The following is a 72,089-nucleotide window of genomic DNA, read 5'->3' on the forward strand; positions in this document are numbered from 1 at the left end:
AGGAGATAGAGACACAAAAAACCCTCCAAAAAATCAATGAATCCAGGAGTTGGTTTTTTGAAAAGATCAACAAAATTCAGAGACCGCTAGCAAGACTAATAAAGAAGAAAAGAGAGAAGAATCAAATAGATGCAATAAAAAAATGATAAAGGGGATATCACCACCAACACCACAGAAATACAAACTACCATCAGAGAATACTATGAACACCCCTACGCAAATAAACTAGAAAATCTAGAAGAAATGGAAAATTTCCTGGACACTTACACACTTCCAAGACTAAACCAGGAAGAAGTTGAATCCCTGAATAGACCAATAGCAGGCTCTGAAATTGAAGCAATAATTAATAGCCTACCAACCAAAAAAAGTCCAGGATCAGATGGATTCACAGCTGAATTCTACCAGAGGTACAAGGAGGAGTTGGTACCATTCCTTCTGAAACTATACCAATCAATAGAAAAAGAGGGAATCCTCCCTAACTCATTTTATGAGGCCAACATCATCCTGATACCAAAGCCTGGCAGAGACACAACAAAAAAAGAGAATTTTAGACCAATATCCCTGGTGAACATCAATGAAAAAATCCTCAATAAAATACTGGCAAACCGGATTCAGCAGCACATCAAAAAGGGTTATCCACCATGATCAAGTGGGCTTCATCCCTGGGATGCAAGGCTGGTTCAACATTCGCAAATCAATAAACGTAATCCAGCATATAAACCGAACCAAAGACAAGAAACAAATGATTATCTCAATATATGCAGAAAAGGCTTTTGACAAAATTCAACAGCCCTTCATGCTAAAAGCACTCAATACATTCGGTATTGATGGAACGTACTTCAAAATAATAAGAGCTATTTATGACAAACCCACAGCCAATATCATACTGAATGGGCAAAAACTGGAAAAATTCCCTTGAAAACTGGCCCAAGACAGGGATGCCCTCTCTCACCACTCCTATTCAACATAGTGTTGGAAGTTCTGGCTAGGGCAATCAGGCAAGAGAAAGAAATCAAGGGTATTCAGTTAGGAAAAGAAGAAGTCAAATTGTCCCTCTTTGCAGATGACATGATTGTATATTTAGAAAACCCCATTGTCTCAGCCCAAAATCTCCTTAAGCTGATAAGCAACTTCAGCAAAGTCTCAGGATACAAAATTAATGTGCAAAAATCACAAGCATTCTTATACACCAGTAACAGACAAACAGAGAGCCAAATCATGAATGAACTTCCATTCACAATTGCTTCAAAGAGAATGAAATACCTAGGAATGCAACTTACAAGGGATGTAAAGGAACTCTTCAAGGAGAACTACAAACCACTGCTCAGTGAAATGAAAGAGGACACAAAGAAATGGAAGAACATACCATGCTCATGGATAGGAAGAATCAATATCATGAAAATGGCCATACTGCCCAAGGTTATTTATAGATTCAATGCCATGCCCATCATGCTACCAATGAGTTTCTTCACAGAATTGGAAAAAACTGCTTTAAAGTTCATATGGAACCAAAAAAGAGCCCGCATTGCCAAGACAATCCTAAGTCAAAAGAACAAAGCTGGAGGCATCACGCTACCTGACTTCAAACTATACTACAAGGCTACAGTAACCAAAACAGCATGGTACTGGTACCAAAACAGAGATATAGACCAATGGAACAGAACAGAGTCCTCAGAAATAATACCACACATCTACAGCTATCTGACCTTTGACAAACCTGAGAGAAACAAGAAATAGGGAAAGGATTCCCTATTTAATAAATGGTGCTGGGAAAATTGGCTAGCCATAAGTAGAAAGCTGAAACTGGATCATTTCCTTACTCCTTATACGAAAATTAATTCAAGATGGATTAGAGACTTAAATGCTAGACCTAAAACCATAAAAACCCTAGAAAAAAACCTAGGTAGTACCATTGAGGACATAGGCATGGGCAAAGACTTCACGTCTAAAACACCAAAAGCAGCGGCAGCAAAAGCCAAAATTGACAAATGGGATCTCATTAAACTAAAGAGCTTCTGCACAGCAAAAGAAACTACCATCAGAGTGAACAGGCAACCTACAGAATGGGAGAAAATTTTCGCAATCTACTCATCTGCAAAGGGCTAATATCCAGAACGTACAAAGAACTCAAACAAATTTACAAGAAAAAAAACAAACAACCCCATCAAAAAGTGTGCAAAGGATATGAACAGACATTTCTCAAAAGAAGACATTCATACAGCCAACAGACACATGAAAAAATGCTCATCATCACTGGCCATCAGAGAAATGCAAATCAAAACCACAATGAGATACCATCTCACACCAGTTAGAATGGCAATCATTAAAAAGTCAGGAAACAACGGGTGTTGGAGAGGATGTGGAGAAATAGGAACACTTTTACACTGTTGGTGGAATTGTAAACTAGTTCAACCATTATGGAAAACAGTATGGCGATTCCTCAAGGATCTAGAACTAGATGTACCATATGACCCAGCCATCCCATTACTGGGTATATACCCAAAGGATTATAAATCATGCTGCTATAAAGACACATGCACACATATGTTTATTGCGGCACTATTCACAATAGCAAAGACTTGGAATCAACCCAAGTGTCCATCAGTGACAGACTGGATTAAGAAAATGTGGCACATATACACCATGGAATACTATGCAGCCATCAAAAAGGATGAGTTTGTGTCCTTTGTAGGGACATGGATGCAGCTGGAAACCATCATGCTTAGCAAACTATCACAAGAACAGAAAACCAAACACCGCATGTTCTCACTCATAGGTGGGAACTGAACAATGAGATCACTTGGACTCGGGAAGGGGAACATCATACACCGGGGCCTATCATGGGGAGGGGGAGGGGCGAAGGATTGCATTGGGATTTATACCTGATGTAAATGACCAGTTGATGGGTGCTGACGAGTTCATGGGACAGCACACCAACATGGCACATGTATACATATGTAACAAACCTGCACGTTATGCACATGTACCCTAGAACTTAAAGAATAATAATACTAATAAATAATTTTTTTAAAAAGAAAAAAAAAAAAAAGAACTACACAAGATATCTGCTTCTCAAGAAGGACAAACTTGCAGCCTTTTTTTTTCTTTAAGTTTTTTTTTTTTTAATACTCTAAGTTCTAGGGTACATGTGGACAACGTGCAGCTTTGTTACATATGTTTACACGTGCCATGTTGGTGTGCTGCACCCATTAACTCGTAATTTACATTAGGTATATCTCCTAATGCTATCCCTCCCCCCCACTCCCCACAATAGGACCCCATGTGTGATGATCCCCTTCCCGTGTCTAAGTGATGTCATTGTTCAATTCCCACCTATGAATGAGAACATGCGGTATTTGGTTTTCTGTTCTTGCGATAGTTTGCTGAGAATGATTGTTTCCAGCTGCATCCATGTCCCTACAAAGGACACAAACTCTTCCTTTCTTATGGCTGTATAATATTCCATGGTGTATATGTGCCACATTTTCTTAAGCCAGTCTGTCACTGATGGACATTTGGGTTGATTCCAAGTCTTTGCTATTGTGAATAGTGCTGCAATAAACATACATGTGCATGTGTCTTTATAACAGCATGATTTACAATCCTTTGGATATATACCCAGTAATGGAATGGCTGGGTCATACAGTATTTCTTGTTCTAGATCCTTGAGGAATCGCCAAACTGTTTTCCACAATAGTTGAACTCGTTCACAGTCCCACCAACAGTGTAAAAGTGTTCCTATTTCTCCGCATCCTCTCCAGCACCTGCTGTTTTCTGATTTTTTGATGATTGCCATTCTAGCTGGTGTGAGATGGTATCCCATTGTGGTTTTGATTTGCATTTCTCTGATGGCCATTGATGATGGGCATTTTTTCATGTGTCTGTTGTCTGTATGAATATCTTCTTTTGAGAAGTGTCTATTCATATCTTTTGCCCACTTTTTGATGGGGTTGTTTTCTTCTTGTAAATTGATTGAGTTCTTTATAGGTTCTGGATAATAGCCCTTTGTCAGATGAGCAGATTGCAAAAATTTTCTCCCATTCTGTAGGTTGCCTGTTCACTCTGATGGTAGTTTCTTTTGCTGTGCAGAAACTCTTTAGTTTAATTAGATCCCATTTCTCAATTTTGGCTTTTGTTGCCGTTGTTTTTGGTGTTTTAGACATGAAGTTTTTGCCCATGCCTATGTACTGAATCGTGTTACCTAGGTTTTCTTCTAGGGTTTTTATGGCTTTAGGTCTAACTTTTAAGTCTCTAATCCATCTTGAATTAATTTTCGTATAAGGAGTAAGGAAAGGATCCAGTTTCAGCTTTCTACTTATGGCTAGCCAATTTTCCTAGCACCATTTATTAAATATGAGAATCCTTTCCCCATTTCTTGTTTTTGTCAGGTTTGTCAAAGATCAGATGGCTATAGATGGGTGATATTATTTCTGAGGACTCTGTTCTGTTCCATTGGTCTATATCTCTGTTTTGGTACCAGTCCCATGCTGTTTTGGTTACTATAGCCTTGTAGTATAGTTTGAAGTCAGGTAGCGTGATGCCTCCAGCTTTGTTCTTTTGCCTTAGGATTGTCTTGACAATGCAGGGTCTTTTTTGGTTCCATATGAACTTTAAAGCAGTTTTTTCCAATTCTGTGAAGAAAGTGATTGGTAGCTTAATGGGGATGGCATTGAATCTATAAATTACCTTCTGCAGTATGGCTATTTTTGCAATATTGATTCTTCCTATACACGAGCATGGTATGTTGTTCCATTTCTTTGTGTCCTCTTTCATTTCATTGAGCAGTGGTTTGTAGTTCTCCTTGAAGAGGTCTTTTACATCCCTTGTAAATTGAATTCCTAGGCATTTTATTCTTTTTGAAGCTATTGCGAATGGGAGTTCATTCATGATTTGGCTTTCTGTTTGTCTGTTACTGGAGAAAGATCGACAAAGCAAATGGAAAACAAACAAACAAACAAAAAACAGGGATTGCATTCCTAGTCTCTGATAAAACAGACTTTGAACAATCAAAGATCAAAAGAGACAAAGAAGGCCATTACATAATGGTTAAGGGATCAATTCATCAGGAAGAGCTAACTATACTAAAAATATATGCACCCAATACAGGAGCACCCAGATTCATAAAACAAGACCTTAGAGACTTACAAAGAGACTTAGACTTCCATACAATAATAATGGGAGACTTTAACACCCCACTGGCCACATTAGACAGAACAATGAGACAGAAAGTTAACAAGGATATCCGAGAATTGAACTCATCTCTGCACGAAATGAATCTAATAGACATCTACAGGACTCTCCACCCCAAATCAATAGAATATACATTCTTCTCAGCGCCACATTGCACTTATTCCAAAATTGACCACATAGTTGGAAGTTAAGCACTCCTCAGCAAATGTACAAGAACAGATATTATAACAAACTGTCTCTCAGACCACAGTGAAATCAAACTTGAACTCAGGACTAAGAAACTCAATCAAAACCGCTCAACTACATGGAAACTGAACAACCTGCTCCTGAATGACTACTGGGTACATCACGAAATGAAGACAGAAATAAAGATGTTCTTTGAAATCAATAAGAACAAAGATACAACATACCAGAATTACTGGGATACATTTACAGCAGTGTGTAGAGAGAAATTTATAGCACTAAATGCCCACAAGAGAAAGCTGGAAAGATCTAAAATTGACACCCTAACATCACAATTAAAAGAACTAGAGAAGCAAGAGCAAACACATTCAAAAGCTAGCAGAAGGCAAGAAATAACTAAGATCAGAGCAGAACTGAAGGAGATAGAGACACAAAAAACCCTCCAAAAAATCAATGAATCCAGGAGTTGGTTTTTTGAAAAGATCAACAAAATTCAGAGACCGCTAGCAAGACTAATAAAGAAGAAAAGAGAGAAGAATCAAATAGATGCAATAAAAAAATGATAAAGGGGATATCACCACCAACACCACAGAAATACAAACTACCATCAGAGAATACTATGAACACCCCTACGCAAATAAACTAGAAAATCTAGAAGAAATGGAAAATTTCCTGGACACTTACACACTTCCAAGACTAAACCAGGAAGAAGTTGAATCCCTGAATAGACCAATAGCAGGCTCTGAAATTGAAGCAATAATTAATAGCCTACCAACCAAAAAAAGTCCAGGATCAGATGGATTCACAGCTGAATTCTACCAGAGGTACAAGGAGGAGTTGGTACCATTCCTTCTGAAACTATACCAATCAATAGAAAAAGAGGGAATCCTCCCTAACTCATTTTATGAGGCCAACATCATCCTGATACCAAAGCCTGGCAGAGACACAACAAAAAAAGAGAATTTTAGACCAATATCCCTGGTGAACATCAATGAAAAAATCCTCAATAAAATACTGGCAAACCGGATTCAGCAGCACATCAAAAAGGTTATCCACCATGATCAAGTGGGCTTCATCCCTGGGATGCAAGGCTGGTTCAACATTCGCAAATCAATAAACGTAATCCAGCATATAAACCGAACCAAAGACAAGAAACAAATGATTATCTCAATATATGCAGAAAAGGCTTTTGACAAAATTCAACAGCCCTTCATGCTAAAAGCACTCAATACATTCGGTATTGATGGAACGTACTTCAAAATAATAAGAGCTATTTATGACAAACCCACAGCCAATATCATACTGAATGGGCAAAAACTGGAAAAATTCCCTTTGAAAACTGGCCCAAGACAGGGATGCCCTCTCTCACCACTCCTATTCAACATAGTGTTGGAAGTTCTGGCTAGGGCAATCAGGCAAGAGAAAGAAATCAAGGGTATTCAGTTAGGAAAAGAAGAAGTCAAATTGTCCCTCTTTGCAGATGACATGATTGTATATTTAGAAAACCCCATTGTCTCAGCCCAAAATCTCCTTAAGCTGATAAGCAACTTCAGCAAAGTCTCAGGATACAAAATTAATGTGCAAAAATCACAAGCATTCTTATACACCAGTAACAGACAAACAGAGAGCCAAATCATGAATGAACTTCCATTCACAATTGCTTCAAAGAGAATGAAATACCTAGGAATGCAACTTACAAGGGATGTAAAGGAACTCTTCAAGGAGAACTACAAACCACTGCTCAGTGAAATGAAAGAGGACACAAAGAAATGGAAGAACATACCATGCTCATGGATAGGAAGAATCAATATCATGAAAATGGCCATACTGCCCAAGGTTATTTATAGATTCAATGCCATGCCCATCATGCTACCAATGAGTTTCTTCACAGAATTGGAAAAAACTGCTTTAAAGTTCATATGGAACCAAAAAAGAGCCCGCATTGCCAAGACAATCCTAAGTCAAAAGAACAAAGCTGGAGGCATCACGCTACCTGACTTCAAACTATACTACAAGGCTACAGTAACCAAAACAGCATGGTACTGGTACCAAAACAGAGATATAGACCAATGGAACAGAACAGAGTCCTCAGAAATAATACCACACATCTACAGCTATCTGACCTTTGACAAACCTGAGAGAAACAAGAAATAGGGAAAGGATTCCCTATTTAATAAATGGTGCTGGGAAAATTGGCTAGCCATAAGTAGAAAGCTGAAACTGGATCATTTCCTTACTCCTTATACGAAAATTAATTCAAGATGGATTAGAGACTTAAATGCTAGACCTAAAACCATAAAAACCCTAGAAAAAAACCTAGGTAGTACCATTGAGGACATAGGCATGGGCAAAGACTTCACGTCTAAAACACCAAAAGCAGCGGCAGCAAAAGCCAAAATTGACAAATGGGATCTCATTAAACTAAAGAGCTTCTGCACAGCAAAAGAAACTACCATCAGAGTGAACAGGCAACCTACAGAATGGGAGAAAATTTTCGCAATCTACTCATCTGCAAAGGGCTAATATCCAGAACGTACAAAGAACTCAAACAAATTTACAAGAAAAAAAACAAACAACCCCATCAAAAAGTGTGCAAAGGATATGAACAGACATTTCTCAAAAGAAGACATTCATACAGCCAACAGACACATGAAAAAATGCTCATCATCACTGGCCATCAGAGAAATGCAAATCAAAACCACAATGAGATACCATCTCACACCAGTTAGAATGGCAATCATTAAAAAGTCAGGAAACAACGGGTGTTGGAGAGGATGTGGAGAAATAGGAACACTTTTACACTGTTGGTGGAATTGTAAACTAGTTCAACCATTATGGAAAACAGTATGGCGATTCCTCAAGGATCTAGAACTAGATGTACCATATGACCCAGCCATCCCATTACTGGGTATATACCCAAAGGATTATAAATCATGCTGCTATAAAGACACATGCACACATATGTTTATTGCGGCACTATTCACAATAGCAAAGACTTGGAATCAACCCAAGTGTCCATCAGTGACAGACTGGATTAAGAAAATGTGGCACATATACACCATGGAATACTATGCAGCCATCAAAAAGGATGAGTTTGTGTCCTTTGTAGGGACATGGATGCAGCTGGAAACCATCATGCTTAGCAAACTATCACAAGAACAGAAAACCAAACACCGCATGTTCTCACTCATAGGTGGGAACTGAACAATGAGATCACTTGGACTCGGGAAGGGGAACATCATACACCGGGGCCTATCATGGGGAGGGGGAGGGGCGAAGGATTGCATTGGGATTTATACCTGATGTAAATGACCAGTTGATGGGTGCTGACGAGTTCATGGGACAGCACACCAACATGGCACATGTATACATATGTAACAAACCTGCACGTTATGCACATGTACCCTAGAACTTAAAGAATAATAATACTAATAAATAATTTTTTTAAAAAGAAAAAAAAAAAAAAGAACTACACAAGATATCTGCTTCTCAAGAAGGACAAACTTGCAGCCTTTTTTTTTCTTTAAGTTTTTTTTTTTTTAATACTCTAAGTTCTAGGGTACATGTGGACAACGTGCAGCTTTGTTACATATGTTTACACGTGCCATGTTGGTGTGCTGCACCCATTAACTCGTAATTTACATTAGGTATATCTCCTAATGCTATCCCTCCCCCCCACTCCCCACAATAGGACCCCATGTGTGATGATCCCCTTCCCGTGTCTAAGTGATGTCATTGTTCAATTCCCACCTATGAATGAGAACATGCGGTATTTGGTTTTCTGTTCTTGCGATAGTTTGCTGAGAATGATTGTTTCCAGCTGCATCCATGTCCCTACAAAGGACACAAACTCTTCCTTTCTTATGGCTGTATAATATTCCATGGTGTATATGTGCCACATTTTCTTAAGCCAGTCTGTCACTGATGGACATTTGGGTTGATTCCAAGTCTTTGCTATTGTGAATAGTGCTGCAATAAACATACATGTGCATGTGTCTTTATAACAGCATGATTTACAATCCTTTGGATATATACCCAGTAATGGAATGGCTGGGTCATACAGTATTTCTTGTTCTAGATCCTTGAGGAATCGCCAAACTGTTTTCCACAATAGTTGAACTCGTTCACAGTCCCACCAACAGTGTAAAAGTGTTCCTATTTCTCCGCATCCTCTCCAGCACCTGCTGTTTTCTGATTTTTTGATGATTGCCATTCTAGCTGGTGTGAGATGGTATCCCATTGTGGTTTTGATTTGCATTTCTCTGATGGCCATTGATGATGGGCATTTTTTCATGTGTCTGTTGTCTGTATGAATATCTTCTTTTGAGAAGTGTCTATTCATATCTTTTGCCCACTTTTTGATGGGGTTGTTTTCTTCTTGTAAATTGATTGAGTTCTTTATAGGTTCTGGATAATAGCCCTTTGTCAGATGAGCAGATTGCAAAAATTTTCTCCCATTCTGTAGGTTGCCTGTTCACTCTGATGGTAGTTTCTTTTGCTGTGCAGAAACTCTTTAGTTTAATTAGATCCCATTTCTCAATTTTGGCTTTTGTTGCCGTTGTTTTTGGTGTTTTAGACATGAAGTTTTTGCCCATGCCTATGTACTGAATCGTGTTACCTAGGTTTTCTTCTAGGGTTTTTATGGCTTTAGGTCTAACTTTTAAGTCTCTAATCCATCTTGAATTAATTTTCGTATAAGGAGTAAGGAAAGGATCCAGTTTCAGCTTTCTACTTATGGCTAGCCAATTTTCCTAGCACCATTTATTAAATATGAGAATCCTTTCCCCATTTCTTGTTTTTGTCAGGTTTGTCAAAGATCAGATGGCTATAGATGGGTGATATTATTTCTGAGGACTCTGTTCTGTTCCATTGGTCTATATCTCTGTTTTGGTACCAGTCCCATGCTGTTTTGGTTACTATAGCCTTGTAGTATAGTTTGAAGTCAGGTAGCGTGATGCCTCCAGCTTTGTTCTTTTGCCTTAGGATTGTCTTGACAATGCAGGGTCTTTTTTGGTTCCATATGAACTTTAAAGCAGTTTTTTCCAATTCTGTGAAGAAAGTGATTGGTAGCTTAATGGGGATGGCATTGAATCTATAAATTACCTTCTGCAGTATGGCTATTTTTGCAATATTGATTCTTCCTATACACGAGCATGGTATGTTGTTCCATTTCTTTGTGTCCTCTTTCATTTCATTGAGCAGTGGTTTGTAGTTCTCCTTGAAGAGGTCTTTTACATCCCTTGTAAATTGAATTCCTAGGCATTTTATTCTTTTTGAAGCTATTGCGAATGGGAGTTCATTCATGATTTGGCTTTCTGTTTGTCTGTTACTGGAGAAAGATCGACAAAGCAAATGGAAAACAAACAAACAAACAAAAAACAGGGATTGCATTCCTAGTCTCTGATAAAACAGACTTTGAACAATCAAAGATCAAAAGAGACAAAGAAGGCCATTACATAATGGTTAAGGGATCAATTCATCAGGAAGAGCTAACTATACTAAAAATATATGCACCCAATACAGGAGCACCCAGATTCATAAAACAAGACCTTAGAGACTTACAAAGAGACTTAGACTTCCATACAATAATAATGGGAGACTTTAACACCCCACTGGCCACATTAGACAGAACAATGAGACAGAAAGTTAACAAGGATATCCGAGAATTGAACTCATCTCTGCACGAAATGAATCTAATAGACATCTACAGGACTCTCCACCCCAAATCAATAGAATATACATTCTTCTCAGCGCCACATTGCACTTATTCCAAAATTGACCACATAGTTGGAAGTTAAGCACTCCTCAGCAAATGTACAAGAACAGATATTATAACAAACTGTCTCTCAGACCACAGTGAAATCAAACTTGAACTCAGGACTAAGAAACTCAATCAAAACCGCTCAACTACATGGAAACTGAACAACCTGCTCCTGAATGACTACTGGGTACATCACGAAATGAAGACAGAAATAAAGATGTTCTTTGAAATCAATAAGAACAAAGATACAACATACCAGAATTACTGGGATACATTTACAGCAGTGTGTAGAGAGAAATTTATAGCACTAAATGCCCACAAGAGAAAGCTGGAAAGATCTAAAATTGACACCCTAACATCACAATTAAAAGAACTAGAGAAGCAAGAGCAAACACATTCAAAAGCTAGCAGAAGGCAAGAAATAACTAAGATCAGAGCAGAACTGAAGGAGATAGAGACACAAAAAACCCTCCAAAAAATCAATGAATCCAGGAGTTGGTTTTTTGAAAAGATCAACAAAATTCAGAGACCGCTAGCAAGACTAATAAAGAAGAAAAGAGAGAAGAATCAAATAGATGCAATAAAAAAATGATAAAGGGGATATCACCACCAACACCACAGAAATACAAACTACCATCAGAGAATACTATGAACACCCCTACGCAAATAAACTAGAAAATCTAGAAGAAATGGAAAATTTCCTGGACACTTACACACTTCCAAGACTAAACCAGGAAGAAGTTGAATCCCTGAATAGACCAATAGCAGGCTCTGAAATTGAAGCAATAATTAATAGCCTACCAACCAAAAAAAGTCCAGGATCAGATGGATTCACAGCTGAATTCTACCAGAGGTACAAGGAGGAGTTGGTACCATTCCTTCTGAAACTATACCAATCAATAGAAAAAGAGGGAATCCTCCCTAACTCATTTTATGAGGCCAACATCATCCTGATACCAAAGCCTGGCAGAGACACAACAAAAAAAGAGAATTTTAGACCAATATCCCTGGTGAACATCAATGAAAAAATCCTCAATAAAATACTGGCAAACCGGATTCAGCAGCACATCAAAAAGGTTATCCACCATGATCAAGTGGGCTTCATCCCTGGGATGCAAGGCTGGTTCAACATTCGCAAATCAATAAACGTAATCCAGCATATAAACCGAACCAAAGACAAGAAACAAATGATTATCTCAATATATGCAGAAAAGGCTTTTGACAAAATTCAACAGCCCTTCATGCTAAAAGCACTCAATACATTCGGTATTGATGGAACGTACTTCAAAATAATAAGAGCTATTTATGACAAACCCACAGCCAATATCATACTGAATGGGCAAAAACTGGAAAAATTCCCTTTGAAAACTGGCCCAAGACAGGGATGCCCTCTCTCACCACTCCTATTCAACATAGTGTTGGAAGTTCTGGCTAGGGCAATCAGGCAAGAGAAAGAAATCAAGGGTATTCAGTTAGGAAAAGAAGAAGTCAAATTGTCCCTCTTTGCAGATGACATGATTGTATATTTAGAAAACCCCATTGTCTCAGCCCAAAATCTCCTTAAGCTGATAAGCAACTTCAGCAAAGTCTCAGGATACAAAATTAATGTGCAAAAATCACAAGCATTCTTATACACCAGTAACAGACAAACAGAGATCCAAATCATGAATGAACTTCCATTCACAATTGCTTCAAAGAGAATGAAATACCTAGGAATGCAACTTACAAGGGATGTAAAGGAACTCTTCAAGGAGAACTACAAACCACTGCTCAGTGAAATGAAAGAGGACACAAAGAAATGGAAGAACATACCATGCTCATGGATAGGAAGAATCAATATCATGAAAATGGCCATACTGCCCAAGGTTATTTATAGATTCAATGCCATGCCCATCATGCTACCAATGAGTTTCTTCACAGAATTGGAAAAAACTGCTTTAAAGTTCATATGGAACCAAAAAAGAGCCCGCATTGCCAAGACAATCCTAAGTCAAAAGAACAAAGCTGGAGGCATCACGCTACCTGACTTCAAACTATACTACAAGGCTACAGTAACCAAAACAGCATGGTACTGGTACCAAAACAGAGATATAGACCAATGGAACAGAACAGAGTCCTCAGAAATAATACCACACATCTACAGCTATCTGACCTTTGACAAACCTGAGAGAAACAAGAAATAGGGAAAGGATTCCCTATTTAATAAATGGTGCTGGGAAAATTGGCTAGCCATAAGTAGAAAGCTGAAACTGGATCATTTCCTTACTCCTTATACGAAAATTAATTCAAGATGGATTAGAGACTTAAATGCTAGACCTAAAACCATAAAAACCCTAGAAGAAAACCTAGGTAGTACCATTGAGGACATAGGCATGGGCAAAGACTTCACGTCTAAAACACCAAAAGCAGCGGCAGCAAAAGCCAAAATTGACAAATGGGATCTCATTAAACTAAAGAGCTTCTGCACAGCAAAAGAAACTACCATCAGAGTGAACAGGCAACCTACAGAATGGGAGAAAATTTTCGCAATCTACTCATCTGCAAAGGGCTAATATCCAGAACGTACAAAGAACTCAAACAAATTTACAAGAAAAAAAACAAACAACCCCATCAAAAAGTGTGCAAAGGATATGAACAGACATTTCTCAAAAGAAGACATTCATACAGCCAACAGACACATGAAAAAATGCTCATCATCACTGGCCATCAGAGAAATGCAAATCAAAACCACAATGAGATACCATCTCACACCAGTTAGAATGGCAATCATTAAAAAGTCAGGAAACAACGGGTGTTGGAGAGGATGTGGAGAAATAGGAACACTTTTACACTGTTGGTGGAATTGTAAACTAGTTCAACCATTATGGAAAACAGTATGGCGATTCCTCAAGGATCTAGAACTAGATGTACCATATGACCCAGCCATCCCATTACTGGGTATATACCCAAAGGATTATAAATCATGCTGCTATAAAGACACATGCACACATATGTTTATTGCGGCACTATTCACAATAGCAAAGACTTGGAATCAACCCAAGTGTCCATCAGTGACAGACTGGATTAAGAAAATGTGGCACATATACACCATGGAATACTATGCAGCCATCAAAAAGGATGAGTTTGTGTCCTTTGTAGGGACATGGATGCAGCTGGAAACCATCATGCTTAGCAAACTATCACAAGAACAGAAAACCAAACACCGCATGTTCTCACTCATAGGTGGGAACTGAACAATGAGATCACTTGGACTCGGGAAGGGGAACATCATACACCGGGGCCTATCATGGGGAGGGGGAGGGGCGAAGGATTGCATTGGGATTTATACCTGATGTAAATGACCAGTTGATGGGTGCTGACGAGTTCATGGGACAGCACACCAACATGGCACATGTATACATATGTAACAAACCTGCACGTTATGCACATGTACCCTAGAACTTAAAGAATAATAATACTAATAAATAATTTTTTTAAAAAGAAAAAAAAAAAGAACTACACAAGATATCTGCTTCTCAAGAAGGACAAACTTGCAGCCTTTTTTTTTCTTTAAGTTTTTTTTTTTAATACTCTAAGTTCTAGGGTACATGTGGACAACGTGCAGCTTTGTTACATATGTTTACACGTGCCATGTTGGTGTGCTGCACCCATTAACTCGTAATTTACATTAGGTATATCTCCTAATGCTATCCCTCCCCCCCACTCCCCACAATAGGACCCCATGTGTGATGATCCCCTTCCCGTGTCTAAGTGATGTCATTGTTCAATTCCCACCTATGAATGAGAACATGCGGTATTTGGTTTTCTGTTCTTGCGATAGTTTGCTGAGAATGATTGTTTCCAGCTGCATCCATGTCCCTACAAAGGACACAAACTCTTCCTTTCTTATGGCTGTATAATATTCCATGGTGTATATGTGCCACATTTTCTTAAGCCAGTCTGTCACTGATGGACATTTGGGTTGATTCCAAGTCTTTGCTATTGTGAATAGTGCTGCAATAAACATACATGTGCATGTGTCTTTATAACAGCATGATTTACAATCCTTTGGATATATACCCAGTAATGGAATGGCTGGGTCATACAGTATTTCTTGTTCTAGATCCTTGAGGAATCGCCAAACTGTTTTCCACAATAGTTGAACTCGTTCACAGTCCCACCAACAGTGTAAAAGTGTTCCTATTTCTCCGCATCCTCTCCAGCACCTGCTGTTTTCTGATTTTTTGATGATTGCCATTCTAACTGGTGTGAGATGGTATCCCATTGTGGTTTTGATTTGCATTTCTCTGATGGCCATTGATGATGGGCATTTTTTCATGTGTCTGTTGTCTGTATGAATATCTTCTTTTGAGAAGTGTCTATTCATATCTTTTGCCCACTTTTTGATGGGGTTGTTTTCTTCTTGTAAATTGATTGAGTTCTTTATAGGTTCTGGATAATAGCCCTTTGTCAGATGAGCAGATTGCAAAAATTTTCTCCCATTCTGTAGGTTGCCTGTTCACTCTGATGGTAGTTTCTTTTGCTGTGCAGAAACTCTTTAGTTTAATTAGATCCCATTTCTCAATTTTGGCTTTTGTTGCCGTTGTTTTTGGTGTTTTAGACATGAAGTTTTTGCCCATGCCTATGTACTGAATCGTGTTACCTAGGTTTTCTTCTAGGGTTTTTATGGCTTTAGGTCTAACTTTTAAGTCTCTAATCCATCTTGAATTAATTTTCGTATAAGGAGTAAGGAAAGGATCCAGTTTCAGCTTTCTACTTATGGCTAGCCAATTTTCCTAGCACCATTTATTAAATATGAGAATCCTTTCCCCATTTCTTGTTTTTGTCAGGTTTGTCAAAGATCAGATGGCTATAGATGGGTGATATTATTTCTGAGGACTCTGTTCTGTTCCATTGGTCTATATCTCTGTTTTGGTACCAGTCCCATGCTGTTTTGGTTACTATAGCCTTGTAGTATAGTTTGAAGTCAGGTAGCGTGATGCCTCCAGCTTTGTTCTTTTGCCTTAGGATTGTCTTGACAATGCAGGGTCTTTTTTGGTTCCATATGAACTTTAAAGCAGTTTTTTCCAATTCTGTGAAGAAAGTGATTGGTAGCTTAATGGGGATGGCATTGAATCTATAAATTACCTTCTGCAGTATGGCTATTTTTGCAATATTGATTCTTCCTATACACGAGCATGGTATGTTGTTCCATTTCTTTGTGTCCTCTTTCATTTCATTGAGCAGTGGTTTGTAGTTCTCCTTGAAGAGGTCTTTTACATCCCTTGTAAATTGAATTCCTAGGCATTTTATTCTTTTTGAAGCTATTGCGAATGGGAGTTCATTCATGATTTGGCTTTCTGTTTGTCTGTTACTGGAGAAAGATCGACAAAGCAAATGGAAAACAAACAAACAAACAAAAAACAGGGATTGCATTCCTAGTCTCTGATAAAACAGACTTTGAACAATCAAAGATCAAAAGAGACAAAGAAGGCCATTACATAATGGTTAAGGGATCAATTCATCAGGAAGAGCTAACTATACTAAAAATATATGCACCCAATACAGGAGCACCCAGATTCATAAAACAAGACCTTAGAGACTTACAAAGAGACTTAGACTTCCATACAATAATAATGGGAGACTTTAACACCCCACTGGCCACATTAGACAGAACAATGAGACAGAAAGTTAACAAGGATATCCGAGAATTGAACTCATCTCTGCACGAAATGAATCTAATAGACATCTACAGGACTCTCCACCCCAAATCAATAGAATATACATTCTTCTCAGCGCCACATTGCACTTATTCCAAAATTGACCACATAGTTGGAAGTTAAGCACTCCTCAGCAAATGTACAAGAACAGATATTATAACAAACTGTCTCTCAGACCACAGTGAAATCAAACTTGAACTCAGGACTAAGAAACTCAATCAAAACCGCTCAACTACATGGAAACTGAACAACCTGCTCCTGAATGACTACTGGGTACATCACGAAATGAAGACAGAAATAAAGATGTTCTTTGAAATCAATAAGAACAAAGATACAACATACCAGAATTACTGGGATACATTTACAGCAGTGTGTAGAGAGAAATTTATAGCACTAAATGCCCACAAGAGAAAGCTGGAAAGATCTAAAATTGACACCCTAACATCACAATTAAAAGAACTAGAGAAGCAAGAGCAAACACATTCAAAAGCTAGCAGAAGGCAAGAAATAACTAAGATCAGAGCAGAACTGAAGGAGATAGAGACACAAAAAACCCTCCAAAAAATCAATGAATCCAGGAGTTGGTTTTTTGAAAAGATCAACAAAATTGACAGACCACTAGCAAGACTAATAAAGAAGAAAAGAGAGAAGAATCAAATAGATGCAATAAAAAAATGATAAAGGGGATATCACCACCGACCCCACAGAAACACAAACTACCGTCAGAGAATACTATAAACACCTCTACGCAAATAAACTAGAAAATCTAGAAGAAATGGATAATTTCCTGGACACTTACACTCTCCCACGACTAAACCAGGAAGAAGTCGAATCCCTGAATAGACCAATAACAGACTCTGAAATTGAGGCAACAATTAATAGCTTACCAACCAAAAACAATCCAGGACCAGACAGATTCACAGCCGAATTCTACCCGAGGTACCATTCCTTCTGAAACTATTCCAATCAATAGAAAAAAAGGGAATCGTCCCTATCTCATTTTACGAGGCGAACATCATCCTGATACCAAAGCCTGACAGAGATACAACAAAAAAAGCGAATTTTAGACCAACATCCCTGATGAACATCGATGCAAAAATCCTCAATAAAATACTGGCAAACTGGATCCAGCAGCACATCAAAAGCTTATCCACCATGATCAAGTGGGCTTCATCCCTGGGATGCAAGGCTGGTTCAACATACGTAAATCAATAAACGTAACGCAGCATATGAACAGAACCAAAGACAAGAACCACATGATTATCTCAATAGATGCAGAAAAGGCCTTTGACAAAATTCAACAGCCCTTCATGCTAAAAACTCTCAATACCATCGGTATTGATGGAATCTATCTCAAAATAATAAGAGCTATTTATGACAAACCCACAGCCAATATCATACTGAATGGGCAAAAACTGGAAAAATTCCCTTTGAAAACTGGCCCAAGACAGGGATGCCCTCTCTCACCACTCCTATTCAACATAGTGTTGGAAGTTCTGGCTAGGGCAATCAGGCAAGAGAAAGAAATCAAGGGTATTCAGTTAGGAAAAGAAGAAGTCAAATTGTCCCTCTTTGCAGATGACATGATTGTATATTTAGAAAACCCCATTGTCTCAGCCCAGAATCTCCTTAAGCTGATAAGCAACTTCAGCAAAGTCTCAGGATACAAAATCAACGTGTGAAAATCACAAGCATTTTTATACACTAGTTGCAGCCATTTTTTGTTTTTCCTTGAGGCAAGCAGTGAACAAACATGAGGCAAACATGGGCTATTTACACAGGGCAGGGGGATATTCCGTAGCAGGCTGTGGAGTCAGTGAAAGCACACATTGGTTTCAACAGGCCTTGCACATATATGAAGGGTTCCACACATGGCTCATAAAGCTGCCTCCAGAGAAAAGTATAAGTAGTAGATTTTCAGAGGCCCAGCACTGAAACTCTTCTCCACTTCTCACTCCCCATGACCCCACTTGCACGGTAACATTTAGAAGCAACCTCCAGATCCCAGCAGAGCATAAATACTCACTGACACTTTTGATTATTTGTTGAGGTAGCAGCCTGATCTCGAGCTGCAAGAGTCCAGGAGTGCTGTTTTTTATGAGAGCTCTTTTCCTGACAACTCCAGTGTTAGAGGGGTGGCAAGTTCATGTTTTACAGGTCTTACAATCTGGATGGCAGTAGATATATAGTGAAGTATGTCACTTGCAGTATCAGTGGCGGACTTGCTCCTGGGCATTTCCCAGAAATGTGTGAGTCCTGTGTTAAAAGGGAGGGAGTCCATTATGGAGGAGGCAACCATGACTTGGCCCTCTTTGGGTAGAAGTAGAAGAAGAGACACATGTGAGCTCAAAATATATCCAAGAATGGTGGGAATTTGAAAGAAAACACAGTAAGTGAGTGTCCGTGTCAAGCATTAGAGTTATTATGCATCAACTGTGTGACCTAGACAAATTATCTAACTTCTTTTTAACCTAAGGGACCTCATTTTCTCTGGCTATAAAATTCAGAAAATAATATCTACCTTTCAAGATTGTTTTGAGGAAGTGTATTAAATGTGGTAAGCTACATAAACATTTCTATCAATGTGTTTAATATATGGTACTGTCTGGCCCAGAGACTGTAACCATCTCTTTGGTGACCTCAGCCCTTCTTTGACCCTCTTTGGCGACCTCAACCCTTCTTTGACCCTCATCCTGTCAGATAGTCTCTCAGAAAGAACCCCAGATCCATCCGCATACCTGTCTTGTCTGCTCTTGATCATTTGCTTTGAATATATAGACTTGTATTAATTCAATTTGTTAAGCAGTAACCAAAGTGCAATGGATAGATTATGAACCTTGAAGTAACATAAGTCTGACTTTGAAGTCTACCTCCACCCCTTTTGTAGTTATTCAGGCTGAGATGGAATCTCAACTCCAACCCTCTCAAACCTTGGTTTAGCCATTTTCAAAAACGTGATTATACCTGTACCACAAAATGGTTGTAAGGTAAAATTACATGAGATAAAGTACAGGAGAGTCTAAGTACAGTACTGGGCACATAATAAGCATGCAATAAATATTAACCCTTCCTCCTGTCACATCTGCCAAAGCCTGTGGCTGTTTGACTGATTGTTGAAAATATATTTTCTGTACATACAGAAAATAATGCATTTCATCCTTTCTACATAAAAATATTCCAAAGAGTGAATCTTATGTCATCAGGGATCACTCCATATATTTCTGTAGTACACAGTCCATGACTACAATATCCCTGGAGCATTACTCATCTTTCTAAGAGAAGAACCATCAGCCTTCACCCTACAATGCAGGATTGCTCACATTTATCAGATCAAGTGCATGCTCTCTAATCTAAGCATTCTTTATATTGTTTCTGTGGCAACCGTACATATCAGTTTTTCCAGGACAGACCCAACTTCAAGTATTGTATCCTATGTCCTTATAAATCACAGAGCAGTCCTGGCAATTACAATACTTTGTCTTTCAAAATACATCTCCAACCTCTGCCACTTTTACCCAGAAGCAGCATAAAAACATTTGATAGACCACAGGACCTGATAATATACTCAGAAATTATGGTCACTGTACCCACAGTTTTTTGCAATATGTGCCACATGATGTAACACCTTCCCACCCACTCATTCTTTCATACAACAAGCATTTAGTGAGCAGTCACTATTTGCCAGGTGAATGGTCCCCACAGAGGTAAATGTGTTTTATAAGAGAAGTAAATGTAAAATAAAATAAATTATAATATAATATGACAAAGAGGATGTTGTGGTAATCAAGAGTAGAGAATGGCCAGCTAGTTCTACCTGAGGATAATAAAAAGACTTTCCTAGAGGAAGAGACATTTGGACTTGGACTTAAATGATAATTATTAATAATAAATGAATGATAATTAGCTACAATTTTGCTAAATAGATGCTGTTGGGGAGTTGTGTTGGGAGGTATTATATTATATTATTGACTTTCATTTTAAAAGCTCATATAATATTTTATGTAATATTTGTTTCTCTAGAAAGCAACACAGCAGAAATATTCCCATTATAATAACCCTACCCTCACTCCTAACTTTCATTAAAGAGAAATTTATAATACCTACTGTTTCTGGTCATCAGGTAGCTGAAGTTGTACTCCTGTTAAAAACTGTCTTTTCCAAATATCTTTACCTACTCACAAAACATGTGTTTTAAAGAAAGATATATGATATACATACCTCACATAGTGATATATATGTCTATAACATATAATGGATATTCTATGAGTATAGGCACATACTACATATACACATACACACACACACAGTAAACTCTATGTGCAGAAACCAAATTGGTAGCCAGGACTTCTTGAGTACAGTATTTTAATTGGGGCTTAAACAACACTGAAATTGATTGTTAAATGCTATTAAAAATTTTTTAAAGTTATCTAAAAATAATTACATTCACTAAAACAGTTTTGATGCCTTTGAACTATCTGACTTTATTTTAAAAAATATTAATTTCATTGCTATTTAACTCACCATCTGTTAATTGAATGAAGATGGCCCTTCTTGTTAGCCTTAATTGTCTTGCCCTGCTTTCCAACCTAGCAAAAGGGTTTTTTTCATTTACTTTTTTCTCTATAGCCTCAGCCCCAGCTTGCTGCCTAGCAAAGGCATGCCATTTGTCACAGGGGGCCAGGCAAGACAGAGTGAACAGCTCATTGAAATCCATCCCAGCTTGTGAGAACAGCTAATCCCCAGGCATGCCCTGCTTTAGGGCGGGGTGTGTCAGGCACTCCCTATATTAAGGCTTAAACGTGAAGCCAAAAATGCCCCAGAACAAACTGAAGCTGTGGACAGAAACATAACTGCAAGCGTTTCAGCAGGAAAAAAAAAAACTGGTGAATTAACAGTGGACTAAAAAGTCTTCATGACCAAGAAGATGCTACTATTGGTTTTGCAATTTTCATCTTTTTCTTCTTGAGAATGAATTCGGGAGCAAATTTGGAGACTATGGTCAGAAATGAGTTAACTCCTGGCCAATGTTCAAAAGCCAAGCACCTTCAACTGTCTGCAGAGATAGCCAATATGGAAGGTGAAAAAATAACAAAAACACATCCAGCTCTGCTTAACCAACACAGAATTTCTCTGTCCTTCAAGCCCTGGTCAGCTCTCACAATTCACCTTTGTTAGGAAACAGGCAGCTATACATTTCCCGTAAAAATTCCAACTAGCCACTGCTCATTTGCATCTCCTCCTTCAAACTCAATAATTCCAATTCCTCTGAGGTTTGCTGACCAGCAGCTGAGAAGAGACCTTTTTTCTATGAATGCATAACTGGTCATTGATGAACAAACAGACACTCAGTCTATCTGACCTAGGAAAAAAATCCCTGACCATCATTCCAGATGTCCCTGTCGGTCAACACAATCTCCATATAATTTATAAGGTATTAAATATCAAAAATAATGGATCTTTTCACTTAGCATCCTGGCAGATGATTATAGCAGTACATTTTATTTGAGAAGCCAGCATAGAGTTCTCCTAGTAAAACTGCAAACAGAAAACTGTGAGGATTGGCCTCAGAGCCTCCTAGGAAAAGGCTGCCATTATACTCCATTACAGTTAAAGCTATGTAAGCACTTCCTGGATGACATCCAATCACATAGCACTTTCTCCTTCCTTCTTGCTCACTTTTTCTTTTTTTTTTTTTTCTTTTTTAGTAAAAACATGTTCTTTCAATGGCTAGACAGTGGTTTTTAGTAAAGAAATAGACTGCAAATCAACCAGGGGAATGTGTGCTGAAAGGAATGACAGACTTTTCAGAATCACCAGTAACAAGATACTTCTTTGTAGTCAACTTTATGTGCTGTGTGACATGCCATATGGACCAAGAGCTCCAGTCTAATATATAACTCAAAAGTGCCAACAAATACCAGAGGGTACAAATTAAATGACAGGAAACTGCAAAAGGAAAAGTAGAATTTTTTACTTGGGACCTAAATATAGTTTAAGAGTTCCAAATATGTTCAAGGTCTGTCTCCTTTCTTTGATATCTTCCTTGAACATTTGGATATTTGGGAACCTCTATAATCGGCAAAATACCCCAAAGTAAGAAAAGATAGTGTGACAAAAGTAGCCATCTAGGAAATTAAGTATGTACTTTGCCAGTTGTACTGTAAAATGAAAACACTTTGCTCTTCAATGTTCATATTCTGCTAAAAGTTTGCATAAAACAGTGTGAAAAGATGTCGCATTTTGGTGTAAAGAGAAGGCTCAAGTGATAAATTCAGAGGCAGTAGAGTATGGAGCTAGAGGATTAAAGTCATACAGATGTGACTTCCCATCCCAGGTATGCCACATTGATTCACTGAACAAATATTATTTGAGTGTCTATTTACCAGATACCATATTGAAAAAGAAAAACATTGTTGCTACCCTGATAGAGCTTACCTTTTATGCAGGGGGAGGGAGTGATGTAGACAGACACTGAAAAAATAAATTTTAAAAAAGAATATCACAGAGTACTATGAAGAAAATTAAAATCAGGTAATGTGATAAAAGTAACTGGGTGTCTAGTGTAGATTGGATGATCAAGGAAGGCCTCTCTGAAGAGGTAGCATTTGAACCTAAATGATGAGAAGAAGCCAGCCACATGAAGACCTGGTGGGAAAGTGTTCTAAGCATAGGAAACAGCAAAGGCAAAGACCTTAAGATAAGAATGAGCTTCACTGAATATAATAAGAGAATGGAAAGAAGACTAGTGTACCTGGAGTTCAAATGTGAAGGACAGAGTAGTAAGAGATGAGGCTGACCACTTTTTAATGTTTTTTTTTTCCTTGTACATTTGTTTAAGTTCCTTATGGATGCGAGATATCAGACCTTTGTCAAATGCATAATTTGCAAATATTTTCTCCCATTCTGTAGGTTGTCTGTTTTTACTCTATTGATAGTTTCTTCTGCTGTGCAAAAGCTTTTTAGTTTAATTATATCTTATGTATCCATTTTTGCTTTTATTGCAATTGCTTTCATCATCTTCATCGTGAAATCTTTGCCCACTCCTACGTCAAGAATGGTTTGCATAGGTTTCCTTCCAGGGTTTATACAATTTTGGGTTTTACATTTAAGTCTTTAATCCACCTTGAGGTGATTTTTTGTGTGTACAGTGTAAGGAAGAGTTCCAGTTTCAATCTTCTGCCCATAGCTAGTCAGTTATTGAGAGTCTTTCCCCATTGCTTGTTTTCATCAGCTTTGTTAAAGATCAGATGGTTGTAGGCGTGTGGCCTTATTTCTGGGCTCTTTATTCTCTTCCATTGGTCTATGTGTCTGTTTTTGTGTCAGTACCATGCTGTTTTGGTTACTTGATCTTTGTAGTATAATTCTAAGTCAGGTAACGTGATGCCTCCAGCTTTGTTCTTTTTATTTAGGTTTGCTTTGACTATTCGGGCTCTTTTTTGGTTCCATGTGAATTTTAAAATAGATTTTTTCTAGTTCTTTTAAGAATGTCATTGGTTGTTTGATAGAAATAGCATTGAATCCATAAATTGCTTTGGGCAGTATAGCCTTTTTTTTTTTTTTTTTTTTTTTTTTTTTTTTTTTTTTGAGACGAAGTCTCCCTCTGCTGCCCAGGCTGCAGTGCAGTGACGCAATCTTGGCTCACTGCAAGCTCCACCTCCTGGGTTCATGTCATTCTCCTGCCTCAGCCTTCTGAGAAGCTGTGACTACAGGCACCCACTACCATGCCCAGGTGATTGCATTTGTATTTTTAATAGAGACAGCATTTCACCATGTTAGCCAGGATGGTCTCGATCTCCTGATCTCATGGTCCACCCACCTCGGCCTCCCAAAGTGCTGGGATTACAGGTGTGAGCCACCACACCCAGCCCAGTACAGCCATTTTAACGATATCGATTCTTCATGTCGATGAGTATGGGATATTTTTCCATTTGTTTGTGTCATCTCTGAATTTTTGAGCAGTGCTTTGGACACTTTTCAAAAGAAGATATGCATGTGGCCAAGAAGCACATGAAAAAAAGCTCAACATCACTGATTATTAGGGAAATGAAAATCAAAACCACAATGAGATACCATCTCACACCAGTCAAAATGATTATTATTAAAAAGTCAAAAAACAACAAATGCTGGTGAGGTTCCAGAGAAAAACGAACACTTATATACACTGTTGGTGGAAGTGTAAATTAATTCAACTGTTGTGGAAAGTAGTGTGGCAATTCCTCAAAGAACTAAAAACAGAACTACAATTCAACGAGAAATCCCATTACTGAATATATACTCAATGGAAGGTAAATCATTCTATCATAAATACATATGCACATGTATGTTCATTGAAGCACTATTCACAATAGCAACAATATGGAATCAACCTAAATGTCCATCAGTGGTAGACTGGATAAAGAAAATGTGGTACCTATACACCGCGAAATATTATGCATCCATAAAAAAATGAGATAATGCCCTTTGCACAAACATATATGAAGCTGAGGCCATTATCCATAGCAAACTAACACAGTAACAGAAATGAAATACCACATATTTTCACTTATAAGTGGTAGCTAAATGTTGAGAGTACATGGACACATTGAGGGGAACAAGAGACAGTTGGGTGTGCCAGAGGGTGAAGGGTGAGAGAAGAGAGAGGTTCAGGAGAAATAACTAATGGGTACTAGCCTTAATACCTGGGTGACGAAATAATCTGTACAGCAAACCTCCATGGTACAGGTTTACCTATATAATGAACTTGTCACATGTACCCATGAACTTAATATAAAAGTTAAAAACAGAAAGATGAGGCTGAGCAATAGGTAAGGGCCAGATGATAGGGCCCTTGTCTTGATTAGATGTTGTATTTCATATCCAGACCCACTTATTATTTATAATACTTTGGGCATATTTCTTAACTCTTTGTCTCAGTCCCGTCACTTGTAGAGATAGTAAAATTACCTACTCCCAAGATTGTTATAAATATTAAAAGAGATAACATATGTAAAACACAATGTCTAAGACGTAGAAAGCATGCAATAAATGTTTGTTGCTATTATTATATATTAGAAACGGTCTATCCATGGCTGAAAGGGGCTTAGAATCAGACAGCCTGTGTTCAAGTCCTGGTTTTGCCATTTATTGGCTATGCAACTTACTTAGGCTTCCTAAGCCTCATTTTTGTCATCAATAACAATATCAATACATACACTTTCAAATGCTCAATATGCATCAGAAAGTAGCAAGCAAAATTCTATGGCCTCATATCGAGCATTTGAAAGTGCATTTATTAATATTGTTATTGTCATTCAAACTCCTTCTGGCCTCACATATAAGTGAGAATAGGCAGCCATTTTTGTGAAATGTTTTCCAAAAAGTTTGACCTCAGAGATCACTGAGTCCAATCTGCTCATTTTGCTAATGGGGAACTCAGGCACAAAGAAAGGAAGAGACTTGCCCAAGCTTACACAGTGAGTAGGAGATCTGAGTACAAAACCAGATTTGAACTTCCAGCCCAAAGCTCTGTGTTACAGCACAGTTTGCACTCAGATCCTTCCCTGGGAGCATGTTTTGCTGAAAGGAGAGGAGGGGAGGCAGTAAGGGAAGGAAGAGTGGAGAGAAAAGAGACAGCAAGAAGGAGGAGGGTGTGTGTGTGGGAGTGGGGGTGACAGAAAGAGGGAGAGAGAGAGAGTCTCTTGCCTAAAGCAAGAGAAAGCACAAGAAAGGTGATGCTGAGACCAAAACATGATCAGCATTGCGGACCAGAGGTTGCCTGGGCTTGGACCTTCATTAGTCTTCTGGAATCCCTGTGGCTTGAACCAGATCATAAACACTCCAAAATGTATTAACTAAGCACAAATTTTGGACAACAGCACTTCAGGCCCTCATAACCCATTTAAAAACAAGCATTAGAAATGCGATATCTAAGAATCAACTTTTTTTGTACTTCCTTACATGCATTGATAAGTTTAGTATTAGTTTTCATTTTATGTGTTTATTGAGAATGGAGCATCTTCATCTTATGAATGCTTACAACCATTAAAGTTAAATCCAGTCCTGCTGTGGAGCATGGAATTTTGTTTCATGTACATGTTTGCTCTATTTTTGCATATAGCACTTATCATCTGTTCTTATTACATTTTTTTATTTTAATCTGAGAGCAGGTACTGCTTATTTACTGACCATATTAGAAAAAAATAAGCATGGTAGGCACCTTAGTTTATTCTCCTAATAAAACTGTTGATCTGGTCCTCCTGTTGCCAGCATCTTCACCTTCTACAAAATGGGTGGTCTTTTTCTTCATTCTATCTCATGGAGAGGATAATTTGAAGGGCCGCAGAAAGTTATTTGCTTCTTTGTAGCATTTTTCAAAAGTATAGATCTCATGAATCAGATCCCCCATGCAAATGATGTCCTATTTACCAAGACATCAAGCAGTCAAAGTATTATCTGTCAAAGTAATTTGCTTCTTACTGATTTTGCCATAGAACGCTTGTAGATTAGTTCATTTACTGACTTCAGATTTGGGTACTCCCATGCAATATATGGTTCTACAATCCTCAGCATGTTAATTGAAGCCTTGTTGAGCTTGACAAAGGTTTCACTGAAGATGTGACGAGGGCAAAAAAGCTGCAACACCTGTCAGATCTTTGGCCTTATACCATTAATACATCTGATCCTGATGACAAATACCAATTTGGTTTCTGCAGGTACATAAAATTTGCAGCTTTTCTTGCCATCCTAGCCATTTGAATTTCAGTTCTGTACACCTGCCTATATTCCTTGTAATAGTGCTTCGCTGTTTCATAGATAAGTTTTCTCCTTGTTTTTCAAAGCATCTTTGGGAAAACTTCTTTCTCCGGTGATTGATCTTCAGCTTTGCAAAATTACTTTGCTTTTTCTTAAGGATTTCTGGCACAACAGAAACCTTCTTCTTCTTCTCTTTGACACCCTCCATGGTTCCAGCCAGAAAACACTGTTATTACTTTTAACTTGTTTATTTGTTTGTTGGTGGTTCTGCTTGCTCTGACTCCAGAGCATAAGTTTTAAAATGACAAGGATTTTTTTCTGTTATTGTCACCATTGTACCCCCAATGCCTAGAAGAATGTCTGACACATGGTTGGTATTCAAGAAATTTGTTGAATAAGTAAATGAATGAATTCTGGATCCCTAGGCATTGTCCCAGCCAATTTGTTTCTCAGGAACTTCAAACTGTCTTGAACTGGGTCTGGTCAAGAAGTTCCACGTTCCCAATTGAGGAAAGCGACCCATAGTTTTGGTTTTGCTACCACCAACTAGAGGAGGAAAGGCGACAATGTGAAGAGGAGACAATTTACCCTGGAACACCAATGTAAGGCATGAGGGCTCTTTGGGACTACCTTTTTATCTACAAAGTGTGAACTGCTGCATGATAAACAGGAAGGAAAGCTGGCTGCTAGGGCCACACAAGGCATGCCAACTTGAGAACCCGCTTGACTTCCTTCACTGTCACATTTTAGGCCTCACACTAGACCTGCTCCTCTGAGGTCCTGAACTCAGTATCTCTTTGTATATTTAGTAAAGAAGAGCTTCATTTCCAGGCCCTCAGAGAGGGAAGGAAGCAAAACAGTAGGCAGTACGTGGTTCTTAAAACTCTGCATACAGTGGAGATTTTGACTCAGTAGCCTGTGCTCTTTTGCTTCCTTGTTCATAAAATATAAACAATCTGCTTCTTATTTTACCTAATTTCACCAAACCCACCAGAATCAGGAGATAGTTGAGGGAAAGAATCCATGCCTATATGAAATGAGAATACAGGCTCCCAGTCACTTCAGGTGGTTTTGGAAAAGAGGGCTGTCTAGAAGCAGGTGGTGTATGTTTTGGACTCAGCAGAACACAAAGTGAGCTCAAGGGAGCAGGACAAGAAAGTCTGCAGTGCAGAAGCTCCACCTCAAGGCAAGAGAGGCTGAGGCTTGACAGATGATTTACCATTTACCAGGACAATCATGTTTTCCCATCCTGACCCTGCTTCAGACAGTCATTTGAATTAAACAGACTCCTTTTCTAAGATGCGAACACCAGAAGGTTAAAACCAGTCAAGGAGAGAAAAATGGGGGATCAATCATTCACACCTTAATGTAAATCTGTTCAGCCTGTCACTGTCTTGACAGAGCTTTATGTGTTGTGTTTTTGTTCAGGAAGAAGCAATATTTCTGGAGAGGGTGGGAAAAGATGTTGGAGAACACAAAGACCACAGGAAAAACAGGTAGAGAATGTGAAGTTTGGGAAACCAAATTAAATATAAGGTACAGGGATTGGGGGTGGAGAAAAAAGGTAGAAGAGGGCAAATAGGGATATGAAACCTACAGCTTCTGTCCCTATGTTTCTGGGGACCTGGCCTAGGACATCATTAATGGCAAAATTACTCTAGTTTCAAATGTAGCCTAGGGCTGATCATGCTAGTCATGATCAGAAAATGCAGAGTTTGTTGTCATCTCTTGGGGAACTAACACAGCATATGGTGCTTGAGATGCTGACACTGCCATCCCTGAGAGTTAGAGGCATGAGAATGATGACCAGAAATTCCCTGTCTTGCTACCTCGAGACCATCACCTGTTCTAGGTATTAATCTGTCAGCCACTTAGGTCTACATTCATCTTATTGTTGTCAGATGATCTGTTTGCCCTGGCTTTTCCCAGGGTTCCCAGTTGTCCTAGAATATTTTGTCGAATCCTAGAATTAAAATCCAAAGTCAGCTTGGCTAACAATCCCAAATAAATCAAACCCAAGTTAGAAAAATCAGGAAAAGAGGTCATTAGTCTTTTATCTTGATCCCTGAAAAGTTACCCAGGAATTTGCCATTTGCCAATTTTGCATTGGTCTTCAGATAGCCTCAGAAATGAATTACTGAAATTAATTTGAGCAAATATATTCCAATAATTCCTTTTTGAAAAGATGGAGGGAAGATAAAGAAGATATGCCTTTGGGTGGCCAAAAATAAAGGAAGTTGAATAATTGATCAAAGTATAACTGCTAGATAATTCAAATATATTTTATTACATTTAATAAACCTTTAAAATCCAAGTTGCAATTATAGCCATAAAATTGCTTTTCCTTTCGATGTAACATAGTCACTTTTATATTTAGTTATACTTTACATTTTCTTGGTTACATTGTTAATGTGACAAGTTTTATTATTAGCAATTTATATTAACTATAAAAATGGAAATTTAAAAAGTGAAATATAAAAAAATTAAAACTAAACATGGAAATTACACAACAAGAAACATTTAATAATATATTTTATTTCAACTTAGTTAATATCCCATTAAATGGTTTGGTGTCATAATCATAAAATTTTATAATGTTAAGAAGCAAGGGCACAAATAAACGTTCACATATATTTTATACTTACAAGAAACGGAAAAACATGAATACTGAAATAAACAAAAGATTATTCATGCTTCTATTACTGATTTCATCCTACCATATAATCTAACAACTGAACTTATCTTAACCTAATTGTATTTAACTGAACCTAATGCCTTATGTATTCCATCTATAGCCTCTTTTCATAAAACTATATAATGCATAATTACTTTTAGGACTTTCATTGGGAAAAAGTAATGCCAGTTTTAAGAATTTATTTTTACTATTATTTTAGCATTTTTTCACTTCATTCCTAACCCAGACACAGATTTTACAGTTTTTAAAGTTACATTACGCTCACAGATTTTTACTTAAAAATCTCAGTATTTTTAAGTCTGCATATCATCAGAAAGAAAAACAAGTTAATGAGTTTTAAAAATTTGCTTATTGTTTTAGAAGTTTTACTTTTTTGTTATTGCTCTGTGCTTTATAAATGTTTAACCACTTTCTGGCACAAGTTCAGCAACCTACAGGATACATTGTTCCTGGAAGTTTTATTTTAAAATTCTTAGCATTTTTAAATTGTCATGTTATCCAAATATTTTTAAAAGTGATTAATGCACATTTTAAAAGATTTTTGTTGTTTTTCAGGGTGTAACATTTAATTTTTTTTGTTGTTGCTGCTGCTGTGTATGTGTGTATATGAGGGTTTATTTCCACTGCTCCTGACTTGAGCAAAAGTGTAGCATCTTTCAACTCAGAAGTTATATTTACAAGTTTTAATATTCTTAAATATCCACTTTAGTTTAAAAAATAGTAAGAGTTTTAAAGATTTTTGTTGTTTAAGTAAACTATAAAAAATGTTTTCTTTTTTGTAGATTTTAAAATACTGTTTTTAATTGCTTTTAAACTGGGTGTCAGTTTAGCAGCTTCTTAGTTGCATTTTGATCCAAAGCATCATATGAATGTTACAGTGTTTTGTAACTTTTTCAGATGTTCAGAAAATGCAAATTCTAAATTTTGTTTGTGCTCATTTTGTTTGTTTTATAGGAGTTTGATTTTTGACCTTTTTTTCCCACAATTTGCTCCTAACCAGGAGATGAATTTAGCCACTTTGTAGCTGCAGTGTGCTTCAAAATTTTATGCAAATGACATAGTATTTTTAAATTTACAGAACCTCAACAAATGGTAATGAAAGTGTTACAAATTATTTTTGAGGTTTTTTTTAAGTTTTGTTTTTCTTGGGGTTCTGTAGTTTTTTTGTTCTGATTTGGTTTAGCTTATGTGCTGGGTTTTTTTTTTTTTTTCGATTTGCTTCCAATCTAGGGGTACAAATTCAGCAGTTCCTGGCTATATTATACTCCAAAATTCAATAAGAAAGAATAAGTATTTTCAGGTTATGTATCTCTACTCCTCCCTCCAAAAATGATTAATTCAGTTTTTAATAAATGTTTTTGCTTTATAGTTTGATTATTTGTATTACTTTATTTTTTTCAATTTGCTCCTGACCTGGGCACAAATGCAGCCCCTTTCTGGCTGTGCTGTGCTCCAAAGTATAATAGGGAGGATAAAGATTTTATAGAACCTAGTTTCCCAAAATGAAGATAACATGACTTTTTAAGAAAAAAAAATGTTGTTGTTGCTCCAGTTTTTTATTGACATTTTATTGTTTTAAGTAATTTTCCAGCTTTTACCTGCCAGACACATATTTAGCAGCTTTCTGGCTTTGAAGTTTGACATGAAAATTTTAATGTGGTGTAAAACCAATGAAGTTTTTAAAACTCACACTGCTGGTGATTATAATTGTGTAAATCCCATTAATTTTCTCTTTCTTCCCACCCACGTACATGCCAACACAATTTATTCTCTGTTTTCAAAATGCACATAACATATTTTACCGATGACAAAAATTTGACACATTTCTTATTAATAATGTTAGGCTAAAAATATTCTTGTGCTAAAATAAACTCAATGACAATTCAAAAGAGAAATAAAACTAGCATATATCAGTAGTAACACAATTTTTTTAAAATCCCTGAATTTGTTCTATATTTATAGGTCCAACCTAATTACCAAATATCACTGGAATGGAAATACCTTTTTGAAAGTTTCAAAGTCATCTCTATATTATCAAATGCCACTGGCCACATGGATAGTGTGATACAATGAAATTCCAACCAAGCAGGAGAGTTTGGCAATCCATCTTGGTGGTTGTAATTAGACTTGACCTATAATTACTGAACAAAACAGCAATAAAAACTGCACAGTATACCTTCAAACAAATGTATCTGACTGGATTTGGTGCATTGTTCTCAGTATCATTAGCTTCAAATCTTTAGTTTATAGCATAGGAAAAATTATAGGAGAAACCATATCTGGACCTGAACACAGTTCTCATACCTAAAAGGTGGATTCTAGCATTAATTCACCACCATTATTTGTTGTTTGATCACTTACTTCCTCTTGAATAGCTGGAAGGGAAGGCTTTGTGGTCAAAGGTGTTTCAGTCTTAAACAGGGACTCCATTCTGATGTGGGTATTGACGTAGAAGGACTTCTGAAAGGACTCAAGCGTGAAGTAATAGATGAAAGGGTCAAAACAACAGTTCAGAGTTGCAAGACACAAGGTGATTGGGTACATGATCTTTGCAAATCTTTCCAAAAAGCAATTAGTAATAGCTTGTGAGCGCACCAGTGCATACAGGAAGAGGACAGAGTTGTAGGGTACAAAGCATACCACGAATACTGCCATATGTACTGTGATCATTTTCAGAACTTTTTTCTTATTGGTACCAATTTGAGATAGAGTAGCAGGCTTACGAAGAGTTCTCAGCACCACAGAAGAGCAAGAGACATTCAATATCAGAGGAATGATAAACCCAACAACTTCAATAAATATTGTGATCTTCGATAAATAAGTCTTCCAGACACGTTTGGAGAAGCCTTCAAAGCAGGTGGTGGTTGCATTGTTGACATTAGTGGTGGAAAACAAAGAGGCTGAAATACCACCACTGAGGACTAGGATCCAGACACCAGCACACACAATGGCAGAATTCCTCCTAGTCCTAATAGTACGAGATCGGAAGGGATAGACAATGGCCAGGAAACGATCCACACTAATACAGGTGAGAAAGAGCATGCTGCCATAGATGTTGGTAAGGAATGCAGTTCCAGAGATCTTGCAGAGGGTGTCACCAAAAGGCCAGTGGCGGTTGAAGTTGTAAAATATTTTAAAAGGTAGGGTACAGACAAAAAGCAAATCAGAGAGGGCTAGATTGGTGATAAAAATAGCAGTCTCACTTCTCATTTTCATGCGGAAACAGAAGACAAACAGAGAGACACTGTTGGTTATCAGACCCAAGATGAATACAACACTGTAGACAGCACCATTCAGATTATACTTGAAGGAATCATCAACAATGCAAGTATTATTGGCAGTAGCATTGCCCAACCTGGGTCTGAGGCTTGAATTTGAATCTTGGAATTGGAAGTCAATGAATCTTCTGTCACCCATGGACTTTTTTTTCAGGAGGCCTGCTGGCTGCAGGGGTTCACCACTCTGACACTAGGGACCGGTAGGAAATATTTTCCTCCTATGAGAGACAAGATGGAACAAATAATCAAATTTGCTTTTCATATATGATTTCTGTGTAATAAGATATTCTGTCCACCCAGAATGGAAAAAAACATGCACATTCCATTTGGTTTGACAAGTATTTTTTGAACATCTATCATATATCTAAAGATACTATAAGAGTATGTTGTAGGAGCAGGAAAGCTCACACTCAATACAATAAGTGCAATACTATAGCATTGCAATGAATGTGAGGAAGGTGTGGGTCAATCAAGAGTCCAAAAATATAAAACTGATAGTTAAAACAGAATTTATGGGACTGCAAAATCTCTAACATTAAAGTCAGGCTTTATTCACTAGGATCGGCTTGAACTTATCTTCTACAATAAGTACTGCCAGTACAATTATTTTATTTGGGAAATGCTTTTATAATAGAATCCTTTTCCCTTCTGCCCAAAGTCCCTCCAGTCTGCCCACTAGTGATCCTTTTACGCAGCATGATTCTAGCTCACTGGCTGTATATTATTTTGTGATTCTCAAGTTGATATATTTCAAATAGATCTCCCCAGTTTTCCATTCAGATGTTTTATGATTTCAATCATTTTATTTTTTATTTGCATTATGTTTAACTGACAAATCACAATTATACTACATTTATGTAAGTACAAGGCGATGTTTTAATATATGTATACTACATGAGGTGATTATGTCAAGCTAATTAACATATCCATCCCCTCACTTCAGTTTTATGTTCGTGGGAACATATACATTATACCCACAGCAAGCAGCCTGCAAATGCCTGACACTTCTGCTCTGCTGCTCTGAGTAATCAAACTTTATGGGAGAGAAAGGACAGACAAGAAAGCATTACATTCTCAATCCTGAAGAGAGGGCATGGGAAAACTGCCACTATGGCCCTATTCATAGCTCCCGTTGCTTGAACACACAACCACCTTTGCCGTCTAGAAGTGAGGGTGTGGTGCTGGGACTTAACACAGCATTAGAAGCAAGGAGTTCTATTTCTGACTCAGACACTGGTTCACTCTGTAACTTGGCTATACTCTCTCTCTTCCTTGTATAAACTTTACCTCTAAGCCTCACAGCTAAAGCTAGGAAGACTCAATAGGGCTTGTGAATTGCTTTATGAGCTGGCCAGTATTTGGCTCTACCTAACCACAGAGAAACATTATATAAGTTTGTTTCCTTCTCTTTTCCTGAAACAACTGTAACTTTATATTTCTGTCTCTTTTTGGTACCCTGAAGTTCATATTAGGAACACATCCTTCTAGTGTCATGTATACCTTGTACCTCAGAAAGCACCCCCTTGAGTTTCAGCCTTAACTACATAATTTACTCAAACAGGACAATCCAGGAGTGCGCCCTCAAGGTAATATCTCCCATACAGGTATGATTAAAAAACCAGAAAGGCATTTGGCTTTTGAGATGATTCTGAAGAAGAATCAATATTAGCCTCTCTTCTTACTGGCTTCCTTTCTTTTGACTAAAAGAAACAGTGTTTCTATCTGTTAGATCCTCCTAAATAGCCAACATATTGTGCACCAAATGGAGACAAAGGACGAACACTTGAGCTTCAGATGAGATGAAGAAGGAAAAATATATGCTGATGCAGTTAATTACATTTTCCACTGCAAGAAGCATTAAACTACTGTCTTCTGCAAACCTCTGCTGCCAATTATTCTGACATTTAATCACCTAAGGATGTCAGAGAGTGTTGGATAGCTGCATTTTTATTGACAATGGACAGGAAGCAGGTACCTTGGAGGTTGACCGGAAAGAAATCTGACCCTCAACTTTTAACTTCGATCTACACATGGAGCTAATTCAGAGTGGCCACAATTGTTTCCTCTTTTTCAAAAAAAAAAAAATTCCTAATGATAGTAAAATACAAGTAAACCATGTTTGGGGTCCTTAAGGCTCCTGTAAGAAGTAAAGTTAGCCTTTTGGCCCTATAAGGATGAATAACCAAATCACTTTACTTCATGAAATGCTAAACTTTCAGATGATACATTGAAAACAAAGCTCCAACTTCTGGCATAAATATTCCTAGTACGCTAGAAAAGCTGACTTGCTTTTTGTCCCTACAGAGGACAGTCCAGAGCTCAGGAAGACAAGGCCTTGAAGGCAGAGTATACTAAAATTATTTTTGCTTTGCTCCACTTTTAATAAGCGCAGGCCAGGTCAGAGTGCTTCTGATCCCCAGAGCATTTCCTTGTTCTACTCTGGTCAAAGTTTATGAAAGTTGACACAATAGTTTTCAGAGGAAGATGAAATCTATTGTGTTCTTATCTATAGATACTTAGCAGTGAAGCAGATTTAAAAATACACAAATGTTGTGAAAATACAGCTCAAAACAATCCTGCTGGAGCAATAGGGAATATGTTCAGACTGTTGCTTCTCAAATCAGTGGTTTTTAACAGATAAGACACCTTAAGGAAATTTTCTTAGTCAAGTCACAGGCATAGGTCACAATCATGCAGGTTTTGCATCAATGTTCCCATGCATTGATTGATGCTTTGTAATAGTTTTTAAAACAAAACCTAACTTTATGGCATTCCATATGGAGGGAACCATAGATAAATATTTCACTCAAGAATGGAGTTAGGAAATTGATCTATATCAACCTCTTTCATTTTGGATGCAACAAATATCCTTTTAAAAGTGACTTATCTACATCTAATCTGGTTTTCACTAAGATTATTAAGGCTGCTTTGTCCCTCCATTTTATTTGAGGAAAACAGGAAACTGATATGGGCCTCAATTTTATAAAATCCTATTCTCAGTGATTAACTTGATATTTTTTTCTTTTCATCAAAAAAGAAAAAAAATACTTCAGTCACTCATTAACACTTCACTTGATAACACAGTCCAATCTTTGGGAAATAATGTGGTCTGGTGCTCAACATGATGGGGCCAAAGATTGCATCAGCCCTACTAAAGTAGAATTTTCTATAGTACTTAGTTACAGAGTAAGTCAACTACAGGTAAATTGCTCAACCTAATATTATAAAATTGTCTTGAGCCTTGAGACTCAATATCTCATCTCAGCAGAAGCCCCAAATCTTTTGGGACAATTTTTGGGTGTTCCCAAAATAACTCATTTCCAATTTCTGTAAGGGTCATATATGCCGGCCAGGATTTTGACATTATTCCATATATTTGAACAGGCAAATCAGTTATCAGTTTGGACACCAATTCATGTGATATACTTGGACACTGAACCTGGTAATAGCAATAAAAAGAGTCTCCCATATCTAAAGGTAAATCCCAGTGGCAGAGAGGGGTTGAGCTAAAGAATCAATATTCATCTACATCAAAATTGCCTGGATTACAACAAATTACAATTCCTCCATCCATTCTGGATCTTCAGATGATACAATCTTTAATAAGTTGGAACTATTTGTTACAACAAAGGTAGAAGAATTAAATTAGGAATTTGTAGAGAAAGTTATTATCAGGAGGGTAGGACTCACCACATTAGTTCGAACCAAATCCTGGTACCAATTTTATCTAAGACTGGAATAACCAATGAGCTTCCTGGAGGCACTGTAGTTAGAGATTTCCTCCAATGGGTGCTGTGAAATAGAAATAGTAATAATAGTGTGCCATAAAGAGAGCTAATAGTTTTTCAATAAAATGTATATTTTCAATAAAATGATCTTATAAAAGATCATAAGATAGAAAAAGCATTATGTGATATAAACCAGAGTAAATGAGACCCAATAAATTTTAAAATAGTATTTACATGCATTGGATTTCATTATTACAGAATTGCAGATAACAATGTATTTTCCAACCTATCACTGCTGTGCTGTATTTTGTTAGTAGTACTGACTAAACCCTAATGCATAAAATCCACATGTGGTAACCTATAATCATAAAGACAATGAGTGACAAAAGACATAAAAATACTTCCCTCCACTTCCATAAAGTAATGTGTTACATTAAAAATACCAAAACAAAGGAGAATTTTGTTTTGGCGTGAACTAACGTTGTTTTTTTTTTCTTCTTCTTCTTCTTTTCTTGGCAACAACTGTTACCATTGGGCAGGTCCTTCATAAGGGAAGAGGAAAGATGACTGGAACAGCAGGTGGAGACTCCACTGTCTTGTTTTTTACCTACACCCCACACAATTTCTCTCTCCACTGAACTACAGTGATATGATCAAGGCTTCGATTACTGGGTATTAGCACACTGACTGACAATCACTGCACCTTTACCAGGATGTCCCAGGCCTACCCAATATAGCATGTCTGTAACATCTCCAATTCAAACTCTGCACAAAATATTTGTATAGAACCAGAAATACTCTGCAATGGAATTCTTACAAGTAGCAACTGCATTTAGAATTTACCCACTACAGTGCTTCCACCTGTAAAGTAGAATCATCCCCTAGTTCCAAACTTACACTATTGTTACATCTCATCCTTTTCTAAACAGAGGTAGACTAAAACAAAGCAAACTGCTAAATAGTATTACGACTTTCCTGAAATGATTTTTCTACAATCTAAAAAACCAAAATAAATAAAATGATTAGATAATTTAAGATATATTGAGATCATCTTAATATTAAGGAGAGTTAGTTTTCACACTCCACCAGAAATCTGTATTCCTGGAATGAAATGAATATTATTTTATTGGTTTATTGTAAAGGAAGATAGAAGCATTAACATTATTTTATGCCTCTCACAGTTGATAAAGATTATACAGAAAATTTTTTATTCAAAATCCAATCAAATTAGGAAGTTCAAGTACCCAGAAGTTTTTACAACTAATATTAATTAAATGTAGACACATCCAGCCCCATCACAAGCACTGTGAGAGCAAGTCACAGTCCGTTTCTGAGTCTCAGTTTCTCTTCTCCTTTAATCTTCGGTTTTGACTGACAGAAAAGCAACCTTCAACGAGTGCCATGCTGGTGGCCTTATTGGCTATTCTCCTCTATCATTTATTTTCACCTGTTTACATTGGCCACTGTAAAACATTTTTTATTTCCTCAAAGTCTGCAAGCAAGGAGGGTCATTAATTTTTGTTAGACTTAATGAAATGATTACTAGATTTATTTGAATATTAGAAATAAATAGTATTAATTAATACCGGAAGCTAAGAATCACAGAGAAAGATGCCACTAATATCCTAAAGTCTTCCAAATTCCCTTATTTTCCTCATCCTCTGTCCTTGTGCTCATTTCAGCAGGCATATCAACTCTAATTGTTAGGTCTCAACCCTCAACCCTTCCCACCTGTTTCCTGGTCACTTCATCCCTCAGAATATGAGGTTATCAGCATACTTCAGGACATAACCATGTAGAATCATTAGATCATTTACCCTATGCATTGTTCTCATAACTGATTATTTATCCACTTAAAGTAAAGGTGGATTCCCGGTGGTAGGTAACCTTTTATCAGGCTCCCAATTTTCAGTACTAATATTCGCAAACACGTTACAGGTTTTGTTCTTCCCTCATCAGAAGGCAAAGGGCAGACTATATATCATGACCACATACACAGACAAAAGGTAACTACACAATTAGGCGCTGAACCAATCACAGCAAGGGCAACAATTCTCACTGCATTTTCCCACAAAGGCAATTGAATAGATCAAGCTTTAGCTAAGCTTGGCCTGAATGTTTCTGTGAGGCATCTTCCTGGTTCTCCCTTTAACTTGCAGAGCACATTCTGAAAGATAGGCCTGATTGTTCCAATAAGGCTTTCATTCTCATCTCTGATTGGCAGGAGATGCTTTAGAATGTAGATGCCATCAAGTTTATCAGGTGAACTCATCCTTCTTGGCAAGAGTGCAACTTTTCATCTGTGACAAGGCAAAGGGTTTTATAATCTATGTTGATGGGATACGATGTTTGGAATTTTGTTCTGAAAAATAAACGTGTTGCAAAGCCATTGGATAATCTGGATCTCAGGTTATTATTATTGTCTTCATGTTAGTCAAGATAAATAAAGATGGTATAATTTTGTAAGGTAGCAAACTGAATAACCGCACCAAGCTCTGAAATGTTCTGACCTTTGAATTTATCTAGTCTTTTCCACACTGAAATAATGATAAATTACATTGCTGAATTTCGTTTTAAAAAGTAACTGAAATACAATATTTATCAACTCAGTAAGACCTTTTTACTGAAAATATTTAAAATTTACAAGAAGAGAGTTTAAAGATGACATATTGATGCATTTGTATGGCAAACAGCAATTAATTTCACATATAATAGCAAATGCAGTTTATGACAGAGTTTTTCATTCAAACATGATTCTTCCTTTATGGGCAAGTTCATAAATTATTCAATATAGCAAATGTCACATTCTCCATAAATCAATTAAGCATCAAAGGCATGTCATGTATAGTTTTACTAGAAGAAACCTCATCATAATACAAGCCACGTTAGCTCACAATAAATTGTAAACCAAAGAAATACAAAGCTAGCCAATATACTTTCTAAATTGTTCTACACTGTGATTTTAAATTAGCTCTTTAGAACAACTGTGTTTACATGAAACAGCAGCCTGAAAATCCTGTATCTCTTCCACGGAAACAATATTATTGCCAAAACAATGGAAATTCTCGTTTTTTACCATTCAACACGAAGATCCTTGTTCAGTACTTCAGAGTTGAAGTCTAACTTCTTTCCTTACACTCTCAAAGCATCAGTGTTTCCACTGTAGTTTGTTATGCTATCCCCCACCCCCAAACGCCAAAATCAAATCTTTCTCAAAGAGAAACTTACCCCAAGAAAGAGTGTGCTAGATGAGAGAATGTGCTGATGCCTGTAGATAATTAACTAATAAACATGTAAATGGGCACCTCGCCCTTTGGAAGTGCATATTTTTATCCATTTTTTTTTTTTTAAACAGGGAAAGGTTAGCCCAGCCTAAAGTAGCAGACTCTGGGCTGCCGCAGCTTCTTACTGCAAACCGCTCATTCTGAAAATGTGAGCTTATTTACATTTATCTCTTTCCCTTTGTTAACGACTCCCTCTCTTGAATGCTGTAGCCCGCATGCCTTTAGCAAACAGGACACAAAAAGGCCTGAAGTCCGAGCTGGAGCCGAGGGCCAGGGGAACTCTTGGGGGTCTCAATAGGAAATGCTTTTCATTGGCTAAGAAGGCATTATTAGGAGTCTAGATCCCGCCCAATCCCCTGTGCTCCATCGTTCCCTTAGTCACCAGTCACTGGACTGAATAAGTTTTTCCTTAAAGAGCATTGCCCAGGAAAAGCAGTTTCACAGTCAAGAATTAATGGCTTAAGTGCCACTTGACAATATAAAAAGTGTCTTTCCTGACCAATTAATCCACAGAGAAAGCCTGTGTGCCTGTCGTTGCTGCAGGACTGCAGAGGAGGAGACAAAATTTCAGACAAGGAGGAATGTTTCAATTACGCATACCATATTCACTCCTACTTGTTTAAAATAATTACAACAACAATATTGATAATAATAAGTAGGGGGCAAGGAAAAGGCAAAAATGAAAGGTACTGTAAATATATTCCTATCACACTGTGCAAAATTCAATCTCACACCATCACAAAAATATGAAGTAAAATTTAATACTATACTCACTTAAGCCAGGTAAGTGCCCCCAGACAGAGATGTACTAGGGTCCCAGAGCTCTGACACCCATCTTCCAAGGACTAGGGAGTGTTCTGTGGCAAAAGGAGGGTCTATACTTTTTGAATAACTGCCTCGCAGTAAGCCTAATTACCACGAAAATTTCAGAGATTTGCTAAAATATAAAATAAATAGCGCAGATGCAATCTATTTATAATAGAGAGTTATCTGCAATTGTATACCTCCTCCTACCTCTCCCGTGGCAAGTTTTTCTTTTCTAATTTTCTACAGGTTTACTGCCTTGGTCATTCACACTTCTTTTTTTTTTTTTTTTTTTTTTTTTTCCTCCCTATATTTTGTCTTTCCCTCTCTCTCCTTCATATGATTTTGCGGCAGAAACCCACTCATCCATCTGTAACTTCATTGTTGGCCCTTCCCCTCTGCCAGCCCACCCCTGCAAGCCTTTTCTACTCTATCTCCACCCACTGCAAACACCACCAACAGCAGCCCCTCCCCCTCCTCTGGAATGAAGTTCTCTGTCCAGGGATAAGGTGCTTTCTTTCTCTCGGCAGAGCAGAGCCCCTGGAGTCTTGGGGGATCCTCTATTTGCTTCAAAACTTCGGTTTGTGTAATTAAGCTGCCTCCAAAGTAGGGCATGTTTCAAGCTTGTTTATTCTCCCTATTTCTTCAGCTCTATTGTGATTCTTCTCACTATCAGTGGAGGCCAGTAAACAAGTTAGTGAGAAGCTGACACTAGCTTTATTACTTGTGACTGGCTCTAAAAAAACACTTTCTCTGTTGCTTCCTCTCCTCCATCCCACCCCCAATCTCTGTTCTTTTTATTCCCCTCTCTGCTTATCTCAAATATGTCTATTTCTGTCAGTTGCTGACATTGTCTGCGTCTTTATAAATGGTCTTTTACCAACTCTCATCTTAGACCACTACTTGGTTCATTTGTCAGTCCACAAGCAAAAGATACATTCTCTGCCCTGTGGTACGCCAGAGTCTAGGTAGAGACACAAAGACACATAAAAAATGTGGGATTCCAAAGGTAAATTTTGAAAAAAAAAAATCAAGGCCGTTATATGGAGATTGAGCTCTGTAATAGATCAGAGGATGCAGATGAAGTCCCATGGATAGGGCCAGGAGGGTTTCCTAGAAGAAGTGGAACTTGTGCTACATTTTGATGGATGATTCAGTATTAAATAAACCAAAAATGGAAGGGGATATCTTTCTAGGTGGGAAGAGCAAAGTGATCAAATGCAGAAGATGTAAAGTGAGAGTAGGTGAGAGGGAGACCAGTTTGTAAAGAGAAAATAAGGGTAAGGAGAAAAGCCTTTGAGAGGAGTCCTTTATTGTAACAACTCAATGCACTATAGTGATTGAAGAGTTAACCTACAGTCATGATCACTGTCTGTCTATATGATCAGCTCACTACCTTTCTCCTATTCAAATAAATACTCATCAGTCTTCCAATTCTTCTGTCTTCATTTCTCCCTCAAGGACACAAGTACTTTACTGATTAATCTCACCAATGTAGCAGATCTTTTACAATGCCACTGGGTCACATGTTCTTTTAGCATCAGTCTTCCTCCCTTCTTCTGAGTTTCAACCTCATTGATCCTCTTTCAGTCCCTAGAATGAGATAGGATCCCTCATGCCATGGATATTTCTAAGTGCTATTTCCTCTGCCTGGAACACTCTCCTCCCTCTCTAATTTTCCTTTCACTAGTTTAATTCTTATTCTTCCTTCAAATCCTATCCCAATAATCATGCCTTCAGGGAACCCTTCCTTAACCCTTCGTTTAGGTCATATCCACATACTATATGTCCTATAGCATCATGGACCTTTCATGTATTGCACTTTTTACTGGTATAATTTTACATACTGTTGTGTAATTTGTGTGGCAATTTTATTAACATTGATCTCTCCTAACTGTAAACTCCAAGATGATAGGATTAATATGTTTAATCCAAAATGGATAGTAGTGTTTGCAAAAATTATTCTCCCTGACCTTCTGTTTTACCGAACCAAAACAACAACTAGACTTTTTACCTATCAGCTGAAAACATGTATCATTTTGCCCCTTTTTATACAAATTTACACCAAGATATTATTTTAGGCCAAAGAATACACACAGATAAAGAAAAAAATATCCCATTAACAAGAAAGTACTAAGACTTATCCGCTATCATCCCCTTTTTCCTTTAACACACTTATTGCTGCAAACCTTATAGTTTTGCTTACTCTAACATTTGTAAGGTGGAAGGGGGAAAACAAATGTCTTCCCAGGGCTTTCTCCAATCAGCCAGTTTATATCTGTAAAACTTAACTCAAAATGTCCTTTAGAAAAAAGACACTCATTGAGTTGTTGATGTCTATGCTACTGGGGGAGGAAATAAATACGCAGCTTAAAAAGTGCATTCAGAACTATCTGGAGGAATAATATGCATTTCATTTTTTTATCTGTTTGAAAAGGAAGTAACTGAAATATGACTAACTTCCAAATGGAAATTTACACATTTGATTAAGAACAGCCAGATGCTTGGGACCTTCACACTTCAAACCCAAATCAATTTTTCTTTCTGCCAACAATATCAAAGGACTGGGTGAAATCACCCATAGTGCAAGTAGTGCAGCACTATGCCAGGTTCCCTAGAAACAGTATAAATGTAACCAAAGGATTTTAACCATGCCTGTATCGTTCCAGCTAACAGTTTTTGTAACTCTGATAGTCTTTAAGTGAACAGAGTACCTGGACCATGTTCTAGGAAAGGGAGCCAGTTAATTACTAACTTTGCATTAATTAGTGGATGTCTTTTTGTTTCTGAGACAGGGTCTCATTCTGTTGCCCAGGCTGGAATGCAGTGGTACAATATCTGCTCACTGCAACCTCTAATTAGCGGACATATTGAAGTCTTCCAGGAAACAAAGAAAGGCAAAATCCTGGATCCTGTAGCCATTTCTTTTTTAAACAATCTTCTTTTGCTTCAGTGGAAAAAAAGATCACAAGGCCAGGTTTCCAATCAGCTCATTTAGGACACTACATCTCTGAAAGGGCATAAAATTTATTTTCAAGCAAATTCCCTAGAAGAATTTTAGCTCATCCTTCACACTGGATTACCTTTACTTCCTAGTGTTTTTTCAAACAAATGAGCTTTCCTGCTCACTAAGTGAACCAGCTTAGAAAACAAGTTTCCATTGCTAGAAGTGCAGTTGGTAGTTATAGAAAATGAACATTTCAACCAAAGAACTTTGGAAAAAGCCCAGGAACTTTGCATGTTTGGTATAGGTTAGAAAAATTTCAAGGTAACAATAATAGGACTGTAGAAAACATTTAACCAGCATTATTATATGTCAGGTAATATTCTAAGTCCTTTACATATATTTATTTACCTAATTTGCACAACTCCATGATGTAGCCACTGTTATTCCTATTTTACAGTTGAGAAAAATCAGGCACAAAGAGTTTAAGTAAATTGCTCAAACTCACACAGCTAATAATTCCTCCATTAATTCTGATAATTTCTAGGCTAATAGTTATAATCATACCTTCATTGGGTAGTGCACTCAGAACTCTGTCCAAATCATCTTATTCATGAGCAAATATAAGGATTCTATCTTTTGTGATGCAAACTCGTCACTAGAAGTCCACCAACCTTGCTAACAAAATGTGTGGCTTTTGAACTGTTCAAAGATTTGAAAATCTGTTAATATGAGACCTGAAATTACAGTCTGACTCTCAAATGCATGGGAGAAAAGTTACTTACCTAAGAAAACAAAGCTAATAAATACTACAATCACCTCAAAATGCAAGTGTTTTGGAATCATGTTAATGTAAATACGAAGTCAATTTTGATAAGTTAAGCTATATATTCAAAACCCAAGAGCAACCACTATAAAACTTCAAAAACATAGTTTAAAATTTTTAAAGTAATGAAAAAGTTGCACAGAAAATAGCCACTCAAGACAATGAGAGGAATGCAGGACAAGAGTGGTCATGATCAGAGCAAGATGGCCGAATGGGAACAGCTCCAGTCTCCAACTCCCAGCGCGAGCAACACAGAAGACCGGTGATTTCTGCATTTTCAACTGAGGTACTGGGTTCATCTCACTGGGGAGTGCCGGACGATTGGTGCTGGTCAGCTGCTGCAGCCTGACCAGCAAGAGCTGAAGCAGGGCAAGGCACTGCCTCACCTGGGAAGCGCAAGGGGGAAGGGAATCCCTTTTCCTAGCCAGGGGAACTGAGACACACAACACCTGGAAAATCGGGTAACTCCCACTCCAATACTGCGCTTTAAGCAAACAGGCACACCAGGAGATCATATCCCACACCTGGCCGGGAGGGTCCCACACCCACGGAGCCTCCCTCATTGCTAGCACAGCAGTCTGTGATCTACCAGCAAGCCAGCAGCGAGGCTGGGGGAGGGGCGCCCGCCATTGCTGAGGCTTAAGTAGGTAAACAAAGCTGCTGGGAAGCTCGAACTGGGTGGAGCTCACAGCAGCTCAAGGAAACCTGCCTGTCTCTGTAGACTCCACCTCTGGGGACAGGGCAATAACAAACGCAGCCAAAACCTCTGCAGACGCAAACGACTCTGTCTGACAGCTTTGAAGAGAGCAGTGGATCTCCCAACACGGAGGTTGAGATCTGAGAAGGGACAGACTCCCTGCTCAAGTGGGTCCCTGACCCCCGAGTAGCCTAACTGGGAGACACCCCCACTAGGGGCAGTCTGACACCCCACACCTCACAGGGTGGAGTACACCACTGAGAGGAAGCTTCCAAAGCAAGAATCAGACAGGTACACTCGCTGTTCAGAAATATTCTATCTTCTGCAGCCTCTGCTGCTGATACCCAGGCAAACAGGGTCTGGAGTGGACCTCAAGCAATCTCCAACAGACCTGCAGCTGAGGGTCCTGACTGTTAGAAGGAAAACTATCAAACAGGAAGGACACCTACACCAAAACCCCATCAGTACATAACCATCATCAAAGACCAGAGGCAGATAAAACCACAAAGATGGGGAAAAAGCAGGGCAGAAAACCTGGAAATTCAAACAATAAGAGCACATCTCCCCCGGCAAAGGAGCGCAGCTCATCGCCAGCAACGGATCAAAGCTGGACGGAGAATGACTTTGACGAGATGAGAGAAGAAGGCTTCAGTCCATCAAATTTCTCAGAGCTAAAGGAGGAATTACGTACCCAGCGCAAAGAAACTAAAAATCTTGAAAAAAAGTGGAAGAATTGATGACTAGAGTAATTAATGCAGAGAAGGTCCTAAACGAAATGAAAGAGATGAAAACCATGACACGAGAAATACGTGACAAATGCACAAGCTTCAGTAACCGACTCGATCAACTGGAAGAAAGAGTATCTGCGATTGAGGATCAAATGAATGAAATGAAGCGAGAAGAGAAACCAAAAGAAAAAAGAAGAAAAAGAAATGAACAAAGCCTGCAAGAAGTATGGGATTATGTAAAAAGACCAAATCTACGTCTGACTGGGGTGCCTGAAAGTGAGGGGGAAAATGGAACCAAGTTGGAAAACACTCTTCAGGATATCATCCAGGAGAACTTTCCCAACCTAGTAGGGCAGCCCAACATTCAAATCCAGGAAATACAGAGAACGCCACAAAGATATTCTTCTAGAAGAGCAACTCCAAGACACATAATTGCCAGATTCACCAAAGTTGAAATGAAGGAAAAAATCTTAAGGGCAGCCAGAGAGAAAGGTCGGGTTACCCACAAAGGGAAGCCCATCAGACTAACAGCAGATCTCTTGGCAGAAACTCTCCAAGCCAGAAGAGAGTGGGGGCCAATATTCAACATTCTTAAAGAAAAGAATTTTAAACCCAGAATTTCATATCCAGCCAAACTAAGTTTCATAAGTGAAGGAGAAATAAAATCCTTTACAGATAAGCAAATGCTTAGAGATTTTGTCACCACTAGGCCTGCCTTACAAGAGACTCTGAAGGAAGCACTAAACATGGAAAGGAACAACCGGTACCAGCCATTGCAAAAACATGCCAAAATGTAAAGACCATCAAGGCTAGGAAGAAACTGCATCAACTAACGAGCAAAATAACCAGTTAATATCATAATGGCAGGATCAAGTTCACACATAACAATATTAACCTTGAATGTAAATGGACTAAATGCTCCAATTAAAAGACACAGACTGGCAAACTGGATGAAGAGTCAAGACCCATCAGTCTGCTGTATTCAGGAGACCCATCTCACACGCAGAGACATACATAGGCTCAAAATAAAGGGATGGAGGAAGATTTACCAAGCAAATGGAGAACAAAAAAAAGCGGGGGTTGCAATACTAGTCTCTGATAAAACAGACTTTAAACCATCAAAGATCAAAAGAGACAAAGAAGGCCATTACATAATGGTAAAGGGATCAATTCAAAAGAAAGAGCTAACTATCCTGAATATATATGCACCCAATACAGGAGCACGCAGATTCATAAAGCAAGTCCTTAGAGACTTACAAAGAGCCTTAGACTCCCATACAATAATAACGGGAGACTTCAACACTCCACTGTCAACATTAGACAGATCAACGAGACAGAAAGTTAACAAGGATATCCAGGAATTGAACTCATCTCTGCAGCAAGCAGACCTAATAGACATCTATAGAACTCTCCACCCCAAATCAACAGCATATACATTCTTCTCAGCACCACATCGTACTTACTCCAAAATCGACCACGTAATTGGAAGTAAAGCACTCCTCAGCAAATGTACAAGAACAGAAATTATAACAAACTGTCTCTCAGACCACAGTGCAATCAAACTAGAACTCAGGACTAAGAAACTCAATCAAAACCGCTCAACTACATGGAAACTGAACAACCTGCTCCTGAATGACTACTTGGTACATAACGAAATGAAGACAGAAATAAAGATGTTCTTTGAAACCAATGAGAACAAAGATACAACATACCGGAATCTCTGGGACACATTTAAAGCAGTGTGTAGAGGGAAATTTATAGCACTAAATGCCCACAAGAGAAAGCAGGAAAGATCTAAAATTGACACTCTAACATCGCAATTAAAAGAACTAGAGAAGCAAGAGCAAACACATTCGAAAGCTAGCAGAAGGCAAGAAATAACTAAGATCAGAGCAGAACTGAAGGAGATAGAGACACAAAAAACTCTCCAAAAAATCAATGAATCCAGGAGTTGGTTTTTTGAAAAGATCAACAAAATTGACAGACCACTAGCAAGACTAATAAAGAAGAAAAGAGATAAGAATCAAATAGATGCAATTAAAAATGATAAAGGGGATATCACCACCGACCCCACAGAAATACAAAGTACCATCAGAGAATACTATAAACACCTCTACGCAAATAAACTGGAAAATCTAGAAGAAATGGATAATTTCCTGGACATTTACACTCTCCCAAGACTAAACCAGGAAGAAGTTGAATCCCTGAATAGACCAATAGCAGGCTCTGAAATTGAGGCAACAATTAATAGCCTACCAACCAAAACAAGTCCAGGACCAGATGGATTCACAGCTGAATTCTACCAGAGGTACAAGGAAGAGTTGGTACCATTCCTTCTGAAACTATTCCAATCAATAGAAAAAGAGGGAATCCTTCCTAACTCATTTTATGAGGCCAACATCATCCTGATACCAAAGCCTGGCAGAGACACAACAAAAAAAGAGAATTTTAGACCAATATCCCTGATGAACATCGATGCAAAAATCCTCAATAAAATACTGGCAAACCGGATTCAGCAACACATCAAAAAGCTTATCCACCATGATCAAGTGGGCTTCATCCCTGGGATGCAAGGCTGGTTCAACATTTGCAAATCAATAAACATAATCCGTTCAACATTCGCAAATCAATAAACATAATCCAGCATATCAACAGAACCAAAGACAAGAACCACATGATTATCTCAATAGATGCAGAAAAGGCTTTTGACAAAATTCAACAGCCCTTCATGCTAAAAACGCTCAATAAATTTGGTATTGATGGAACGTACCTCAAAATAATAAGAGCTATTTATGACAAACCCACAGCCAATATCATACTGAATGGGCAAAAACTGGAAGCATTCCCTTTGAAAACTGGCACAAGACGGGGATGCCCTCTCTCACCACTCCTATTCAACATAGTGTTGGAATTTCTGGCTAGGGCAATTAGGCAAGAGAAAGAAATCAAGTGTATTCAGTTAGGAAAAGAAGAAGTCAAATTGTCCCTCTTTGCAGATGACATGATTGTATATTTAGAAAACCCCATTGTCTCAGCCCAAAATCTCCTTAAGCTGATAAGCGACTTCAGCAAAGTCTCAGGATACAAAATTAATGTGCAAAAATCACAAGCATTCTTATACACCAGTAACAGACAAACAGAGATCCAAATCAGGAATGAACTTCCATTCACAATTGCTTCAAAGAGAATGAAATACCTAGGAATCCAACTTACAAGGGATGGAAAGGACCTCTTCAAGGAGAACTACAAACCACTGCTCAGTGAAAGCAAAGAGGACACAAACAAATGGAAGAACATACCATGCTCATGGATAGGAAAAATCAATATCGTGAAAATGGCCATACTGCCCAAGGTAATTTATAGATTCAAAGCCATCCCCATCAAGCTACCAATGAGTTTCTTCACAGAATTGGAAAAAACTGCTTTAAAGTTCATATGGAACCAAAAAAGAGCCCGCATCTCCAAGACAATCCTAAGTCAAAAGAACAAAGCTGGAGGCATCACGCTACCTGACTTCAAACTATACTACAAGGCTACAGTAACCAAAACAGCTTGGTACTGGTACCAAAAGAGAGATACAGAACAATGGAACAGAACAGAGTCCTCAGAAATAATACCACACATCTACAGCCATCTGATCTTTGACAAACCTGAGAGAAACAAGAAATGGGGAAAGGATTCCCTATTTAATAAATGGTGCTGGGAAAATTGGCTAGCCATAAGTAGAAAGCTGAAAACTGGATCCTTTCCTTACTCCTTATACGAAAATTAATTCAAGATGGATTAGAGACTTAAATGTTAGACCTAATACCATAAAAATCCTAAAGGAAAACCTAGGTAGTACCATTCAGGACATAGGCATGGGCAAAGACTTCATGTCTAAAACACCTGAAGCAACGGCAGCGAAAGCCAAAATTGACAAATGGGATCTCATTAAACTAAAGAGCTTCTGCACAGCAAAAGAAACTACCATGAGAGTGAACAGGCAACCTACAGAATGGGAGAAAAGTTTTGCAATCTACTCATATGACAAAGGGCTAATATCCAGAACCTACAAAGAACTCAAACAAATTTACAAGAAAAAAACAAACAAAACCATCAAAAAGAAGGCAAAGGATATGAACAGACATTTCTCAAAAGAAGACATTCATACAGCCAACAGACACATGAAAAAATGCTCATCATCACTGGCCATCAGAGAAATGCAAATCAAAACCATAATGAGATACCATCTCACACCAGTTAGAATGGCGATCATTAAAAAGTCAGGAAGCAACAGGTGCTGGAGAGGATGTGGAGAAATAGGAACACTTTTACACTGTTGGTGGGATTGTAAACTAGTTCAACCATTATGGAAAACAGTATGACGATTCCTCAAGGATCTAGATCTAGATGTACCATATGACCCAGCCATCCCATTACTGGGTATATACCCAAAGGATTATAAATCATGCTGCTATAAAGACACATGCACACGTATGTTTATTGCAGCACTATTCACAATAGCAAAGACTTGGAATCAACCCAAATGTCCATCAGTGACAGATTGGATTAAGAAAATGTGGCACATATACACCATGGAATACTATGCAGCCATCAAAAAGGATGAGTTTGTGTCCTTTGTAGGGACATGGATGCAGCTGGAAACCATCATTCTTAGCAAACTATCACAAGAACAGAAAACCAAACACCGCATGTTCTCACTCATAGGTGGGAACTGAACAATGAGATCACTTGGACTCAGGAAGGGGAACATCACACACCGGGGCCTATCATGGGCAGGGGGAGGGGGGAGGGATTGCATTGGGAGTTATACCTGATGTAAATGACGAGTTGATGGGTGCAGCACAGCAACATGGCACAAGTATACATATGTAACAAACCTGCACGTTATGCACATGTACCCTACAACTTAAAGTGTAATAATAATAAATAAATTTAAAAAAGAGTAGTCATTTCACATATAGAAACAAAAAAAGGAAAATTGTATGAAAACATAAAGCCATGTCAATGATAACATTAAATATTATTGATTAGATAATTGAATCAAAAGACACAGATTGTAAGACTGAATTATAAACAAGGTTAAAATACATGCTATTTGTAAGACAAATTTAGATTCAAATACACAAATACATTGATAGTAAAAGGATGGAAAAGATATTCCTTAAAACAATAGCCAAAAAAAGGAGCTGGAGAGGCTATGTTAACATTGACAAAAATAAATTTTAAAATAAATAACCACATATTACTGAGATTTTAAAATAAATAATCGCATATTACTGTGGTGTATTTTATAATGATAAAATGATTAATCCATCAGTAAGATTTTATGATTATAAATACATATGCACCCATACACAGAGGCACTAAATACATGAAGCAACAACTTATATAATAGGAGGAAGAATTAGACAATCTCATAATAATAGTTGGAGACTGCAATATACCAATTTCAATAATGGAAAGACTAACTATACAGAAGATCAAGAAGAATATAGAATAATTGAACAACACTATACCCCAACTATACCTAACAGAGCTTTATAGAACCACCACAAAATATATTGTACATTCTTTTCCAGTGCCAATGGAATACATGGCAAGTAGACCATATAGTAGGCCATAAAGAAGCCTCAATAGATTTAATAAGGTTAAAAATAATACAAAGTATGTTGAAGATCCACAATGGTTTTAAATTATAAATCATCAACAGAAAGAAATTTGGGATTTTTTTTAGCATGTGGAAATTAAACAATACACTCTTAAATACCAGTGGGTCAAATAAGATATTATAAGAGAAAATAAGATGAACAAACATGAAAATACAGCTTACCAAAACTTATGAAGTTCAGGAAACTTACAGTCGAAGTAAATTTACGGTTGAAGGAAACTTATGGTTGAAGATAACAATATTAAAAAATGAACACAAACATTGATTCTTTGACTAAATCAACAAAATTGGCAAATCTTTGGCTAGACTGACCAAGAAGATAGAAAACTCAAGTTACTAAAACCAGGAATGAAAGAGTAAACATTACTACTGACCTTATAGAAATAAGAAATTATCATAAGGAAGCATTATTAACAATTGTATTCCAATATATTAGATTACATAGACTAAAGGGATAAATTTCTAGAAATGCACAAATTACTCAAACTGACTTGAGATAAATGGAAATATAAATGGACATATAACAAGCAAGGAGTCTAAGTTAGGATAAAAAAAAAATCGTGTGAACAAAATTCCAGGAGGAATTGGCTTCACTGGTAGATATTCCAATCCTTCACAAACAAAACTTCTCCACAAACATTTCTTAAAAATAGAAGAGGAGAGGCCAGGCACGTTGGCTCACACCTGTAATCCCAGCACTTTGGGAGGCCAAGGCAGGCGGATACCTCATCTCTACTAAAAATACAAAAATTATCTAGGCATGGTGGCACGCGCCTGCAGTCCCAGCTACTCAGGAGGCTGAGGTAGGAGAATCTCTTGAACCCGAGAGGCGGAGGTTGCAGTGAGCCGAGATGGCGCTACTGCACTCCTGCCTGGAAACAGAGCGAGACTTCATCAAAAAAAGAGAGAGAGAGAGAAAAGAAGAGAAGAGAGAACACATCCCATTTCACTTTATAAGACAAACACTATTGATATTGATATATTTTGGATCTGTATCCCCACCAAATCTCATGTTGAAATGTAGTTTCCAGTCACCCCAGCTTGTTTGAAGTGATTGGATCACGGGGGTGGGTTTCTCATGAATGGTTTGGCACCATCCTATTGGTGCTGTCCTTGCAATAGTGAGTTCTCCTGAGAGCTGGTTGTTTAAAGGTGTGTGGCACCTATTCCTGCCCATGGTTCCTCTCTTGCCATGTAACATGCCTGCTCCTGGCATACCTTTTGTTATGAGTAAAACCTCCCGAGGTTTCCCTGGAAGCTGAAAAAATGTCAGCACCATGCTTCCCATACAGTCTTAATTTCATGAGCCAATTAAACCTCTTTTCTGTATAAATTACACAGTCTCAGGTATTTCTGTATAGCAATGCAAGGATAGCCTAATACAGAAAATTGGAACTAGGAGTGGGGCAGTGCTACTACAAATACACCTGAAAATATGACAGTGACTTTGGAACTGGGTATTGGGCAGAGATTGGAAGTGTTGGAAGGCTCAGAGGGCAGGAAGATGAGGGAACATTTGGAACTTCCTGGAGACTGGTTAAATGGTTGTGACCAAAATGCAGATAGTCATATGGAAGGTGAAGTCCAGGCTGGTGAGGTCTCGAATGGAAATAAAGAGCTGTTTGGCAAGTGGAGCAAAGGTCACGCTTGTTATGCTTTAATGAAGAACTTGGCTGCATTGAGTCATACTCTAGGGATCTATGGAAGTTTCAGCTTAAGAGTGATGACTTAGAGTATCTGGTGGAAGAAATTTCTAAGCAATAAAGCATTCAAGATGTGGCCTGGCTGCTTCTAATTACCTATACTCAGAACCAGGAACAAAGAAATGATCAAGCTGGAACTTAGATTTAAAAGAGAAGATAGTAAAAGTTTGGAAATTTTACAGCCTAGCCATGTGGCAAAAAAAGAAGAGCAAATTTTCAAGGGAAGAATCTAAGTAGGCTATTTAGCAACCACTTGTTAGAGAGATTTACATGACCAAAAAGGAGCCAGGTGCTGATAGCTTAGATAATGGGAAAAAAGCTTAGAAGGCATTTCAGGGATCTTTGTGGCAGCCCCTCCCATGATAGACTCAGAGGCCTAGGAGGAATGAACGATTTAGGGGTCCAGGCCCAGGACTCCACTACCCTGTACAGCCTTGGAACACTACTTCTTGCATCCAGGTCGCTCTGGCTCCACCCTTACCTCAAACGGCCCCAGATATAGCTCCAGCCACTGCTTCAGAAGGTGCAAGTCACAAGCCTTGGCAGCTTCCATGTAGTGTTAAGACTATAGGTGTGCAGAGTATAAGAGTGAAGGAGACTTGGCAGCCTCCATCTAGATTTCAGAGGATGTATGAGAAATCCTGGGTGCCCAAGCAAAAGCCTGCTTCAGGGGCAGAGACCTCACATAGAACCTCTACTAGGACAATGTCAAAGTGAAATGTGAGATTGGAGGCCCCACACAGAGTCTCCACTGGGGCACCGCCTAATGGTGTCGTGGGAAGGAGACCACCATTCTTCAACCACAGAATGGTAGAGCTACCATCAGCTTGCACCCTGCACCTCAAAAAATTACAGGCACTCCACTTCAACCCATAATGGCAGCCATGGGGGCTGTACCTGGAAGGCCATGGGGCAGCGCTACTCAAGGCCTTGTGAGTCCGCCCTTTACACCAGTGTGCACTGGATGTGGAACATGAAATCAATAAAAACCATTTTGGAAATGTAAGATTTAATGACTGTCCTGCTGGGTTTCGAACTTGCATGGAAGTTGTAGCCCCTTTCTTTTGGCTGATTTCTCTCTTTTGGAACAGGGGTATTTACCCAAAGCCTGTATCTCCATCGTGACTTGGGCGAAAATAACTTGTTTTGATTTTACAGGTGCATAGATAGAAGGAACTCATCTCCAGATGACACTTAAGAAATGGGACTTGGGACTCTGAGTTACTGTCAGAATAAGTTAAGACTTCAGTGGACTATTGGGAAGGCATAATTGCATTTTAAAACTTGAGAAGGGCATGAGATTTGTCAGTCTAGGGGGAGAATGATATGGTTTGAATCAGTGTCCTTGCCAAATCTCAACTTGAAATGTAGTCCTCACTGTTGGAAGTGGGGCCTGTTGAGAGGTAATTGAATCGTGAGGGTGAATTTCTCATAAATGGTTTAGCGCCATCTCATTGGTGCTGTCCTCATGATAGTGGGTGAGTTCTCACAAGATCTGGTTGTTTAAATGGGTGTGGCACCTTCCTCCTCTTGATGCCTCTCTTTCCATGTGCTTGCTCCTGCTGCTCCTTCTGCTATGAGTAAAAACTTCCTCAGGCCTCCCCAGAAGGTGAGAAGATGCCAGTGCCATGCTTCCTTTACAGCTGGCAGAACTGTAAGCCAATTAAACCAATTTCTTTGTAATTTACCCAGTATCTGGTATTTCTTTATAGCAATGCAAGAACAGCCTAATACAATTGCCCAGATATCAAAACAAAGATTTCCTAGGAAATGAAAGCTACATACTTTTATCACCTGTGAATGTAGACATAAAAATCTTTTGAAAATATTAGTAAACCAAAATCTAGAAACATATAAAGAGGATTATAGACCATGACTGAGATTTACTCCAGCAATGAAAAGTTAGTTTAACATATGAAAATCAAAGTAATTCTCCATATTACTAGGATAAATGACAAACCATATGAACAACTCAATATATGCAGCAAAAGCAGTTGAAAAAACCAACACCCTTTCAAGATAAAAACTACTGAACATACTAGGAATATAAAGAAAATTCCTTAAAGGGGTAATGACAGCTATAAAAAATCCACAATTAACATTATACTCCATGGTGAAAAATAGAAAGCTTTTCCACTAAGATCAAGGACAAAACAAAAATGCCTGTTTTCACCACTTTTATTCAATATTGTACTGGAAATTATAGCCAGAGCAATTAGGAAAGAAAGAAATAAACAGCATCCAAATTGGAAAGGAAAAAGTAAAACTGTGCCTATTTATTGATGATATGATTTTGTGAAAAAAATCTAAAGAATCTAGAAAATAACTACTAGAGATTGTAAACAAAGTCAGCAACGTTGTAAGCTACAAGATTAATATACAAAAATCAGTTTAATATCTATTTGCCAATAATGAACAATCTGAAAATAAAATTGAGAAAAAATCCTATTTATAAATGAAACAGATAAATTTAAACACAGAAACACAAGACTAGTACACTGAAAACTACAAAGGATTGCTAAAATAAATTTAAGAATATCTTAATAATAGAAAAACAACTCATGTTTATAAATTGAATAACACAATATTTTGAGGATAAGGATACTACTCAAATTGATCCACAGATTCAACACATTTTCTATCAAAACTCCAGCTGACTTTTTTGTAGAATATTAAAAGATAAAATTTACATGAAAATGCAAGGAACCCAGAATAGCCAAAATAATCTTTAAAAAAGAATTAAGTTGATGGACTCACCCTCAATCAATTTCAAAACTTACTACAATGCTATAGCAATCAGTACTGTGGTACTGGCAAAACGACAGACATATATAGAGATCGATGGAATAGAAATGAGAGCCCAGAAACAAGCCGACACTTGTGTGGTCAGTTGATATTTGACAAGGATATCAAGAAAATTAAATGAGGGAAAAATATTTTTTTCATGAATTGCAGTGGACCACCTGGATATAACACTCAAAATAATAGATCCACACAAAAAATAAATCAAAGTGGACTATCTGCCTAATATTATAAAACTCTTAGAAGAATCAAATATAAATCTCCATGATTTGGGGTTAGGCAATGATTTCTTACATTTGGTATTAATTGCATAAACTATAAAAGAGAAGATTGGAAAGTTGAACTTCATGAAAAGTAAAACTTGTTTGCCAAGAACTTAATAAAAAAAGTGAATGGTCTTAAATTGCCAAGGCCACCCCACCCCCAACCCCGGCAGTGGTGGCAGCATGGTACAGAGAGCATCTCTAGGCACTGGGGGAGGCAGAACAAAACAATTTTGTGGTATTGAACTCAGTACTGTCCTGTTAGAGCAAAAAGGAAAACTGGGCCAAACTCAGCCAACACCCATCCACAGAGGAAGTGTTTAAACCAGTCTTAGCCAGAGGGAAATAGCAGATCCCACTGGTTGGAATTTGAGTTCACACAAACCTTGCCACCAAGAGCTAAAGTGTTCTGTGTCTCCAGGTAAACTTGAAAGGCAGTCTAGGCCATAAGGATTGCAATTGTTAGGCCTCCTAGTGCTCAACTAGGTTCAGAGACAGTGGACTGGAGGGGGGCATATGACATACTGAGATGCCGGTGGGGTGTCTAAGGGAATGCTGACAACATCCCCCCATCCCCAGGCTGCACAGCTCGTGGGTCCAAAAGAAACCCCTACCTTCTGCTTGAGGAGAGGAGAGGGAAGAGTGGAAAAAACTTGGTCTTGCATCTTAGTTATCAGGCCAGCCATAGCAGGATAAGGCACTGATCAGAGTCATAAAGTCCTCATTTCAGGCCCTAGCTTCAAGAGGACAATTCTAGACACACCCTGGACCAGAAGATAATTCACCTCCTTGAAGAAAAATTATCCATTCCTAGCAGCATTCATCTCCTGCTAACTGAAGAGCCCTTGGGCCCTGAATAACCAGCAGTGATACCCAGGTACTATGTTGAGGGCCTTAAGTGAGGCTCTGACACTTGCTAGATTCAGGTGAAACTCAGCTTATTACCAGCTGTGATGGCTACAGGGAAAAACTCCTTCTGCTTGAGGAAAGTAAAGGGGATTCTGTCTTGCACCTGAGGTACCAGCATGGCCACAGGGTGATAGAGTACCAAGTAGGCTCTTGAAGTCCCTGATTCCAGTACTTAACTCTTGGAGGGCATTTCTGGACAGCCCTGGGTCAGAAGGGAGCCCACTCTTCACCACCACTCAGTGGTGACAGATGAGTCCCAGGCCAGGTAGCATTCATCACAAGTTGACTCAAGAGCCCTTTAGACTTAAGAGAACATCGATGGTAGTACACTTCCTGGCCTGGGTTGTTGGTGGCTATTGGGCAAGGCTCCTTTGCTTTAGAAAAGGGAAGCAAGAATGAAAACAACTGCATGTTGTGGTTTGAGTGTCAGGTCAGCCATATTACAATGCAATGCTTCTAAGATTTTTTACTCCAGTCCCTGATTTCCAAACAGCACGTCTCAACACACTAAGGCCTGAGGAACCTCACCACATCACCCTGAAGGGAAGGACACAAACCTGTTTGGCTTCACCACTGGCTACTTGTAGAGTGCCAGGGCCTTGGGCACATGTAAGCAATTGCCAGAGAGTGGTGAGAGCAAGGCTTCTGCACAGTGCTGTGCTGGCTTCAGGTCTGAACCAGCACAGTCACAGTGGTAGTGGTCACAAGGGTGCTTGTGTCATTCCACCCCCAGCTTTAGGTACCTCAGAACAGAGACACTCAGTTTGTTTGGGAAAAATAAAGGGAAGAGAGCAAGAGTGTCTTCCTGGTAATCCAGAGATTTCTCCCAGATCTTGTACAAGACTATCAAGACGATACCTCTACAAGTCTGCCAGAACCACAGAGTTACTAGGCTTGAGGTGCCTCCTAAAGCAGATACAGCTTAGATCGCAACACCTAAGTCCTTTCAAATACCTGGAAAACCTTACTTAGGGCAGGTACAAATAAGTCCTGAAAGTGAAGACTACAATGAATATCTCAATGCCCTGACACCAAAGAACATCTACTAGCATCAACACCATGTGGGAAAACATGACCTCACCACATGAACTAAAAAGGCACTAGAAACCAATCATGGAGAAACAGATATGTTAACTTTTATACAGATAATTCAAAATTGTTCTGTCAAGGAAAATCAAAGAAATTCAAAATAATGCAGAGAAAGAATTCAGAAGTCTATCAGATGAATTTAGCAATGAGATTGAAGTAATTAAAAAGAATCAAGCAGAAATTCCCCAGCTAAGAAATGCAGTGGCATATTAAAGAATGCTTCGGAATTCCTTACTAGCAGAATTGATCAAGCAGAAATAGAATTACAGAGCTTGAAGACAAGCTATTTGAAGATACACAGTCAAAGGAGAAAAAAGAATAAAAAACAATGAAGCAACCCTACAGGATCTAGAAAGTAACCTCAGAAGGACAAATCCAAGAGTTATTGGCCTTAAAGAGGAGACAGAAAAATAAATAGGAAAAAAAATTTATTCAAAGGGATAATAACAGAGAACTTCTCAAACCTCAAGAAATATATCAATATCCAAGTACAAGAAATGTATAGAACACCATGCCAATTTAACCCAAAGACCACCTTAAGACATTTAATAATCAAATTCCCACAGTTCAAGGATAGAGAAAGGATCCTGAACGCAGGAAGAGAAAAGAAACAACATATAAAGAAACTCCAAAACATCTGGCAGCAGACTTTTCAGTGGAAACCTTACAGGCAAGGAGAGAGCAGCATGACATAGCTATCATGCTAAAGAAAAATATCTTTTACCCCAGAATAGCATATCTGCTGAAAATATTCATCAAACACAAAGAAGAAATAACGACTTTCTCAGACAAGCAAAAACCGAGGGATTTCATCAATACCAGACCTGTCCTACAGGAAATGCAATCGGGAGTACTTCAATCAGAAAGAGAAAAAAGCAGTTATGAGCAATAAGTACAGCTGAAGGTACGAAACTCACTGGTAATAGTAAGTACACAGAAAAACAGAATATTTTATAAAACTACAAGTTTGCTGTGGGAACTGCTCTTATCCTAAGTAATAACAGAAAGATTAACTGATGAACCAATCAAAACTCATAATTATTCAGGATATCGTACAATGAGCTATCAATAGAAATTATAAAAAGTTAAAAATCTGGGGGACAAAGTTAAGACATTGAGTTTTTATTAGTTTTCTTTTTACTTGTTTGTGATTTTTTTTTTTTTTTTTTTTACTATAAAAAGTGTTAAATTGTTGTCAGGTTAAAATAATGGGTTATAAGGTAGTATTTACAAGCCTCATGGTAACCTCAAACCAAAAAACATACAATGGATACACAAAAGATAAAAACAAGAAACTATATCATATCACCAAAGAAAATCACGTTTACTAAGGGAAGACAGAAATGAAATAAAGAAGGAAAGGACCACAAAACAACCATAAAACAAATAAAAAGACAGGATTAAGTCCTTACTTATCAATAATTTTGAAAATAAATGGAGTAAACTCTACAATCAAAAGACATTGGCTGGATGAATAGATAAAAACACTAAACCCATTTATCTGTTATCTTCAGTGAACTAACTTCACCTATAAAGACACACATGGACTGAAAATAAAGGGCTAGAAAAAGACACTCCATGCCAATGGAAACCAAAAATGATCAGGAGTCACTATGTGTAGACAAAATAGATCTTGAGACAAAAATAAGAAAAGATAAAGAAGGTCACTATATAATAATAAAGTGGTCAATTCATCAAGAGAATATAATATATAATTTTATATAAATATGTATGCACCCAAGACTAGAAAACTTAGATGTATAAATAAATATTATTGGAGCTAAAAAGAGCGATAAGCCCCAATGCAGTAATACCTGGAGACTTCAACACCCCACTTTCAGCATTGGACAGATACTCCAAACAGTAAATCAAGAAAGAAACATCAGACTTGAACTGCACTACAGACCAAATGGATCTAATAGATATTTCCAGAATATTTCTTCCAATGGCTACAGAATGCACGTCCTTTTCATCAGCACATAGACAATTCTCAAGCAGAGACTATATGTTAGGTCACAAAACAAGTCTTAGAACATCCAAAAAATTGAAATAATATCAAGCATCTTCTTTGACCACAATGGAACAAAACTAGATATCAACAAAAAGATGAATCTTGAAAACTATACAAGCACATGGAAATTAAACAATATGCTCCCAAATGACCAGAGGATCAATTAAATAATTAAGAAGAAAATTGAGAAATTTATTGAAACAAATAATAATCAAAACACAACATACCAAAACCTATGGGATACAACAAAAGCAGTACTAACAGGGAAGCTTATAGCTATAACTGCCTACATCAAAAAAGAAAAAAAAAAATACTAAATTTAACAATGCATCTTTAAGAACTAGAAAAGCAAGGGCAAACCAAACCCAGAATTAGTAGAAGAAAATAAATAATGAAGTTCAGAGGAGAAACAAATAAAATTGAAATGCAAAAGTAGTACAAAAGATCAATGAAGCAAGAAGTTGAGTTTTTTGAAAAGTTAAACAAAATTGACAAACCTTTAGCCAGACTAAGAAAAAAAGAGAGATGATCCAGATAAATAAAATTAGAAATGAAAAGGAGGCATTACAACTGATACTGCAGAAATTCAAAGGATTTTTAGTGGCTACTATGAGCACCTATATGTCAATAAATTGGAAAATCTAAAATAAATGGACAAATTCCTAGACACATACAACCTACCATGATTAAGCCAGGAAGAAATCCGAAACCTAAACAGACCAATAACATAACGAGATCAAAGCCATAATCAAAAGTCTCCCAGTAAAGAAAAGTCCAGGACCCAACGGCTTCACTGCTGAATTCTACCATACATTTAAACAACTAATATAAATCCTACTCAAACTATTCTGAAAAACATAGGAGGAAATACTTCCAAACTCATTCTACAAAGCCAGTGTTACCTTCACACCAAAAACAAAGACACATCAAAAAAATAAATAAATAAAAACAAAAAACACTACAGGCCTATATCTCTGATGAATATCGAGGCAAAAACCCTCAACGACCTACTAGTCAACAGAATTCAATAAAACAATTGAAAAGTTATTTATCATGACCAAGTGAGAATTATCTCTGGTATGCAAAAATGGTTCAACATATGCAAATCAATCAGTTGGATACATCATGTACAGAGAATGAAGAATAAAACTACAATGATCATTTCAATGGATGCTGAAAAAGCATTTGATAAAATTTAACATCCCGTCATGATAAAACCCCTCAAACAACTGGGAATATAAGGAACATACCTCAACATAATAAAAGCCATATAGGACAGACCCACAGCAAGTATCCTACTGAATGGGGAAAAACTGAAAGTCTTTCCTGTAAGATCTGAAACACAACTAAGATGTCCACTATCATCACTGTTATTCAACACAGTACTGGAAGTCCTAGCTAGAGCAACCAGATAAGAGAAAGATAAAACACATTCAAATTAGAAAGAGAAAAGTCAAATGATTCTTGTTTGCAGATGATATGATCTTATATTTAGAAAAAACTAAAGATTCCACATGAAAAAACTATTAGAACTGACAAATTGAGTAAAGTTGTAGTATACAAAATCAATATGCGAAAATCAGTAGCATTTCTATATGCTAACAGTAGACAATGTGAAAAAGAAATCAAGAAAGTAATCACATTTAAAATAGCCACAAATGAAATTAATTATCTAGGAATTAATCAAAGAAATGAAATATCTCTATAATGAAAACTATAAAATAGTTATTAAAGAAATTGGAAAGGACACCAAAAAAAAAAAAAAGAATAGTCAATGTTCATGGATTGGAAGAATCAATATTATTAAAATGTTCATGCTACCCAAGGCAATCTGCAGATATAATGAAATGCCTATCAAAATACCAATAATATTCTTCACAGAAATAGAAAAAAATCCTAAAATTCATATGGACCCACAAGAGACCCAGAACAGCCAAAGCTATCCTAAGCAAAAAGAACACAATTGGAGGAATCACATTTCCTGAATTCAAAATATCCTGCAGAGCTAAAATAACCAAACAGCATGACACTGGCATCAAAACAGAAACATAAACCAATAGAACAGAATGAAAAACCCAGAAAGAAATCCACACACCTACAGTGAACTCACTTTTGACAAAGGTGCCAAAAAAAATATACTGGGGAAAAGACATCTTCTTTAATATGTGGTGCTGGAAATACTGGATATCCATAGGCAAAAGAATAAAACTAGACCCCTATCCCTAGCCATGTACAAAATTGAATCAAAACCAACTAAAGACTTAAATATAATACCTCAAACTGTGAATCTACTACAATAAAACGTTGGAAAAATTCCTCAGGACATTGGTCTGGGAAAAAATTTCTTGAACACAAGCCCAGGCAACCAAAGCAAAAATGGACAAATGGAATCACATCAAGTTTAAAAGCTTCTTCAAGGCAAAGGAAACAATAAATAATGTGAAGAAAGAACATACAGAATGAGAGAAAATATTTGCAAACTACCCATCTGACAAGGGATTAATACCCAGAATATATAAGAAGTTCAAACAACTCTATAGGAAAAAAAAATCTAATAATCTGATCAAAAGATGGGCAAAATATTTCAACAGACATTTCTCAAAAGAAGACATACAAATCCGCAAACAGGCATATGAAAAGGTACTCAACATCATTGATCATCAAATAAATTTAAATCAAAATTCCAATGAGATATCATCTCACTGCAGTTAAAATGACTTAGACTCAAATGACAGACAGTAACAAATGCTGTTGAGGATGTGGAGAAAATGAAACACTCATACACTGTTGCTGGAGATGTAAATTAGTTAAAACCACTATGCATAACAATTCTGGGGATCCTCAAAAAACTAAAAATTGAGCTACCATATTATCCAGCAATCACACTTCTAGGTATATCCCCAAATGAAAGGAAATCAGTAAATAAAAAATATATCTGCACTCCTGTGTTTGCTGCAGCACAGTTCAGAATAGCCAAGATGCTGAAGCAACCAAAGTATCCACCAACAGATGAATGTATAAAGAAAATGTATGATACTGTTTGGCTGTGTCCCCACCCAAATCTCATCTTGAATTGAGTTGCCATAACCCCCATGTGTGGTGAGAATGAAGCGGTGGGAGGTAATTGAATCATGGGGGCAGTTTTCTCCATGCTATTCTCATAATAGTAAGTTCTCACAAGATCTTATGGTTGTATAAGGGGTCTCCCCCTTTGCTGGGCTCTCATTCTTCTCCTTCCTCCCACCATGTGAAGAAGGACATGTTTTCCTTCTCTTCTGCCATGATTGTAAGTTTCCTGAGGTCTCCTCAGCCATGCCCAACTGTAAGTCAATTAAACTTCTTTTCTTTATAAATTACCCAGACTCGGTTATGTTTTTATTAGCAGCATGAGAATGGACGTATACAATATGGTACATATACACAACGGAGTACTATTCAGCCATAAAAATAAATGAGATCTTGTCATTTGCAACAACATGGATGGAGCTGGAGATAATTATGTTAAGAGGAATTAGCCAGGCAGAGAAAAAGAAATACATATTTTAACTTATTTGTGGGATCTAAAATTCAAAACACTTGAATGACGGATACAGAGATAGAAGGATGGTTACCAGAGGCTGGTAAGGGTAGTGGTGGGGGATGTGGGGAGGTGAGGATGGTTAATGGGGACAAAAACTGGTGGAAAAGAATGAATAAAACCTACCATTTGACAGCAAATCTGGGTGACTATAGTCAGTAATACCCTAATTGTACATTTTAAAAATAACTGATACCAATATAATTGTTTTTTTTCTAACCCCAAAAATAAATGTTTGAGGGGATGTGTACTCTATTCTTCCCGATCTGCTTGTTTCACATTGTATGCCTGTCTGAAAGTATTTCATGTACCCCCAAAATATATACACTTACTATGTACTCCACTTACTATATACGCACAAAAATTAAAAATTAAATAAGTTGTAGCAAAAAAAAAAAAAGCCAAAAAACTCCTTGAACATTCCTTGCAGATGGTTCCCAAGCCCACTTCAATGGGAAAGGAGAGTTTCTAGAGCATTAGATTTTTTAATAATGAAACTGAACCTAGATATCTGTGTTTCAATTCCGTCAAAACTTTCTCAGCTTCAGATAGTCAAGTGTAGAGGAAACACACATGAGCTTTCTGTAATTTGCAGAGCTTTAGGGGTTGATGTTCCAAACTCGGTTTTCACTTTTTACTAAACTTTCCCTCATAGTATCATCAATACACACTGGGTACATACTGTCTATTATTAATGATTTTTTTTTTATCGGATGACATACCTTTCCAATTAGGCTGCCAACTCTTTGAAAGCAGGGATCCTATTAATCACATTTATTTCTCCTTTATGGTATGTGGTATGGCAACTTACTGTTTCAGTTAGCAAGGAGAAAGACGCAATAAATCTAGCTCAATTAAAAGGGGGCAGTGGGTGAGTTGAAGATATACAATAATCCCAAAGAAAGTGAAGGGCACAAAGAATTTATATCCAGGATGGCAGGAACTGGAGCTTGGATAGGAGTAAAGAAGTTACAAGTGGTAACTCCGGAGTTAGACCACCTGTACTCAAATCCTGGTTTTGCTACTTACTAGCTGTGTGACCTTATGCAAGTCACTAACAAATTGGTGCTTCAATTTACTCATCCATCAAACAAGAACATAATTATTGAGGATTTTTGCATCAATTTTCATCGGGGATATTGGTCTAAAATTCTATTTTTTCCTTGTGTCTCTGCCAGGCTTTGTATCAGGATGAGGTTGGCCTCATAAAATGAGTTAGGGAGGATTCCCTCTTTTTCTATTGATTGGAATAGTTTCAGAAGCAATGGTATCATCTCCTCCTTGTACCTCTGGTAGAATTCAGCTGTGAATCCATCTGGTCCTGGACTTTTTATGGTTGGTAGGCTATTAATTATTGCCTCAATTTCAGAGCCCATTATTGGTCTATTTAGGGATTCAACTTCTTCCTTATTTAGTCTTGGGAGAGTGTAAGTGTCCAAGAAATTATCCGTTTCTTCTAGAGTTTCTAGTTTATTTGTGTAGAGGTGTTTATAGTATTCTCTGATGGTAGTTTGTAATAAAATAGCAGCAAACCAAATCCAGCAGCACATCAAAACGCTTATCCACCATGATCAAGTGAGCTTCATCCCTGGGATGCAAGGCTGGTTCAACATACGCAAATCAATAAATGTAATCCAGCATAAAAACAGAACCAAAGACAAAAACCACATGATTATCTCAATAGATGCAAAAAAGGCCTTTGACAAAACTCAACAGCCCTTCATGCTAAAAACTCTCAACATCATCGGTATTGATGGAACGTACCTCAAAATAATAAGAGCTATTTATGACAAACCCACAGACAATATCATACTGAATGGGCAAAAACTGGAAAAATTCCCTTTGAAAACTGGCCCAAGACAGGGATGCCCTCTCTCACCACTCCTATTCAACATAGTGTTGGAAGTTCTGGCTAGGGCAATCAGGCAAGAGAAAGAAATCAAGGGTATTCAGATAGGAAAAGAAGAAGTCAAATTGTCCCTGTTTGCAGATGACATGATTGTATATTTAGAAAACCCCATTGTCTCAGTCCAAAATCTCCTTAAGCTGATAAGCAACTTCAGCAAACTCTCAGGTTACAAAATTAATGTGCAAAAATCACAAGCATTCTTATACACCAGTAACAGACAAACAGAGAGCCAAATCAGGAATGAACTTCCATTCACAATTGCTTCAAAGAGAATAAAATACCTAGGAATCCAACTTACAAGGGATGGAAAGGACCTCTTCAAGGAGAACTACAAACCACTGCTCAGTGAAACAAAAGAGGACACAAACAAATGGAAGAACATACCATGCTCATGGATAGGAAGAATCAATATTGTGAAAATGGCCATACTGCCCAAGGTTATTTATAGATTCAATGCCATCCCCATCAAGCTACCAATGAGTTTCTTCACAGAATTGGAAAAAACTGCTTTAAAGTTCATATGGAACCAAAAAAGAGCTTGCATCTCCAAGACAATCCTAAGTCAAAAGAACAAAGCTGGAGGCATCACGCTATCTGACTTCAAACTATACTACAAGGCTACAGTCACCAAAACAGCATGGTACTGGTACCAAAATAGAGATATAGACCAATGGAACAGAACCGAGTCCTCAGAGATAATACCACACATCTACAGCCATCTAATCTCTGACAAACCTCAGAGAAACAAGAAATGGGGAAAGGATTCCCTATTTAATAAATGATGCTGGGAGAATTGGCTAGCCATAAGTAGAAAGCTGAAATTGGATCCTTTCCTTACTCCTTATACGAAAATTAATTCAAGATGGATTAGAGACTTAAATGTTAGACCTAAAACCATAAAAACCCTAGAAGAAAACCTAGGTAATACCATTCAGGACATAGGCATGGGTAAGGACTTCATGTCTAAAACACCAAAAACAATGGCAACATAAGCCAAAATTGACAAATGGGATCTAATTAAACTAAAGAGCTTCTGCACAGCAAAAGAAACTACCATCAAAGTGAACAGGCAACCTGCAGAATTTTTTTTTTTTGCAATCTACTCATCTGACAAAGGGCTAATATCCAGAACCTATAAAGAACTCAAACAAATTTACAAGAAAAAAACAAACAACCCCATCAAAAAGTGGGCAAAGGATATGAACAGACAGTTCTCAAAAGAAGACATTCATACAGCCAACAGGCCCTAGAAAAAAATGCTCATCATCACTGGCCATCAGAGAAATGCAAATCAAAACCACAATGAGATACCATCTCACACCAGTTAGAATGGCAATCATTAAAAGGTTAGGAAACAGCAGGTGCTGGAGAGGATGTTGAGAAATAGAAACACTTTTACACTGTTGGTGGGATTGTAAACTAGTTCAACCATTATGGAAAACAGTATGGCGATTCCTCAAGGATCTAGAACTGGAAATACCATATGACCCAGCCATCCCATTACTGGGTATATACCCAAAGGATTATAAATCATGCTGCTATAAAGACACATGCACACGTATGTTTATTGCAGCACTATTCACAATAGCAAAGACTTGGAATCAACCCAAATATCCGTCAATGACAGACTGGATTAAGAAAATGTGGCACATATACACCACGGAATACTATGCAGCCATCAAAAAGGATGAGTTTGTGTCCTTTGTAGGGACATGGATGCAGCTGGAAACCATCATTCTCAGCAAACTATCCCAAGAACGGAAAACCAAACATCAATTCTCACAGGTGGGAATTGAACAATGAGATCACTTGGACTCGGGAAGGGGAACATTACACACCGGGGCCTATTATGGGGAGGGGGGAAGGGGAGGGATGGCATTGGGAGTTATACCTGATGTAAATGACGAGTTGATGGGTGCTGACGGGTTGATGGGTGCAGAACACCAACATGGCACAAGTGTGCATATGTAACAAACCTGCACGTTGTGCACATGTACCCTAGAACTTAAAGTATAATAATAAAAATACAAAAAAGAAAAAAAAGAAAATTAAAGAAGCGACTTCAATAATAAATCTCAAAAAAAAAGAATAATAATTATACTTACATACTAGTAAGTGTGTGAAGCCCAAGTAAATTAATATATTAAAACAGCTAAGAAAACTGGCTGGCACATAATGAGTGTTTTATAAATCTTAACAATTATTATTATCAAGTGCCAAGGTGTAGGTGTTGTTCTCTCTCACTCACTTGCTCTCACTCTCTCTCCTCTCTTTCTCCCAACCCTTCTCTTGGGTTTTATAGTCTTTTCTTTTTTGACATCCTCCTTCATCTATGGGTTTCCACAGTTCTCCCTCTGGGAACAATTTTCCTCTTCCCCTACTCTATATTGTTACTGCTCTCTCAAAATTTCAGCTTGAATGTTGTTCTTTAGCTTAGTATAGTTCAAAGCCATGCCCATATGTTGTAGCGATTAAGAGCACAGACTCTCGAGTCAGACTGCATGGGTTTCAATCTCACCTCTGCCACTCACTACCTGTGTGGTCCTGAGCAAATTACTTAGTTTTCTGTTATTTTGTGTCCTCATTTGAGGAGATTTATGTGATTTTATCTCCTCATTTGAAGAGTGTCTTCTTCTTAAATTAGTGATAACAATAGAATCTACCTTGTACACTGTTGTGAGGATTAAATGAGATAAGACTTTACCTAGTACATACAGAAAGTGCTACATGAGCCTTTGTTACCATTATTATGGCAATTCTCAAAGCATTTCTTGGCTTCTGTTCCTGCTGCTAACTGCTTCAGAGCAGAGTCTCTTTGGAATAGCTCATCTTTTGTATGTTGGGATTCATGGGTCGCAAATTGATGCCAAACCTAGGAACAGAATTCCCTTGTTTAGGTACCCATGTATGGTCCAGTTATGGGCAGGGCAATGGGGTAAAAGAATATAAAATGTGGCTACTATCCTTGCTGGGATAGCAAGGGTGAGAAGTTAATATTTCCTTTAGAGTGTGAACAGTTAAATGCTGTAGATGTATCTAATGCACTTCCGTAGAGTTCCCAATAACTATTGTTGATGCTAAATAAGCTGGATGAATAATGCAGATATACAGTAGATTGAGCATGTATGGGGTCCAGAATTTTCCCTGGAAATAAGTTTGAAACTGAATCCTAGAACCACAGAATGTCAAAATTGGCTAGAGTTTTAAAAATATCTCCTAAGTAAAACCTTTCCTCATTTCCACCATCTTTACCTTATGTTTTACAGCTTCAAAAACTGAACCCCTGAAACTAAACATGAGAGCCCAAATCATACATTGACTTATCAATAAACTTTAGTTATGCCAGAATTATTGCTATACCATTAATTGACAATTTAATCCAAGTACTTCTATAAAACCATTTATCCCATATCTCAAATCATACTTCCCACTTAATTTTGTCAGTCCTATGGCCAATACTTAAGGAAATGACTATCTTTATTTAGGTTCCCATATTCCTTCATATTGGTTTCTACCTAAAGATAGTACCTCATAATACAATATTTTTTAAAGAGTCTTCCAGCCTGCCCCCTGCCATGCCAAGGAACTACAGCCAGAAATATTGGAAAAGCCAAGTTATGACATAATCTCATCCATAATTTAGCTTCAATGCATAAGGTACCTGTGTATTAGGTATTGTTATATCTACCAAAATGATTTAAAAATTAAAGGAAAATGTAAACTATTTATTTAGTAAAAAGGACTACATTTCAACAGAAAGTTCTACCTTTGAGGTCTTGTTATTTCATCCATCACTTGATTAGACATATTATAGCACTTAGTCTTATTTCCTTATTCTTCACGTATTATCATCTGTAAACTTGTGACACTGAAGATAGCATTAAATCCAAAAAATTCATATAAGTATAACCATAATAATGAATAAAGGTAAATATAATAAGCTCTCCTTCAATCAAAGCCCTTCGGTTTCCTCAAACACCCTTGTGAATATCTGCCTCTACATCTTTCCCTATCTTAATGCACAAATTCCTTTTTCCCTGATCAACATTTCTTCTGATCTGAATTAACAAGTCTTCTTATTATTTGAAAGAGGAAAGCTATAGCATCCATTGATTAATAACTTTCAAATAATTTTGTCTTCAATAAAATACCCAATATATTAAAATAATACTAATGTAAACCATTCCGTCTGTGATATATTCACATAAACAAACTCCTTGGCTTTATTTTTAAAGGTACTACAAAATGGCTTAAACACATCATTCTAAGCTTCTCATGCAGCACTGTCATCCATGAATCTGTCACGCAAGTTGTAAAAGTTTACTTGTTTCCCTGTTAAAATGCCTTGCACATTTCAGCATCCCTAATGGTACTCACTTACAATGATCTCCCTGCCCTTCACTGAAGATTTTAACCATCTAAATCCTACTGGTTGTCATAGGAGTTTGGCAAAGTATGAAAACCATGTGAATTGGCTACTACACAGAAGAGTTTCATGGAGGAGAAGAGGCATTAAATGAGCCTTGAAGCCAAAGCAATGTTTGAAGAAATAGAGAGTAGAGGAAAAAGTATTTGGTTTGGGCATTGAGATAGGCAAAGTTGTGGGAGTAGAAATACACAAGAATAGGCCAGGCACAGTGGCTCATGCCTGTAATCCCAGAATGTTGGGAGGCTGAGGAGTGTGGATCACCTGAGGTCAGGAGTTCGAGACCAGCCTGGCCAACATGGTGAAACCCCATCTCTACTAAAAATACAAAAATTAGCCAGGCGTGGTGGTGGGTGCCTGTAATCCCAGCTACTCAGGAGACTGAGACAGGAGAATCACTTGAACCCAGGAGGCGGAGTTTGCAGTGAGTTGAGGTTGTGAGACTTCACTGTAGCCTGGGCTACAATAGTGAAACTCCATTTCAAAAAAAAAAGAAGAGGAAAGACAGAGAGGGAAGGAAGGAAGGAAGGAAGGAAGGAAGGAAGGAAGGAAGGAAGGAAAGAAGGAAGGAAGGAAGGAAAGAAGGAAGGAAGGAAGGAAGGAAGGAAGGAAGGAAGGAAGGAAGGAAGGAAGGAAGGAAGGAAGGAAGGAAGGAAGAATGTTTGAGGGATGAAGAAATCAGTTTTGTTAGTGAGAAAAAAATGAGGGTCTGAATCAAACAAATGTATCAATTATGTAAATCCTGCCTTCTTCCACAAGCTGTTTGAGACAGAAGAGAACATTGGAGATAGAAAATAAATTATGGATCTGAGCAGTAGGAGGAGGGCTAATCAATGAAAGTTTCAGGTTTTTAAGCCTGGAAGTACAGTGATTATATTTTCACATTAGAAAGATTGCTATGGCAACAGTGTAGAGAATGCAATGGTTGGAAGCAAAGTGATTAGTTAGGAGACATTGTGGCAGCTCAAGCATGAGTTGATGAGGGCTCATTCTTGACTGGGGTAGTGAAAGGGATAGGGAGAAGGAAATGCAAGTAAGAAAATGTGCAAGAAAACTGGAAGAATAAGATGTCACTGATGAAAACAAGAAAGTTTCAAGGGAGAACCAATCTGAGGAATAATAAAGAGCTAAGATTTGGTCAATGTATGAAGGTTAGAGCACACGTGTGTGTTTGCGTG

The 72,089-nt window shown here is 37.8% G+C and overlaps 1 protein-coding gene across 1 annotated transcript; it reads right to left on the reverse strand.

Annotated features, from left to right (window-relative positions):
- Positions 1-29,901: 29,901 nt before the first annotated feature.
- On the reverse strand, positions 29,902-40,796 carry LOC105464349 (lysophosphatidic acid receptor 4). Its single transcript, XM_024787553.2, has 3 exons — positions 40,494-40,796; positions 37,228-37,329; positions 29,902-33,755 (listed from the first exon to the last, which is right to left on the reverse strand). Exon 3 carries the CDS (start codon positions 33,674-33,676, stop codon positions 32,564-32,566), a length of 1,113 nt encoding a protein of 370 aa, XP_024643321.1. The 5' UTR covers positions 33,677-33,755; positions 37,228-37,329; positions 40,494-40,796; the 3' UTR covers positions 29,902-32,563.
- Between the last annotated feature and the right edge of the window lie 31,293 nt (positions 40,797-72,089).

The sequence above is a fragment of the Macaca nemestrina genome, chromosome X, assembly GCF_043159975.1.
Source record: "Macaca nemestrina isolate mMacNem1 chromosome X, mMacNem.hap1, whole genome shotgun sequence".
NCBI classification, from domain to species: domain Eukaryota; kingdom Metazoa; phylum Chordata; class Mammalia; order Primates; family Cercopithecidae; genus Macaca; species Macaca nemestrina.

What these genes read in the sequence shown, in the direction of transcription:
- LOC105464349 (XM_024787553.2), bottom strand. Translation starts at nt 33,676, where the DNA reads ATGGGTGACAGAAGATTCATTGACTTCCAATTCCAAGATTCAAATTCA.